The 72,089-nt window shown below is 37.4% G+C and overlaps 1 protein-coding gene across 4 annotated transcripts; it reads left to right on the plus strand.

The window, feature by feature from the left end:
• The first annotated feature begins 4,373 nt into the window (after nucleotides 1-4,373).
• LOC145092871 (cysteine-rich receptor-like protein kinase 2) lies at nucleotides 4,374-35,855 on the plus strand. 4 transcript variants are annotated; one of them, XM_079030860.1, is made up of 8 exons: nucleotides 4,374-4,856; nucleotides 22,546-22,961; nucleotides 23,357-23,476; nucleotides 23,571-23,686; nucleotides 34,066-34,276; nucleotides 34,387-34,618; nucleotides 34,720-34,873; nucleotides 35,341-35,855. In XM_079030860.1, exons 1-8 carry the CDS (start codon nucleotides 4,450-4,452, stop codon nucleotides 35,539-35,541), a joined length of 1,857 nt encoding a protein of 618 aa, XP_078886986.1. In that variant the 5' UTR covers nucleotides 4,374-4,449; the 3' UTR covers nucleotides 35,542-35,855. The 4 variants fall into 4 exon arrangements, with proteins under 4 accessions (XP_078886986.1, XP_078886988.1, XP_078886987.1 ...); XM_079030862.1 differs by having other exon boundaries at nucleotides 35,405-35,855; XM_079030861.1 differs by having other exon boundaries at nucleotides 34,720-34,869; nucleotides 35,341-35,545.
• The last annotated feature ends 36,234 nt before the right edge of the window (nucleotides 35,856-72,089 follow it).

The raw sequence follows: 72,089 nt of genomic DNA on the forward strand, positions 1-72,089 counted from the left end.
CATATACTAGCCTTAAGGACCATTTTGCAAACTTTTTTTATTAGGGCTTACATATGAAACTTACAATTTCCCAAGTGTTACAATTCTCCCACACTTGAATCAAATTTCGTCCTTGAAATCATTCATTACCATCCCAGGCAGGCCAGACTGCATAAGCAACACAACAACCACCCCGATCATACAACAACCTTCCCAAAGGCAACCGAACCCAACTTTAGCAGGGCTCTCGGAACCCAATGATGAACGAATTCTTTCTCATCCTTGTTAGGGTGCAAAGTCACGCTTGGATGTAAATTTGTGCCTACCCTCTTGTATTGTGTAATGAGTTGTCTTTCATATAAATAGGAAGTGGGTGACACTCATTTATGTAATGTTCATTTGGAGAGTTAGACTAGAGCGATAATTGTACAAGACCCACTTTGTATTCTCTTTCTAGATCTAATGAGAGCTTAAAGCAGATTTATTTACACCTTGTGTTCATGATTCTTACAATGATTCACTAGATCTTATCAATTTCGCATATGTCATCATAATCAACACCAGTACAGTTGGTACTAGAGCGGGTGTTCTTGATTTTATCAAGAATTGATCCATGATGACATTTTTGATTTGGTGATTCTTCATTGTGTTTTAATCTTCATATTTTAGAGAGTTTTTGGATTCTAGAAATCGAATTCATCATTGATTCAATTCATAATTCGATTTTCTTCACTAGAATTCAAGTGATTTTTGATTTGTTGCTCTAGAAAACCCATTCAAAACCACTTTCTCTCTTTACAAAAAATCAAGATCTTATCGATTGATCAAAGATGGTGTACTTGTCTTATGATTCTTGGGTTGTGATCATTAAAGATGTCAAACACAAAGTTAACGAAAATAAATTCTATAGATTATTGTTGAAAGGTGGCTTGATTTCATAGGGTAGTATGGTTTCTTATGGAGGTTTGAAGGATGATCATGGAAGATTCATTTTTCAACCACTTTAGAAGATTGGATGCTTGGTTGAAATCTCCTTGATTATGGTGTCTTGGAGTGAAAATCAAAAGGAAGGAGAAGAAAGAGATTTGTTTAATACGAAATACATTTCTCTTATTGAAAACCCAAGTGATCTTCATACTCTTAAGTACATTGAAGTTCACGATTATGGAGTTCAATGTGATGTTCTTGAAGTTCATGACAAAAAGATTCAAGTTGATTCTCAAGAAGATGAAAAAGTTTTTTGCTCGATTGGAGTTCAAACTGATGATATTTTGAGTTCTGGTGATTCCTTTGAAGGAATGATTCCTTATCGAAAGCCATTAATCCAAGAAATTCACAAATATCAAATAAAACACTAAAAGATTTGATTCAAACTTGCAAAGTTGAAGTTATCAAGAGTGAAGTTGTTCTTGAAGTCAAATCTTCAAGATGCAAAAAGATGAGAAAGAAAAAGAATTAGAAGATCAAACATAAGAACAAGCAGGTTAATTCACAAAAATCGTCAAATGTTGTTGTGAAGCCGAAATCCATGAAGCAAATTTGGGTTCCAAAGCAACAATCACCAAGCGTTGCATTGAATTTGAAGTCAAAACCCAAAAGTGTTGATGGTTCTTGTGAAGATGTTCTTAGGTCGTTGAATAACATGAAAAATGAGTTATACAACATGCATCGTAGGTGGTACAATGTTCATTTGAAGAGTTAGACTATAGAGAGAATTATACAAGACCCACATTGTATTTTCTTTCTGGATCTAATGAGAGCTTAAACCAGATTTTATTTACTCCTTGTGTTCATGATTCTTATGTTGATTCACTAGATCTAACAATTCCGCATATGTCATCATAATCAACACCAACAAAAGAACCAAAATCTTCAAAGTTAGATTCGTTCGTTGCAAATGGAACTCGGATCGTTAAAAAGGTATCTCAAATTCTCGAATGGATTCCAAAACATTCTTGATTACGATTCGTGCTTTGTGTTATTCATTTTTGATCGTTTTGTCTCATTGGATTAAATCTGTTTGAACCACATTGTCGATCTAAATATTTTTTGTTAAATTGATATAGGCAAACACAAGTTCAAAATTTAATTTCATTCTTTTTGATCCAAAATTCGTAATCAAACACTGTTCATATTTCGAAATCAATTTTTCCAAATCCCAAAGTAAAACTCAACTTTTCTTTGGTTGAGTTACTATTCATTTATTCTGGAGCCCAAATCCAATCACTGTTCATTTTAACCCAATCCGTTTATTACACTGTTCGATGTTGGATGAATAAAGTGAATAAAAGTCAAATGTTGACTTGTTGCTGATCAATTCATTATTAGTTTGGGGTATCGAATAGTAAGTTGTATGAAATTGAACAGGACAGAAAACACACTTGGAGTCAAACTCGATCTTGACGATGATTGTTGTTGATTCTAATTCGAGTGTATTCATTGGAGTCATTTGTGGATCGCGTTTGATCTTGTTCGCTTGCATCCTAATATTGTTGCTTCGATTCGATTTTTGATTTTGAGTTGAATGAGTCCTTAATCGAATAAATCAACTATATTTGTGTTTGATGAATCGAAATTGTGTTGGGACTACATCAAACGTGTATGGTTGTTAGTTCAAATCAAAAGCTTATTGGTTTTTGAATGTGAATAATTGGGAATATGAAGTTGAAATCGATTTCGATGTAAAGTGTTGATTGTAATCAATTGGGAAGGCTTAGTTTTAGAGTTTGATCGATTTTGAAGGTTTGAAGTCTGCTGATTAGTAACGAAGTCTGTGAAAACGAAGAATTGAGGATCAATTTCGAATGATTACAAGTCATGAGTCGAGGATTGAAAATTAACGCCTCGTTCCCGAGTTTAACAAAAGAAAAAAAAGAAGAGAAAAGAAAGTCATGAGAGAAAAGAAGAGAAAGGAAAGGAAAACATAATTTTCTTTTGTGTTCCCGAGTTGGAGAGAAATGGAAGGAAAATGAATCATTTTGTTCTTTCTTTCCAAATCCTCCCAAATCGGAAGGAAAGTTAGGAGGGAAAGTGATCATCTCATTTCCCTCCACTTCCTTCCACTTCCCTGCTTTAATGAAACTCGGGAACACCAATTTCTTTTATTTTCTTCTCGTTTCCACCCATTTCCTTTCCTTTCTCTCATTAAGTTGAACTTAGGAACGGGGTGTAAAAGTGAATACGATGTGATTGAAGCTTCGATTTTGGGATCAACGCATTGAAGTCGATAGTCGATGTTGAGTTTTTATTTTGATTTCGAAGGGTGAACGTTGGGATTTGATTCGATCTAATGACAATCGTTTTGGAGTTGAAATAGACTTTGAATGTTGATGGTTTTATATCAATTCGTTAAATGTGAAGGCTTGGATTGATTTAAATTTTGGAGTCGATAATCGAAGGAGTGGGTTGATCATAGAACGGAGACTTGAGATGAAAAAGGAAGAGTTGGAATATGTATCGAAAGCTTGGGTATCAAAGTCGATGGTTAATGGATTGATGTGAAATTGAAGGATTGTTGATTTTCGATTCGTTGTTGATGGTCGATGCTTCGTTAACGAGGGTTCTTGAGATTAAAAGCGAAGGGTTGAAGGGTTGATTAAAAGGGAAGGGTTGATGGTTTTATATGATGTTTGTTACATGTTTTAGGTACTATGTGACCAAAAAGTTTCATTTAATTTGCTTTGCAGTCTGATAATCTACGAAATATACCCTTGAAGATGTTTACTATGGAAACCACATCAGAAAATCCCACACCACAAGCTATGCAGTCAAACTAAATGATCTACGTGGAGTAATGAGGACAAAATCCAAGAAATAACAACTTACTTGTGCTTATTTGTTTTTATATCATCCCATTTCTTCTATTACATCATCGTACGTTTCTACCAAATTATAGCAACGTATCAACAATTTCCACTGCTACAGTTTATTAGAAAAAAAAAAAAAAAAAAAAATTGTGCATGGTCTCATCACCGGTTATTATTATTATTCACCTTAAAAATGTTGAACACTCTAGCATTCAAACTTTGGTCCACTTCAATTTAAAATGTTTCATTAAAATGCTTACCATTATTAAACCATCTTCACGATGGTTTGACCATTATATATTATTATATACTATTGACTCTCTATTAAATAATGTTTTCATTTTCTGCGTTTAGTTATCAACCTCACATGCTACAGTTGACATTTTTCATGTACATGTGTGGGTGTCTAGGTCAATGCATACATTAAAATGATGGAAATTTCATCTCGGATGATGGAGAATCCAGTATGATGAAACACGTGGTGGCCCTTTTGTCATTTAATGTAGTTTGGATATCTATTCTTTAAATCGTCAACTCAAATTTATTCATCGAACGTTGAATATCCCTGTAGTGCTCTCTTTTCTTTTATAAATTATTTTGTTCATCAAAGAGATATACTCCTCTCCTCTCTTCTTTCCTTTTAATTTGTTCTTATGTGAACATCATGTCAACAGGTTACCAGTTTTCTCGGTTGCTAGCAGCCATGGTGGTCGTTCTATGGATGATTGTGAAGCCAGGCAGTGCACAATCAAACGATAGCAGTAGTAGCACTGTTGACATGCCGATTAGATCATTTTGTGGCCCTGTTGATGTCATGTCTCCTACAGTATTCTTCACTAATCTCAACTCCACATTTGCTTCACTTAGAAAAGAGTTATCCAGGAAAGGTGTCTATTTTGCAAGAAGCAACAACTTAGGAAATGCAGATTCAGTCTATGGTACTACCCAATGCAGGCGATACCTCTCAACAGCCAAGTGTATGTCTTGCTTCGATGTGGGGGTTTCTATATTGACTGCACGTTGCACTACCCAAAATCGTGCTTATGTTATTCTTGATGACTGTTTCATCAGGTGAGTTCTTAATTATTATGCTTTATCAATCTGACACTTTCGATCTTACTACTTGAACAACGCTAAGTTTTGTTTTCAACCTAATATTAGCCGATTATCAAAAGGAAACAGGCTTGAGAATTGATATTTAATGAAAATCTGGTGGTGTTTCTTAGGAATAATTCTAAATATGATGAATGCTCCCAAACCATACACACAAATTCCTGAAGATTTTTGATGGCTATATGAACACAATTGGTGTCGGTAGGCTAATGTATAGGCACTTTGATAGTCTTCTATCTGATTATGCTTACACATACAAAAGGGTGAATGTAACCCTGAGATGCATCTGCTGATCTAATATCCAAGATGTCATTCGTTTATATGGAAATGGGATTAAGACCATCAGAATAATAATTTTCATTTCTGAGGCAAATATAATATATTTTGGTTCAACTTTTGCCCCTTTCTGTAGTTAATTAACATTTTACTCCCTTATTACAAATTTAACTACTTTGTAGACTCCGTCAAATAAAAATAAAAATTAATTTTACATAATATATCACTACGAAGTGTTGGATTAATCGGATTTATGAGTGCAGGGGCATTTTAGGAAAATTATATATTTAAGTTTTGTTTCATTGATTTAGAGTTTGAGTAGGATAGTATCTTAATTAGTATAAATATAGGACAGGATGTGTCTTTTCTTAATTGTATTCAGAAATTAGTTTAGCTTATTAATAAAGCTTTGACAGCAAGTAACTTCCGTTGTTTGATTACCTTTAGTCTTACACTTGGTATCAGAGCCTAGGGCTCGTGAAGACGTAAGGCAGCCGGTTTGAGAGTCGGTTTCAAGAAGAGTGTACCCCTTTGCTGTGGGGCAGACGCAGCCGTAACCGAGTTCGATTTAAAGGGGTGTGGATTGTTTTTGAGCACGAGTTGAAGCATCTCAACAGCAACCCCAATTTTTCTTGATAGGGTTTGTTCTAAGGTAAAGATAGACTAACCGGAGGCGCGGAATAAAACGGACGGGAAGACGTCAAAGTGGGTGACTTTGATTCGGTTCGTTTTGCAGGTTACAGAAGATGGTAAAGATGGTTGTGACCTTGTCTTGTTGTTCAGTGGAAAAGTGCTCTCGGAACAAGTTCGATTAGGTCGGGGTTGTCAAAAAAGAGAATAAGTTCTTGATCGGTTTGTTCGTGATAAAGGGATACCGACGTAGGTGCGTGAAAAGCGGGCAGGAAGGATTCGTCAAAGCAAGTGGCTTTGGATTCAGTTCGTTTGGCATGATTGAAAGAAAACGGTGAAACGGGTAGCTTTGTTTTCTTCGTCGGTGGAGTTGCCTCTTTGAAGAACGGTAATCGGAACAAAGGAAGAGAATTGAAAAAACAACACGGTGTGAACATTATGACGGTGAAGTTCAAATCGGATGGCTTTGGATCTGGCCGGGGAGAGGTCATGAATCCAAGAAAAGTCTAGATAGTAATGAACGTGTCCAACGGGATGTCATGGTATATGTTACATGTGTTGTCAACAATCAAAGAGAATGAGAGAAGACTTTGGTTGTGACCGTGGTGGTGGCCCGGTGTCTGGGAAAGGTCGATAATCGAGATGGTTCAAAAAGGTGATTAAACGTTGTAGTGAACGAGTGGTATGACCAATCCGATTAAGGGGGTGATTGTTGGATTAATCAAATTTATGAGTGTAGAGGCATTTTAGGAAAATTATATATTTAAGTTTTGTTTCATTGATTTAGAGTTTGAGTAGGATAGTATCTTAATTAGTATAAATATAGGACGTGTCTTTTCTTAATTGTATTCAGAAATTAGTTTAGCTTATTAATAAAGCTTTGACAGCAAGTAACTTCCGTTGTTTGATTACCTTTAGTCTTACACGAAGATCTTAAGGCTCTAAATTATCTTGAATATGATTTTTTTAACTGTTGTCCATCTTTATAATATTAAAAACAACAAGAAAGGGTATGCACAATGGATAAATGCAATTCGTAAGAAGGGAAAAAATAAAACACCTATCCGAAGAACCTAAAGATAAACAAAAACATTCGGGAAAATTAACATGGAGTACTATAGTCTAGCTAAAAGCTCAAACTAAGCTAGCAAGCCTCAAACCCAACATAGAAAAAATAACTCAAATTACATTAGTGACATGAAATCGCGCAGCCAAAGTTACAAAACCACCAAACTAATGAAACCAAACCCACATGTCCATAGAAACTATGAAAACTCCGTAGGAATAATCCAAATTAATCTTTATAAGGAAAGTAGTAGTTTTAATTACTTTAGAAATCTTTTGCTTGTTTCCTAAGTTTTGCTTGTTGATCAAGTGTAGGAGTCTTAATGTTGTCCTATAAGAAGATGTAATGTTTTTAGTTTTTTAATAAGAGAGCTTAACAATTAAGCAACTAAAACCTTTCATCCTTATTTTCGATTTTTCCTTCTTTGTTCTATACTAGCTTCGGTTCTATGCAAGTTGTTTATCAAGTGTAAACCCTAAATTTGGTATCATAGCGAATTTGGTGGGTAATGTCTAACAAGGAAGTATCTCTTAACCTCCTGATGTTGTCAAGGACCAACCACGTAGCATGGTCGATAAAGATGAAGATTTACATGGAAACTCAACAGGTGTGGGGATGCCATTGAATCGAAGAACCCACAAAATATGCTAGGTGTGAAGAAAGAAAAGATGGAAATGGCTGCCATCTACCAAGCAATCACGAAAGAAAATATGTTGACGATAGCAGAGAAGCAATGAGAAAAAGAAGCTCGGGAGACACTCAGAATGATGTACTCGGGTGCAGATCGACTCAAAACAGCCAAAGTTCAAACTGTAAATGCCGAATTTGAGATGTTGAGCATGGAATTAGAGGTTGTGGATGATTTTTTTGTGAAGACTGGAGGTATCGTGAACAACATTTGTGTTCTTGGCGAAACAATGGAAGAATCGTATGTTATACAAAATATGTTACAAGTTGTACCCTCCAAATTCATTCAACTTGCATCTACAAATGAAAAACTTGGTGATCTCAATAGTGTTACCTTTGAAGAAGTTGTTGGAAGGCTTAAAGCTCATGAAATTCAAATCAAGGTTCATCAAGAACCTGTGGAGAAAAAGTTGTTACTTACTCATGAAGAATTGTCAGAACGAGTGAAAAAGAAAAGCAATAAATTTCAATCGAAGTAGTGATACAATAATAATAGTTGTGGTGGAAAAGGATGATGAAGAGGATGGGGAAAAGGTGGTTACAACAAATCTAACAGAGGACGAGGTGGTGGTAACCAACAAAACAAAGGTAACAATAACTCCTCTCAAACTCATGACATGTCGAAAGTTTAATGCTACAATTGTCAAGAGTTTTTATTACACTACTGAATGTAAAAACCCTCATCAAGAATGGAACCATAGAGCTAATCTAACTAAAGATCAAAACGATCTTGAGCCCGCTTGCAGCCCAAGTTAACGATGAAGTTTATCTGATTGAAAAAAAATATTAAATCCCAAACTAAGATCCAAAGAACATATTCCAACCCAATCAAAGGTTTTGTGTCTTGTTGAGAAAGGAACCATAGAGCTTGAATTCTTCACTTCTTCTTCGATTAGCCTTTCAAGCTCCAAACGTCATTCATTAGTATCAAAGTTTTCACCTTTTTGTTCTTCCTAATCATTCTCTAATATATTATCTACAATGTCCATAAAGAACACTTCATCTTTGTGTACCCTATGTTCAACTATTTTCTTCTAACACTTCCTCATTATCTAAATTTTTTAAAAACATCTTATTGTCACAAACCTTGCCAAACTTCATCACTTTGACGATTCTAAATGTCATCTTTTTGGATCCCACTCTTAATGTTTGCCTTGACTCATTAATATCAACTAAAGCTCTTGTGGTTCTTAAGAAAGGTCTCCCGAGAATGATCTGAGTGTTGTCATTTTCGTCGATATCATGGACAACAAAATCAAATATGAATACAAACTTTTCCATTTTCACGAGCAAGTCCTATATGATTACTTTGGGATAACTAACAGAGCGATTAGCCATGTGAATCTTGAATTCAATTATGGGAGATCGAGCTTCTTTAGAATGATGACGCCATTAAATAGATAGTAGCTCCAGAAACAGCTAGTGCATTCGTTTTAATAGAATTTTCGAACTCACAAGGCAGTGTAAGGTTGCATGGATCTCTCATTTTTGTAGGAATTTTTCGCATCACCATTGCTAAACATTGTTCATTCAAAACCACACTTGAGGCTTTCTACAAATTATTTCAATTCGTGATGAGATCGTTGAGAATATTTTCATATTTTTTTCATTTGAGCTAATGGTTTTATGAAAGGTATATGTATTGAAAGTTATAGGATCTGCTCCATGAACTTCTTCTTCCCTTGCTCGAAATGATTTTGCTTTTCCCTTCTCCTTAAAAGTCCGTGGCGCGGTTTATCCCAAGTCGGGACGTGGTTTCTGCGTAGCTATATTATCTTTATGGGATTTTTCGACCATTTCATTGGGTTGACTGAATTTTGATGGTTCTTTAGAGTCTTTAAGAGTCTGAGGTTGGAATGTAGCACTGGTGGTTACTACATTTACTTGTTCTTGTTAGCTTTCTGTAGAATTATTCGGTAATATTTTTGATATACTTTGTAGTAATAGTTGACAGAGTTAACCGACTTATCTTTCGACGTTTACAACTGAAGCTCATTGAATCCTTATAGTGGCATTGTTCTCTTTGTGAAGCTTCGCGGATGCCTCCACAAATCGAATGAAGGGAGTTTCAAGATCTGAATTCTTTTCTTTGTTTTATTTTTCACATTTTTTTCTTTTCGCCAATGTTGTTTTTATTTTCCGACAAGTAGCACACTCAAGCTTTCTTCTTCTTATTCTAGTTTAAATCATTATCCTTCATAAGAATGGGACAACTATAATCCTCATGACCGTCTTTCATACATGAATCGTAACATCGATCTTTTCCATACTAAACCTAGCTAGTCCAACTCCTTCAATCTTTTTATTCTCTTAACTACCTCCTTGAAAGAAGTTACATCTAATGTTTTCAAGCTGCTTGTTGACAACATTAGGTGCGAGTAAGAAAAGGTATAACCCAAGGTTACTAATAACGGATTTACATAAGATAAGACAACCACCGATTGAGAGATTTTATCTTCCCAATTAGATAGCTTCTTGTTGAAATTGTCAATTAACAGAATGCAATTAGATTTTATAGACATGGTAGCTCCGATAAGATTAGGTTTGTGAGTGTAAACTTGACTTGGGAGACTTGGGTGTGAACCTGACACCAGTAGCTGCACCTCCATCTATGTTGACAATAAGAACTCAAATGACAGCTTCTTCATTTCACATGATGAACACATTAAACGGTAATAGTAGTTACGGTAGACTAGCTTAACTATAAATAAGAGCTCTAACTTCAGTTGTAAAGCACCACAAAACAGAGATTGTAGTGTGTAATACTTAGAGTGAGTATTAGAGGGTTTTTTCTTTTTCTTGTAATATTAAGCGTGTAAGCTCTTCTCTTTTGTTCTAGTTCGGAATAAAAGTGTGTTTTAACCCCAACAAGTGGTATCAGAGCTTGGTTAAGCTCCGGGGGAGCATTCTCTATTTTTTGGTCGAAATTTTTTTGTCTCAAAAACAATTTCGGAGTACATTGCTGGAAAGGACTCGTTCCGAGGATTCCGAAAATATTTTTTTTTTGAATTTTTTTGACCACCGGAAGGCGTCCAAATCACCGGTCAAAGTTGGTCAAACCTGCCGGAAAAGTCGCTGGAAAAACCAGTTCGCCGAAGGTTCTGCCGGAGAAGAAGAGTGACGTCATCAGGTACTGTAGCAGCACTGTAGTAGTGACGTCAGCAGTGACCAAAGTTTAGAAAAATTGCAAATTGGCCCCTGTTCTTCCGAAAAGTGTAATTTAGCCCCTATCTTTCAGAAAAAATTGCAATTTTGGTCCCGTTTTTCAAAAAAATTTCAGTTTAGCCCCTGTTTCACTTCTGTAAAAGTTCTATTTGCCCCTTGAACTTCTGAAAAGTTTATATTGGTCCCGTACTTCAAAAAAAATTATAGTCGTGTATGCCAAAGTATATGCCAAGAATGACTACACTAACCACGTCATCTTCTCAAGCCGAAGTTGAAAGTACTCAAAGGATCGGGAAACACGGTAGTGTTATGTTATAGTATCCAATGCTCACGAAGATGAACTATGCAATGCGGGCCATAAAAATGCGAGTGAATTTACAAGCACAAGGAGTATGGGATGTAATTAAAAATGCAGAAATGGATGAACGTAAAGATCGGATAGCTCTTGTGTCTATTTATCAAGCAATTCCAGAGGACGTATGTAACGCCCGTAGATCAGGGCTAATCAATTTAGAGACGATGAGAGTTAAAAATGAATTTTTAATAGAAGATTATTTAGGATGAGTAATCTTAACTAAGTTGTAGTATATGTTACAAGGATTCCATACATATATAGAACGCCAAAATCTGACTTCGTATGAGGAAGTTATGATTTTCTGAAGTTTCGACTTAGCGGTATGCAGCCTAAAATACTCGATTTGAGACCGAGCGGTTTTTAGCTGAAACAATATAAATGAGAATCGAAGATCTAATTAATTGTAGTAAAACGATGAAAAGTTAGGCGAGAACGAACGTCAAACGAAGAAGTTATGAATTTATAACGAAGTTTTTCTGTCCCGGCCTACTAAAAATAATGTCAAAATTAGCCAACGGAGTCTAAACGAAAGTTGTAGAGCGTAGTCTCACCTACGCATGGATATAAAGAACGTCGAAAACGGAGTTCGTATGAAGAAGATATGAATTTCTGAAGTTTATTAAATAATTAATATTTAAAATTAATTATAAAATCCGGTATTATCCGAAGGGGAGTCATCGGACTCATCCGAAGTACGCCCAGCGTATAGTGAAGCGTGACGTCCCTCGCACTCGAGTTCTTCGGATGACGCATGCCATGACGATTCGGACGCGTATGCCCCGCGTACTCCGAGGCTCCAGCCTCCTATAAATAGGATGCGAGGGCAGCCGACTCCTTTGCTCTTTTTCTCTCTTCTCTCTCTCGTTTTGCATCGTTTTGCGTGCCAGAAGTACCCCAAAGCCCCGGTATCATTCCCGAGCCCCGAAGCAAGTCCCGAGGTCCTGAAGATCCCGAGAAGTAAGATTCCCGAGCCAAAGCTCTGCCCGCGAGAAGTTCGATTTTTGTGGAGATCTTCCAGATCTACCGAAGAATACCATTATTATAAGCCGTAGTGTTGTCCGATCATCTTCTGATCAGGTGAGTGTATAGTCACTTTCATCTTACACATAGATATGAAGTATTTTATAAAATACGTGCTATGTGTACATATATTGTTGTTTATATGTGTGAGTGTGTGGTTACTTTCTTCTAACGCATAAATACAAAGTATTTTACACGAAATACGTGTTATGTGTATATTTTGTTGTTATATGTGTGAATTTATATTCACTTTCTTCTACCGCATAGATATGAAGTATTTGCTATGAAGTACGTGCTAGGTGTTTATACATTGTTTGTTTACTTGAGATAGATGTTGAAATGATGATTCATACATGTTTTAAAAGATTTAAACTATATATGTGTTTGCATCTACAAATATGTTGGGTAGAACATGGGTAGATGAAATAGTTGATGTGAGACGAAATAATAGGTATTTTTGAACTCTATATGTTCACTTGGTGTTTGAACTCAATGTGTTCATTAGGTATTTTTGAACTCTATGTGTTCACTAGGTGTTTTGAACTCAATGTGTTCATTAGGTATTTTGAACTATATGTGTTCACTTGGTGTCCTTGAAATCAATGTGTTCATTAGGTATTTTGAACTATATGTGTTCATTAAGTATTTTAGAACTCAATGTGTTCATTAGGTATTTTTGAACTCTACGTGTTCACTTGGTGCTTGAACTCAATGTGTTCATTAGTTATTTCCGAACTGTATGTGTTCACTTGGTATTTTTGGACTCAATGTGTTCATTAAGTATTTTTGAACTAGATGTGTTCACTTGGTGTTGTTGAACTGAGTGTGTTCACTAAGTGTTTTAGAACTAGGTATTCACCAGATGTTTTGAATTAATTGTTCACTAGAAGTGTTAGAACTAGGTGTTTGTTAAGTATGTTGAACTAAGTGTTTACCAATCGTAATTTGTGGACCTTGGCAGTGGTGGACTTTGTGTCAATTCCTTAGGTCAATCCTTAGGAATAAATGGATAAAGGATAGTTGATTCTTAGGGTAAATCCTTAAGAAATAAAGGAGATAATGGGAATGGGTATTTGGGTTGATTGTTTGATAATTGAATATAATAAATGTATTATTGTGGGTTGAAAACCCTATATGCTCACCAGGCTCCCAAGCCTGACCCACTCAGTTTTCTTTGTATTACAGGTAATGACACAAGAGTATAAGTTGGTGGACCTGACGAGAGGTTTTGGATTATAGATCAGTAGTTATAAATAACTGTTGTAAGGTCTATTTTATATTGTTTATGCTTTTGGTCTATATCGGAACATGACATCCCGAGGTTTTATTATTTAATGAAAATACATTCTCTTTGAGAAATGTTTTGATAAATGGTTATCATATTTTATTTTGGGAACAAATTTCGCAACCGTTTTCTTTAAACGATCACTCTGAATTATAAAACAAAGCATAAACGAATCGGTTTTTTCTGGCCGTGAAATTGGGGATGTCACAGTTGGTATCAGAGCATTAGACTTAAACTTAGAATGCTAAGTAATGATTGTGAGGAGTGTGTCTAAAATATGTTAAGTAGTACACCTAAATTGACACAAGCACTAGTTTATTTTAGGAATGATGCCTAAAAAGCTTTTATGTGCTAAATGTTTTGTGTGATAGCTATATTGATGCTATTATTTGTTCGGATCTATGGTCTGTTGCCGACCAGATCTGGAAACCTTATGTGTGTAGGATTCTAAGCGTATGTCTACGATATTATAACTAGCATGTAAACGTTTCGGAATGATAAGGAGTTTTATACGTTTATCGTAATTAAAGCTTTCTTATCTTAAAATTCTTGCTTGGTACACCGAATGTCTGCTTGGATGTACAAGAGGTCATGGTGAAGACTCGTAGATAAATTGAGTAAATGGAGGAAATGAAGAAGGCTTATGATAGTGGATGACACCTATCAGAAGATATCGTAAGAGTGGTATCTTGCCTTTAGAGTATGTCTTATGAAATAAAAGTACGTTTAGAGGAGTACGGTACATCTAAAGTACACCTTCGATTAGTAGGATGATGGAACGATTGGTGAAATTCTTGAAGTTGTCTCATCGTCTGGTATTTCCATCACCAATCGAGTTGAAGTAGAGTTGATGATTGAAGATTGAGCAATGAAGAAGTCTTAGTAGAGTCTAGGGAAATTTATTATGACTACTTGGACACATTCGTATGTGTTAAATTGTTTTGTGATTTTCTTGTATGGTGACTTGGTCGACTGCGGGACAATACTTGGGACGAGTATGAGTATGTGTGAAAGGTAGTAGATGCATATACTACCGGAAGTGCAGGACTCGCACTTGGATCAGGGAAAGTCACAAGGTTACCAAGAAGCTAGTGATTGATTCCATTTTATTCTGGTATGTCATTACCATTGTTTCGGTAATGACTAGTAAGATGGTTCTTGTTCCGACCCTAGTGGTCATATCTAAATTTGAGTTCGACTACGAGGAGTATGTTACGTGGTCTAGAGGACCAAGTTAGATGTAACATTTGACTTAAGTCAGAAGGTTGAAGTTAATACGATTGATAGTGTCGCACTCGTTGTTCAAAGAAGTTTGTAGGTAGAAATGCTACATGCTGAAAATGTGATTATATCACATTAGAATATGAAGGAAGGTATATTCCATTTTGGAATTTAACTCTAAGAGACCTGAGTCTAAGCATTGCATCATTCGATGAGAGGTCAGTAGAGCACGACCCATCGTTTTGTTACAATAGATAAATGAATGTATTTATCCTAAGAAGAAGAAGGAGTCCACAATAAGGATTTATTTTGTAACTTGAAGCTTACGATTTAAAGTCCAACATAGTAAGAAGAGCAGATGCAGGATTGAGCATCAAGGTTATTACTTAGGATGGCGAGATAACTTATGGAGTCAGTATATGAATCCTATTTCGTTGATGATTCCGGGACGTAATCATCCTAAGGGGGAGATAATTGTAACGCCCGTAGATCAGGGCCAGTCAATTTAGAGACGATAAGCGTCAAAAATGACTTTTTAATAGAAGATTATTTAGGATGAAAAATCTTAACTAAGTTGTAGTATATGTTACAAGGATTCCATACATATATAGAACGCCAAAATCTGACTTCGTATGAGGAAGTTATGATTTTCTGAAGTTTCGACTTAGCGGTATGCAACCTGAAATACTCGATTTGAGACCGAGCGGTTTTTAGCCGAAACAATATAAATGAGAATCGAAGATCTCATTAATTGTAGTAAAACGATGAAAAGTTAGGCGAGAACGGACGTCAAACGAAGAAGTTATGAATTTATAACGAAGTTTTTCTGTCCCGGCCTACTAAAAATAATTAATAAAAATAATGTCAAAATTAGTCGACGGAGTCTAAACGAAAGTTGTAGAGCGTAGTCTCACCTACGCGTGGATATAAAAAACGTCGAAAACGGAGTTCGTATGAAGAAGATATGAATTTCCAAAGTTTATTAAAAAATTAATATTTAAAATTAATTATAAAATCCGGTATTCTCCGAAGGGGAGTCATCGGACTCATCCGAAGTACGCCCAGCGTAGAGCGAAGCGTGACGTCCCTCGCACTCGAGTTCTTCGGATGACGCATGCCATGACGATTCGGACGCGTACGCCCCGCGTACTGCTGTACGCCCAGCGTACTCCGAGGCTCCAGCCTCCTATAAATAGCATGTGAGGGCAGCCGGCTCCTTTGCTCTTTTTCTCTCTTCTCTCTCCCGTTTTGCATCGTTTTGCGTGCTAGAAGTACCCCGAAGCCCCGGTATCATTCCCAAGCCCCGAAGCAAGTCCCGAGGTCCTGAAGATCCCGAGAAGTAAGATTCCCGAGCCGAAGCTTTGCCCGCGAGAAGTTCGATTTTTGCGGAGATCTTCCAGATCTACCGAAGAATACTACTATTATAAGTCGTAGTGCTGTCCGATCAACTTCTGATCAGGTGAGTGTATAGTCACTTTCATCTTACACATAGATATGAAGTATTTTATAAAATACGTGCTATGTGTACATATATTGTTTTTTATATGTGTGAGAGTGTGGTTACTTTCTTCTAACGCATAAATACAAAGTATTTTATACGAAATACGTGTTATGTGTATATTTTGTTGTTATATGTGTGAATTTATATTCACTTTCTTCTACCGCATAGATATGAAGTATTTGCTATGAAGTACGTACTAGGTGTTTATACATTGTTTGTTTACTTGAGATAGATGTTGAAATGATGTTTCATACATGTTTTAAAAGATTTAAACTATATATGTGTTTGCATCTACAAATATGTTGGGTAGAACATGGGTAGATGAAATAGTTGATGTGAGACGAAATAATAGGTATTTTTGAACTCTATGTGTTCACTTGGTGTTTGAACTCAATGTGTTCATTAGGTATTTTTGAACTCTATGTGTTCACTAGGTGTTTTTAACTCAATGTGTTAATTAGATATTTTGAACTATATGTGTTCACTTGGTGTCCTTGAACTCAATGTGTTCATTAGGTATTTTGAGCTATATGTGTTCATTAAGTATTTTAGAACTCAATGTGTTCATTAGGTATTTTTGAACTCTACGTGTTCACTTGGTGTTTGAACTCAATGTGTTCATTAGTTATTTCCGCACTCTATGTGTTCACTTGGTATTTTTGGACTCAATGTGTTCATTAAGTATTTTTGAACTAGATGTGTTCACTTGGTGTTGTTGAACTGAGTGTGTTCACTAAGTGTTTTAGAACTAAGTATTCACCAGATGTTTTGAATTAATTGTTCACTAGGAGTGTTAGAACTAGGTGTTTGTTAAGTATGTTGAACTAAGCGTTTACCACTCGTAATTTGTGGACCTTGGCAGTGGTGGACTTTGTGTCAATTCCTTAGGTCAATCCTTAGGAATAAATGGATAAATGATAGTTGATTCTTAGGGTAAATCCTTAAGAAATAAAGGAGATAATGGGAATGGGTATTTGGGTTGATTGTTTGATAATTGAATATAATAAATGTATTATTGTGGGTTGAAAACCCTATATGCTCACCAGGCTCCCAAGCCTGACCCACTCAGTTTTCTTTGCATTACAGGTAATGACACAAGAGTATAAGTTGGTGGACCTGAGGAGAGGTCTTTTCTGGCCGTGAAATTGGGGATGTCACAACGTACTTCTGATGTTAGTTGAGAAGGAAACGGCTAAAGAAGCATGGGAAACGCTTAAGATGATGTACATGGGAGCCGATCAGGTCAAGGAGGCTAAAGCTCAAACCTTGAGAAGTAACCTTGAGGTGATCTGGATGAAGGACAGTGCATCAGTAGATGATTTTTCCATGAGATTGAATACTTTCGTAACCGATATTCGATATCTAGGTGAAAAGATTGAAGAAATTACGGTTGTGAAGAAGTTTCTGCAAGTCGTACCGATACGATTTATACAAATCGTAACATCTATCGAGCAATTCGGAGATTTGAAGAATATCACAGTGGAAGAAGTTGTGGGTCATCTTAAGACCCATGAAGAGAGACTTCGAAGCTATGGAGAAAAAGAAGGAGGACCTTCTCTATTGCTTACACATGCCGAGTGGGCATCTCGTTCGAAGCAAAATGACGAGAGAAACTCGTCAAACACTTCAAGAGGACGAGGAGGACATGGTAACCGAGGCCAGGGATGAGGCCGAGGTCGTGGATGTGGCCAAGGAGGTGGTCGCGAGTACAATAAAAATCGGAATGACCATAATCCTTCTCGAAAGGATAAAAGTAAAATCAAATGTTTTACTTGTGAACAATTTGGTAATTATGCTTCGAAGTGTCCAAACAAGAATCGAGGTGAGGAGGCGAACCTCACTAAAGCCAATGAAGAAGATCCTATTTTGATGATGGCAGTCGCACAAGAATATGCACACAAAAAGGTGTCTCTAAGAGAGAAGATTTGTGTTAATCTTCTTGCATCAGGAGAAAGTCGAGTCGAGTCTGAGGTATGGTATCTCGACAACAGTGCTAGCAATCACATGACTGGAGACCGCTCAAAGTTTCGCAAACTAGATGAGCACGTTACGGGTCACATGAAATTTGGTGATGGTTCGACCGTCGCTATTTTGGGAAAAGGGTCGATTTTATTCGATTGCAAAAATGGTAACCAAAGACTCCTTAATGAGGTATATTTCATTCCAAGTCTAAAAAACAATATTATTAGTCTTGGAAAAATGACGGAGGAAGGGAGTCGGGTCATAATGGATGGGTCGGATCTGACATTGTTTGACAGAAACAAAACTATACTTTTGAGAGTTAAACGATCCCCAAACCGGTTATATAAAACTCCTTTAAGGACCGGTAGACCGACTTGTTTTTTAGCAACAAAAGACGAACCAACTTGGATATGGCATTCTAGACTCGGTCATGTTAACTTCCTCGCCTTAAAGAAGTTGTCCGAAAAGAATATGGCAATCGGAGTCCCAAAGATTGTGCACCCAAACCAAGTATGTGAAGGGTGCGTTCTTTCCAAACAAACCCGAATTCCTTTCCCGGATCATGTAGTTTTTCGGGCTAAAAAACCTCTACAACTTGTTCATGCAGACTTATGTGGTCCGATCACACCTACGTCTGTTGGAGGGAGTAAATATTTTCTCCTTTTAGTAGATGATTTTAGCCGGTGGATGTGGGTTTACATGCTATCGGAGAAGTCTCAAGCCTTGAGGGCTTTCAAACGGTTCAAGTTGATGGTTGAAAAGAATTTGGGTTATCAAATAAAGACACTTCGAACGGACCGAGGGCGAGAATTCTAATTCTCATTATTTTGTGAAGAAAATGGTATTCAAAGGCATCTTACGACACCAAATTCGACTCAACAGAACGGAGTTGTAGAAAGGCGAAATCGGACCGTTATGGACATGGCAAGAAGTCTGCTCAAAGGTAGAAATGTTCTGGGAGAGTTTTGGGGAGAAGCAGTTAGTCATGCAGTTTATCTTCTCAACCGCCTGCCAACAAAAGCACATCCCGACAAGACGCCTTATGAAACATTGTTTGGCAAAAAGCCCAACCTTGAACATCTAAAAGTTTTTGATTGTCTTGCTTTTTCTAAACTTGTAGGTGGTCACTTGAAGAAGCTTGATGATCGAAGTAAAAAGATGGTGTATTTAGGTGTGGAAGATGGAACTAAAGGCAACCGCTTGTTCGATCCGCAAGACCAAATGTTTCGAATTAGTCGTGATGTTGTTTTTGACGAAAAAGAAGAATGGAATTGGTACAAAAACAAACAAGAAGAGATGGAGACTCCTAAGATCTTTACCATAATTGAACCACAACCCCAAATACACCTCGAAACACCTCAAAATAACCCCGAAATCAACCAGGAACAACCAAACAGTCCAGGAATCGATGCTATCCAAGTTGAACAACCATATGCTGAATTTGACAAGCCTGAACCAGCTCCACAAACTCCTGTCTCAGCCTTGTTTTCTTCTACCTCGCCCCATATGGAAATCCCTTTTAGTGAGATTGGGCCAAGGGGATTGCGTCCATTAACCAAAATTTATTCTGAAACCGAAAATGTATTCCTTGAACCCGGAGAACTGTTGATGATTGCAGCGGATCAACCCTTGAATTTTAAAGAGGCGGTAACCTCTAAGGCATGGCAGGAGGCTATGCAAACAGAGTTGGATGCAATCGAGAAGAATAAGACATGGAAACTTACCGATTTTCCACCCAGACACAAAGTAATCGGTTTGAAATGGTTGTTCAAAGTGAAGAAAGACAACTTGGGAAAAGTGGTGAAGCATAAAGCTCGACTTGTAGCAAAAGGATTTGTACAAAAGGAAGGAGTCGACTTTGATGAAGTTTTTGCACCGGTAGCATGACTTAACACCGTAAGGCTCATTATTGCCTTTGCAGCTCAACATGGGTAGGTTGTCCACCATCTCGATGTCAAGTCGGCTTTTCTCAATGGAGATCTCAAAGAGGAGGTTTATGTCACCCAACCAGAAGGATATGTTGATAAATCAAACAGTCACAAGGTGTTCAAGCTTAAAAAGACTTGGTTTTACAAAAAGTTCACAAGACCCAGTTGTTTACAAAAGGAGCTCAAAAGACAAAATTCTTATTGTTGGTGTCTATGTTGATGACTTGATCATTATCGGGTCGAACACTAACGATGTTGTCGAATTCAAAGAACAAATGAAGAAAGAATTCGAAATTAGTGATTTGGGATTACTTTCTTACTACCTTGGAATCAACTATGGAAGAGGTCGTGAAATTGAAGATTTGGTTGGTTTTACAGATATTGATCTTGGAGGTGACCCTGTTGATAGCAAGAGCACAAGTGGAATGAGTTTCTATCTAGGAAGAAATGTGATAAATTGGCAATCCCAAAAGCAAAAGACTGTTGCTTTGTCCACATGTGAAGCCGAGTTCATGGCAGCTACAACAGCAGCATGTCAAGCCATTTGGCTTGCTAATCTTGTGAAGGAGCTCACGGGACATCATATCATGCCTATCACCTTATATGTCGATAACAAGTCAGCTATCACATTGATGAAAAATCCCGTGTTTCATGGTTGAAGAAAACACATTGACATTCGTTATCACTTCATACGAGATGTGTTGAACGTGGGCAAATTATAGTGGAATATGTCAACTCGAAGGATCAACAGGCGGACATCTTTACAAAGGCTTTAGCATACGTCAAACATAGTGAAATGCGAAACATGATCGGCGTGACGAATCTCGAGCCAAGTTCGGTTTAAGGGGGAGAATGTGAGTGTAAACCTGACTTGGGAGACTTGGGTGTGAACCTGACACCAGTAGCTGCACCTCCATCTATGTTGACAATAAGCACTCAAATGACAGCTTCTTCATTTCACATGATGAACACATTAAAAGGTAATATTAGTTATGGTAGACTAGCTTAACTATAAATAAGAGCTCTAACTTCAGTTGTAGAGCACCATAAAACAGAGAGTGTAGTATGTAATACTTAGAGTGAGTATTAGAGGGTTGTTTCTTTTTCTTGTAATATTGAGCATGTAAGCTCTTCTCTTTTGCTCTAGTTCGGAATAAAAGTGTGTTTCAACCCCAACAAGGTTTACTCTTAAAAATAATTTTTGAATTTTGGTGGGCGTTGTCTGACTCTTCGCAGTCAAAATCCCTAATTTTTTTAATCACGTCGTTGTTCTTTCTGCCCAACGCTCTTGGTTTCCACGCGCTTCTTGTAACATCTTCCATGGCCGGAGTCCTCTCCAATGTGTATTGGTTCTCTTCATGAAGTTGTTCATCGATTAATTTGTTCCAGTCATTCTCTGAACCAGAAGCATCATTGCTACTAGCATCAATTTCTGATAAACATGGTGCTAGATTTTTGGATTCCCCTTTGTCCTCAATAACAATGATTTCGAATCTGACTCCGTTGACAATGACTGCGAATTTGCTTTGAATCCATTGTCCTTGGTTGGTGGAGATCACAACCCTTCATCTATCTCTATTTTTATCCCCGGGATTACAAATTTCTTCTTCCAAGACTTCACCCCAACATCTAGCAACTTTTGTCAGCCAACCACCCATCCGGGGGCATGCCTAGGATTGATAAACATGCTAGCCTTTCTTTAACATAGTACCATGGATACTATTCTTGCAAGCACGAGAACCACAATTTTCATTTCAAGTCTCCCAGATAAACCAATTCGATATCGTTAATCCACTCCATTTCTTTGAGCAGCTTTATATTTTTTAGTATATACAAAGATTTAGCAACCCCAGAAAGCGTACATTCCAATGGTAGCATCTCTTGATCTGGGGACTCTGATGCAATTTTACCCGTATTCAAACCCCTTTATGTTCGATTTAGGTCGTCATTATCTATGAGATCTTCTTCCAACTGAAGTTATCAAATGCCTTCTTAAAGTCACCTTTAAAGATAACATTTTCTTCTTTCTCCTCTTAGTCCATGGAATAACATCATTCCACTGGTCAAATAATGAATTAAGTTGTTGGGTTAACTCATTCACAATTTGAACAATTTCAAAATACAACATTACTAAATTTTACATTAATTCAACACAACAGTTGGTTGGGCATAAAAGATGTTGTTTGTCTAATGACAAATAGTTTTATTTCTTGTTAGTTTTAAAGATCTTAAACAATATTGCTTGACTAGTTTATTTGTGTTTCATCAAATGTAAAAAGTTCTCATTTATCTGGGTTTCAAATCCATTCTTATCAGCTACTTACCTAACTCATGTAATCACACTTGAGTGCTTGTTTATTAGCTTCTTTTTAGTTTAATAAATTCTGCTAATCATAAAATATTTAGAAATGTTAGTACTCTAAATGTTCCTTAATCCATATGTAATGTGTATTCTAAAATGTGGTCTAGAAACTAACATTCTAATATTCGTTTAAACCATTTGTGATCTTTGTTTTAGTGTATTATCACTCTTCATTTCTTTTTCCTTAAGGTATCAGAACTACCAAAATTACTACGATGATCCAACAGTGATAGAGGATGTAGGAGTGACTTCAGCTGGAATATGTGGTAATCAATCAACATCTGAGCCATCAACCTTCAACAAATTTATGGAGGAGTTTTTGTTAGATATTCAAGTTGCCACACCAAGAACTTCTAACTTTTATGTTGCATCTACGACAACACGCTCAAGTGGGAATGCAACATTGTACGCAATTGCACAATGCATTGAAAACACAACTCAAAATATTTGCCAAGACTGTCTGGATACAGCATATAACAATTTAGTAGATTGTCTCCCTAATACCGAAGGAAGAGCTATTAATTTGGGGTGTTTTATGAGGTATTTTGGCACACCATTTTTTAAAGATAACCAGACAATTGACATCACGTCTTTTCTACAAGAAGGTAATATTTGTATATGGATGTAAATTCTGAGATTCACCAGGAAGGACTTTTCCCTTTCTTATTTTAATTTTTTTACTTACTATTTCAGACCAATAAACTTGTTATTTTTTTAATAAAAAAACGCCATTGTTGCCTAAATATACATACACACTTGAGTTTATGATAATGGTCGAATGACTCTATTCTAGCTATTCGCATCCTTTTACCAATTCAAGTGTTAGTTTTGTGTTTTTGCAAATCTATTTGATGTTTAAACATGGAGAGCCAAGTATAATGGATTAAAATAAGCATCACCCAAAAGTTTCTTCACTACTTCACCGTTAAAATATGTTTATCCTCACATTTAGTCATGAGAATAACCTAACAAAAATAATTTCTATCATTGTATGTTGCAGAGAGTTCAAGCAGATTAGGCATGATTGTTGCAGTAACAGTCGGTGGAGGCATATTCTTTCTTATGCTTGTTTTCTCACTATGGTATCGACTACCAAAAAGATCAAAGGCAATTGAAGAAGGTGACAACTTGAATTCTATTCAAATTCATTAACTAGTATAAGAATTAGGAAATCATATCTAATTGCATGTATGTTTGCCATTTCATATAAATAGATGCTTCTGAGCTACAAGGGGCAGTAAATTTCAGCTATAAAGATATGAAACTAGCAACTGGAAATTTTAACGAAGAAAATCGAATAGGGAGAGGAGGATTCGGTGAAATGTATAAGGTAATAGTATACAATATTTTATTTAGTTTTTGAACAGCAAAATGATTTTCATTAAAAAAAACCACCTACATACCATAAATGAAAACACCAACACCACTAAAAGGAAGCTAATGAACATAGCAAAGTCTCTAAATTTGAACAAGAAGAACACAAAGATTGACAAATTAATCTAAAAAAGTACCAAGCCACTATCGTCAATACCGCCAAAACATTGGTTAGCAAAATACGTAACTTTTTTAGGGATATTAGTAATCTAACCATAATTTAATCTGTATTTGAAGAAAAAATAACCAAAAAAATTATTACTTTGGAAAATAACCACCAAGTCCAAAATTGAGGATTCCAGACTAAGAAAAAAGACAATTAAAAAAAATCGGACTGACATTCCGGGATTCTAGAAAAATATTCTGGATTTATGACTGAAATTTCGAAATATGGAAAAAGAAAAAACTCCAAAATTACAAGAAGAAGTCCGAAAACTGATTAATAATTTTGGTATTTCTAGATAAAAATTAGTTTTTACTAAAATATAACATAGATATATACAATAATATGGCTTAAAATCAATCATATCATTGAAAAACATTGACAATAAATATTTGGAAGTATACATGTGGGATATAAGTGGAGAAACTTTTTTAACAGTTAATGCAAAAAAACAAAAAAACTTCACAAATTTAAAAAACAGTCCGAGGCCTACGAGAGAAAGAGACCATTTCTCAAAGCGATTTTTTTTTCTTTAAACGCATTATAAATTATCACTTTACATTTGTTACTTTTTTTTTCGTAAGTTTTGAACCTTTTGATAATTTCATCTATTATAATAACGTATCAAAAGCTAACAGCAGATTTAACAACTTATCTAATTTTTTTGTCATGCTAGCTTTTTACATAATGCTATTTGTAACCGATAATTTGCAAACATCCGCGAAACGATATCCTACCGAGAACTCGGCGCTATTAACTTCACTATATATATATATATATATATATATATATATATATATATATATATATATATATATATATATATATATATATATATAGGTGGGTTCAATTGAGAAAAATAAAAAAAGTTGAGAATAAAGGAATCATTCTCAGCCACTCATTTTATTCAAGCATAAAAAGACACGGTGACAAACTTGTAAATATGAAAACAACTTTAAATCTCAAATACGTATCTGTAGTTCAAACCCATTCATCGTTCATCATCCAAATTTTTTCTCCAACTTTCAACAATCATAAAGATTTTTTCAATTAAATCATCATCAACATCATCCAGTTCTAATCAATCATTGGTCTTCGTCAATAATCAATACGATTCAACAGTTAACAAAAAAAATTCGTTCTTGGTTCTTTTAATTCAACCTTCAATTGTGCTTGAATACGATCAGATCTTGAACATCTATGATTAATTATACTCCCAACGTTATTAGATCAACATCATCGATAATCAACAAAAATCCACTTCATATCATTTATTCAACATCGATTATCAAATAAAACTTGAAAATTGAGGTGTTTGCGGTTTTTAAATTTCAAAACCCGAGACGACACTTTCTTTCACCCGTTCGTTCAAAAATAATATTAAAATAATCAAATGAACTTATTTTTCCCAAAACAAGTAAAAGTGAACTTGACTTATAATATGATGTGATTGACTGCTAGGGTTTGACCGAATGGAAATTTCGAGTTGTCACATCATCCCCCTATTAAAGGGAATTTCGTCCCGAAATTAGAATTTAGGTAAGGAAGTAGGTATGAATGATCGAGTCAAGAGGTGGAAACTTCCTAATCGATTGGTTCTAGCGCTCCTAAGTGAAATTGGGTCCTCGGTTGGTATCCCAACGAACCTTCACTAACGGGCGACTGCGTTGCTTCGTCCGCTTGACCTCTCGGTCGAGGGTCACTATGGTTCTAATACGAAGGCGAGGATCTCGACGAGTGGACTTACAAGAGTCGTAACGGAAAGGTATGGTTTCACGATTGAGACGCGAAGAGTAGAATGTACGTTACTGAGTTCGCGGAGTAGGTCTAGTTTACGAGGTACTGGACCGATTCTTGTAAGAATCTCGGAGGTCCTAACTATATTGGATTTAGCATTCCACGCTTTCCGAAGCGTATTAAGCCATTCCTAGAGTGAGATTTCCTAAAGAACTTGGTCTCTCCCTCGGAATCTCCAAGGTTTCCTTTTCTTGTTTAACTTCCCAGTCAAGGGCCACTCCTTGCTGGGTGAAGGTCGTATGGTTTTCTGTGATTTGCGAGGGGTTTTGGAAGAACAAAGACAATAGGTCTGTAAGACCTAGAATTTGGCGAATTTTATCGGCGTCTACGGTGCCAATCAATTCCCAACGGTTTCAGATAAATTGCGAGAGTATTGAAAAATTTCCACATCACTAATAGTGTGTCTTAGGAAATTTTGACTCTTCAATTCCAAAACTCGAGTTCAGAGAACTTTGCGAAAAGTATCTCCGAGGGGTAATGTTTCCAGGGGTTCCTTCTTACAGCGAGGGTAGATAAGTAAGTCATTATATGGAGAAATGACGAACTGATCCAAGTAAGAAAGACAGGCCCTATTCATTAAACTCATGAATACTATAGGCGTATTGGTCCTATCCGAAGGGTATCACTATGGACTCGATGTGTCCGCATTGAGTTCAGAAGGTAGTCTTTCGGACATCCTTCCCTAACACTCGAACTGGTGATATTCGGATCTCAGGTCCATTTCTGAAAGTAATTCTTTCCTTGCGTTTGCTCAACCAGTTCATCTATGCGAGGCAGAGATAACGATTTCTAATGAAAAATCTTGACGGAGTCCTCGATATCTGAGGTACATACGATGCAATCCGTCGATCTCTGGAAGAATAAGACCGGATTTCTCCAGGGTGAGAAGCCTAGTCTTCTAATTCTATTTCTGTGTAGTTCGTTAAGTTGTCCGGGCTGTTCTTGTATCTCCGTAGGTGTTTAGACAGTAGGGCGATCGGTTTACAGGAGTTCTACTGGGTTCTAAGTTTGTTCACATGACGATGCGATTACTTGTAGGCTTGGTCAGTTCTCCGTCCTGAGGTTCATGTTAGAATTAATATATGGTTTCACAATCACAATCTCGTGTATACGAGTCGTATATAATTAAGATTGAAAAGGTAGTCGAATAACTGATTCTTCTTTAAGCTCACATCCCATCGAGGAAAAAGAAGTTAAAGTGGAATCATCAATTCTAAACCTATAGAACCTTGATTATATATCACTCTTATGTATACATTCCTCAGTGATAGGTCAACCTCATGAATCCTTGGATTAAACTTGAAGTACTGCACGATTGGTACTTCGTGGATTTCTTCGGAAAAGAAAAGAACTATGAGGTACTCCATGCATGAGTACTTCGGTGTTCTGATATGACGGCTTCGCTGGAAAAGCGATCTCGAAGAAAGAGATGTACGTGTGAAGGTAATTGTTTCTTGATGACGACATGATTCTGTTAGCACGAAAGATAAGGATTTTGTGAGCGATTTTGGTTGACCCTAGATGTACTTCGATTGCTCAAGAAAAGAGGAAGAGTGTGTTCTTGAAAGTTTGACCTACATCCCTATGATGCAGTCCTAGCACGGAATGGAAGTATGTTCGTGAAGGTTTGACCTACATCTCTATGATGCAGTCCTAGTACTGAGTGGAGGTGTGTTCATGAATGGTTGACCTACATCCCTATGATGCAGTCCTAGTAATGGAATAGAAGTAAGTTCGTAGAATGGTCTCAAGACGTTTGTCGTTCAAGCCGAGGTATAGTTGGTTGGTGAATAACATGATCCAACCACTGAAAGAGACTTGGAAATGTCTCCAGAGCTAAATTACTATAGTCCAATCACTTGACTAAAGCATGTTTCAGATAGACTCCAATGAAAGTATGATAAGAGTACTTGAATGAAGAATGACTCAGAAGTTAGCCAGCTGTCAATATCTTTGATATTCACGATGTAAAGATTCGGGAAAATGACATTGTAAAGGTCTTACATCATATCCAGAGAAGATAGTTCTTGACAGCATAAAGACCTAACAAAAAGTACTTACAGTACAAGATAATTTCATAGAAAATGCCACATCGGGCATAGACAGAAAAACGATTACTTTTAATAAGGAAAATAAAGTAAAGCGTCTACTACTGGCAACGGTCATCCCTCTGGTGAACTCTCAGTTCAGCCAATTGACGTTCCACGTCAAGTAGGTGTCTTTCGTACACCCTCTGGCGTACTCGGAGCTCTATGACTTCGGCTCGTGATTCAGCCAGTGCTTGCAGCAGGGTTTCATGGTTTCTCTCAGATCTCTCGTGAGCATCTTCTAGATGAATGGTGCGGAGGGTATGCATTCTCACATCGGCGACAACTTCGGTAATCTGATGTAGGGCAGTCCTGCCTTGAATCTCATTCCGGGCCACTCTGCGGACCAAGATTGGCAAGGTTCTGTCTGCTGAGCCCCCATTGCTTAGGTCATAAAAGCTTCGGTCACCATCAAATGGCATGGGCTGATCTTGTTCTTGGCTCCATGTTTCCAAGCATTCCACCCATGGAGGCGTCGGGCCATGAAAAGCCGGACGAGGGTTAGGAATTGGAAAGGGAGCTGCTTGGGGTAGGTTCTCAACCTCGGGTTCGGAGTTAGCATCGTCCGAAAGGTTTTCATCATGGTGATCATTCAAAGGGATAGGATGATCATTCTCTGGTTCTTCTTCAAACCATCCAGCAATGACCTCGTTTGGAAGGTACGGGTTGCCGTGGGGATGGAGTCCGGCCATGTTATCTACGCGAGAATTGGAGTAAGAAAATAATTATTAGACGAACTATCTAGATAACTATTTAGAAAATCTTCATTATTTACATCGCTATTTGTGAAGTGCATACCAGTTATATGTAATCGAAACAGGATAGGCCTTCGAATATGTGACCTTAACTCTAAATTCACACAGAATAGGGGTAAAGTAAAATTTTCATAGATTTTAAGTCTATAACATCCTAATTACATATAGCCTTTGTGTATCCACTTAGTAACTATCAACTTAGTAATGAAGATCCCGTTTTAGTTCTCAAGTATAACGTATTTATAGTAACACCAAATACTCCTATAGTATTTTAAGTTTAATGTTATGTTCTATTGTTCTCAATCTGGTAGGGTTGGTAAGATTTTAGACTTGTTGCAACCACACAATTAAACTTAGGCACATGCTAGTCAACCCTCGGATAATCTAGGTGATCATGCTATATCTTCCCAGTTTTGACCATATGTCTCTAAGCCCACCTGTATTGCCCAACAATCGTAATTCTTTTGTACTGTCCTAGTGACACTGATTTTAGTGTGAATGTAGGCACGTATACTTTATTAAATATTTTATTATTTAAAGTATAAACTCTTGGTCAGAGTATTTTTAATCCCTTATGTATTTATAGTTAGTATATCTTTTATGGGTTGATATACTTAATTCACTATAAACAATGCTCTGATACCACTCCGTCGCACCCCGAAACCAAGAACGCCGGAAACGTTCTGGCGCGGAGGACGTCATGTACAGTATCACAACAATGAAAAGTAGTAAACAAGCAACAACATCATCCATTGCATTAATAATATAATTATTATACAAGTGTGTTCTGTCAAATTATAATAGACACTAAAGCATAAATCAAAATGAAAGATGAGTCTTGAACAAGCTCCATCTTCTCTAAACCTTGCATCGGTACCTGTCTATTGATGACCTGAGGATAAAAGTAATTTCGAAAGCAAGTATCAGCTTTGAAGCTGGTGAGATCATAAGTATTTTAGTGTCTTAATTTGTATGTAAGAATTTGTATGTATATGAATTGTAAGTATTGAAAATGTATGTGAATCATAAGTATTGAAAATGTATGTAAAACAACTGTAAACGTTTGAAAAACTCTAGAAATCCCTATGATTCCTACTATTATAACTGGGAGTCATCTACCAAGACTTAACTGATCTATATGTAGCCTTCTACCAAGGCATCTAGTGTCTGTGTGTGTCTTTTGAAAGAGTGTGTATTTTCCCAAGTCTGACTACATTAACCAAAAATATAGTTTCTACATTACCGTGTGTCGTGTGAATGTTCACGAAGTGAATGTAATGGGAAAATGAAATAGTACTATGGTGTATTGTCGAACTACAACCGTACTAATTACATTAAGTCTAGGGTAATTCTTCTAAGTACTGTAGCATTTGTAACAAATAACTACATCGGTACACAATTGCCTTATTTGAGGGATAAGGTATAATGTGATTGCTAGATCCCAGGCTATATGCTCCCCTGTCAAAGGAATTTTGGGACCTACCCACGACCCATGCATGTATGCAAGCCGTGAGCATCCACATTACTATGATCATGTATACTCGATATAACTATCACAATTGCGTTGTGATTCATCGGTATAGTTAGATCCTGAACTAGTTCCATGCTATAGCACCTAGTGACGTCTGTCCTATGTATATGTAAGCGTAATCATGTAAGTGATCATGTAGTTGTACTCATGTAAGTGTGATCATGTAAACATATCTATGTAATAATATAGTAATGTACTGTAACGTTCTAGCTGTAATGTATGTTCTCTCTATCTAGCAAGTATAGTAATGTACTGTAATGTTCTAGAAAGTATTGACTCATGAATGAACTGACTCATTGTATGATATCGCGTTCTAGTAATAGTTTGAGTATCTTCCTAACCTACCCATATGGTAATTTACTAGTAATCTAACAGGTACGTATGGACATGGATGTATACCCTTGCTACCCAAGGGCATTGGATGAACTGGAAGGACCTTTATGACTATATATGTACACATGATATATAACTAATATTTAAACGACCTTCGGACGGGTACCCGATATCCCACCAGACCATATCCAAATCAAGGAAAAGGAAATAGGGTGGATAGCCTTCCTAAGTCCTTTCAACATTTCTTATATAACTATACATATATAGGCATGCAATTTATAATATAAAAGCATAAAATAAGTTTTGTAAAACCTTTGAACATAATTATTATCTAAGAAAAGATCGACTTGATGTCAATCTATAAAACGGTTTGAAGGCATGGATTTGATAAAACAGTTTAGTATAAAGAAACATTTGTTTGAAACACAATTGTAAATAAGTTTGAAATGAAAAATACAGAGTAACAGGTACAGTGTAATAAGGAGTTTTAAACATATAAAGTGTTTATGAATAACATTTGAAGGAAACTGTTTGGTAAAACGACTAATGAGTAGCGAATCATTTGAATGCTGCTTATTAATCGCATGTGGTTAATATAATAATTAGCATAATTCTACTCGTATCCCCCCTATAAAACATTTAAAAACAGTTAAAACATTGATTAAGGGGTATGAATTCACCTGTTGCAAGTGGATCGGAAGGAAGTGTCGGATAAGTGCTTGGTGTCAAGTGAAGACTTAGACACGCACAAAGATCCTAATAACATATAAGGATATATGTATATAAACAATTAGTCTTTAAATAACTAATAAACAAAGTCAAGACACTCTAAGGCATTACAAACACTTTGTATAAGTGTTATAAGTGCTAAGGAGTGCATCTAAGTGTTTTAGGGAAATGCTAGTATGATTGGGGTTCAAGGAACACTCTTAAAATGAGTTTACTCCCTAAGGACTAACACCCCTTGAGTTTACGGTCGTAAACTCCTAACCTTATGACCATTTGTTGGTTTGAAGTCTTCTAAGCTATTCCAAGCATTCCTACTTCATGATTTAGCCTTAGGAAGTGTTGTGTGGCATCAAAACACTCCTAAATGAAGTTTACGGTCTAAGGACCATTTCTCCATGAGTTTACTACCTTAAACTCATAAGTTTGGTATTTGGCGGTTTTCAAGTCCTTAGCTCAAACATGACACTAGTCTACGTTAGATTTAGACATAAGGAACAACCGTGGGACATTTACACACTTTTTGGGGTGTTTACGGTTTTGGGACATCCCCAAACCGTAAACACATAAAAATGGAAAGTTTTGGTGCTTTTTGTGTGATAAACTCTTCAAGGATGGATCTAGACAAGTCCCTAAGGCATTGTGAAGCATCTAGACACCTTAACACAACATTTGGGCCCTAAACTTGGTGTTTACGGTTTTAGGACCTCCTAAAACCGTGAACACCTTTAACTTGGTGTTCTTGGGACTTTTCCTTGGTAAAAACATGTATAGCTAGCTTTAAATGACTCTAGGATAGATGTACTTACATTGTGGAAGCTTGAAATGAACTTTAAGTCCAAGAACACTAGTGTGTGTTCTTGGTGTTTTGCAAAAACTAGTCAAAACACATCAATGAATGGATTAAAGGATGTACAATCACTAGATTAAGTGATATACTAACTTGAAATGGTTAGAACACTTACTAGTTTGAAGATCTAGAACAAAAACTAGGATGATACTTGAGAGAGTTTGGAGTTTACTCTTTTACAAAATGGGTAGTAAACACAAATGACTAGTTTTTGGGGAGTAAACTCATGCTTAAGGCACGTGTTTACGTTTTTGGATGATTTTTCGACCCAAACATAAAAGTTTGGTCGCAAACTTCTAAGACACGAGGTGTTTGCGGTTTTCAAATTTCAAAACCCAAGACGACACTTTCTTTCACCCGTTCGTTTAAAAATAATATTAAAATAATCAAATGAACTCATTTGTCCCAAAAACAAGTACAAGTGAACTTGACTTATAATATGATGTGATTGACTGCTAGGGTTTGACCGAATGAAAATTTCGAGTTGTCACACATATTCTTTACAAATCCTAATTTTTTTTAAGAGAGAGAGAGAGAGAGAGAGAGAGAGAGAGAGAAAATTTCGTCTATATCCATATAAACTTCTGTAATTAAGTATATATCCTTGTAAACTTTAAATTACTTGTATATATCCTTATAAAACCTACATACTCACATATATTTCCTGATACTTAATTTAGTCATATTTAATATATTACATAATTTAAAAACACTATCTTTAAATTGATTTTTTATAGGTAAGAAAATAATTAACTTGTAACATTACAATATTACTCTTCCATACATTGCTATTTTCGACCTAGTTACTTCATGTATCCTTAGAAAATATTAACACCCACATTGAAATTAATTTTTCAATGATTTTACCTGTAACTAAGAATCACCGAGAACCAGGGAAAGAAGAAAATAGTTTGGAAAAGAATAATTGTAGGTTTCCTAAATTAATTCAAGGAAATTGAATATGTTGTTTAGCAATCGATTAGAAATATAAAATAATCGAGTTTTGCTAATCGGTTATAAATAGTATGAAATGGCAAAAATTCGGGTCGTGAATAAGCATATTCTTGAATAAGGAGCTCGGTTATAAAAGGGATTGCAAATGAGTATTTTAATAGTTTTGTTATAATTTATTTTAAAGATAATGTTTTTAAATTTTAAATATATTTATTATTATTAAACATATATTTGGATATATATATATATATATATATATATATATATATATATATATATATATATATATATATATATATATATATATATATATATATATACGATTTATAGGTTTTATAAGAATATACATTTAATTTGGAGTTTTACAAGGTGTATATATAATTAACAAAGTTTATGAAGATATAAATGGAATTCGCCCATTAAAATGGCATTTAAGTCCAACTTTGTTCGGTACAGGACTTTCGTATAGCTAATTGCCTAATTATTCAAATTATTAATTTACAAAAATAAGAAATTATTTATTGTTAAATCCCTTTCAACCTAATCTACCGTAATAAACTAAATTTTTTTTGCCTCATATTCTTATGTATTTAAAAATATGTCATTTTATAATTATTTTAAATTAATTTCTATTCAACATGTCATTTTATGGTTTCTTCATTTTTAAAATTTTTATATAGTATTTAAATATAATAATAAATGTATATCAATTTTATTAATAGACTAACTTCTAATTTCAAAATTACTAAATTAAACCTTATTAGTTTTTTTTTGTTTATTTATCTAAATTAATTGTTTAAATTTAAAAGTGAAATAATACTTTATTTTAATAATTCAATATTTTTCTTATTTTTTTTTATAAATTAAAACTTCTCAAATGTTTAGAATTCCATATTTAATTTTTCTTTTAAATAAACTCATGTATTAACTCACACCTAATTACTTCAAAACATTTACAGGTGTTTAAGGTTACAAAATAATTTATTTTAACTTTCAATAGAAACAAAGAATGCATTAGCCCTATCTACGGTTTGTAATTGCAGAGAACTTCTAACAACTACAACCATAATGAAGATTTCAAATAACTGAATCCTTCGGTTCTTAAAATTAACGTAATCCTTGATCTTCATGTGTAACAGGCAACTATAGACAACAAGAATGTTGTGGCAGTGAAGAAACTTCTTGTACGGCATGGTAGAGCAAGACTAGAATTTGACAATGAGGTTAAACTGATGAGTAGCGTCCGCCTCCGTAATCTTGTCCTTGTTCTTGGTTGGTCCAGTGAAGGACCAGAGCTCCTTTTGGTCCTAGAATACATGCCGAATGGTAGTCTTGACAAATTCTTGTGGGGTAAGTTAACTGTTTTATGGAAAACAAAGAAGATTACTTTCTTGCTTACTTATGTTGTTGATAGTTTCATTAATGTACTAGTACAATTAATGTAAATTAACAACAACTAGGTGAAGCAAAAGGAAGATTGAACTGGAAACAAAGATTTAATATCATATTTGGGATCGCTCGGGGTCTTGCACATTTACACCATGAATTCCATGTCAAAATCATTCATAGGGATATAAAGTCAGCAAACATTCTCATTGATGATGACTTCCAACCCAAAATTACAGACTTTGGATTGGCTAGGTTTCAAGAAGAAGGCCAATCCCATGTTAGCACTAAATTTGCGGGGACCTTGTATGTTAACATTGTATACTTTATTCATTGTTTACTATATATAATGGATCCAAATTCTATAACTGTCATAATAACAAATTTTGTAGAACATTTTAATATAGGGGTTATACCGCGCCAGAATATGCAACACATGGACACTTATCAGACAAGGTAGATACGTATAGCTTTCGTGTCGTGACCCTTGAAATCATAAGTAGTCGAAGATGCAATGATGTGAAATCCCAAAGATCGGACGTTTGTTACCTCCTTGAGTATGTAAGATACAATATTATAAAATTTTATAAAAATGATTTGAAAAGCTAGGCATGTATTGTAAAGACAATTAGGTTGCGTTTGGTTGTGGAAAACTATTTTCGTTTTTTAATAAGATGTTTTCAGAAAATAGAGTTCAGTTTTATTTTCAGTTTTCAATGAAAATTTTAGAATATGCGTTTAGTTAGAAGCGGTGGAGTTTTTATTTTTCATCTTAGAAATTTAGAAAATTTTGGAAAAATGTTAAAATGACTTTTCTAATTTACATACAATTTGGAAAAATTAAAAACTTATATTCTTTTAGAAAACTTTGGAAAACTGGACCAACCAAATGCTTTTTTCAAATTTTTTGTTTTTTGAAAAATTTTCCACAACCAAACGCAACCTTAGCTATTCATTTTTCATTGATAACTCGATTCAGTAAATTGGTCATTAACTATATTTTTAATTTCCTATAACAACGTGAATAGGCATGGAAGTTGTATGAGGACAACATGCATCTCAAGATCATTGATGAAAATTTATATCTGACAGAGAGTGAACAAGAACATGTCAAGAAGATCATTGAAATTGCCTTAAAGTGCACTCAATCCCCAGTTAGCATAAGACCAACCATGTCTGAAGTTGTTTTACTGATTTCAAATGAAAGATCTTTGGTGCGAAGAAATTGAGGCAGCAAGTCTAGTTTCATCATTCTCGATAAATTAACTTGAAGGAGACTATTCTACAAATACTAGAAGAGGTGTTCAAAAATCTTAAAGGAAAATGAAGGCGTGTCTGATCACCTGCGGAGATTTAAGATTAAAAGTAGGAATATATTTTTTAAAATGAGCAAAGTTTTTGCCCAAGATGATCACGTAGACATGATAAAATATCTTCTTATGCTACACAACGACTTTAGTTTCCTACGAAGGTTTGGTATTTGAACGATTTTATCTCATAATATTGAAAAACAAATATATAATGCTTTTATTCAAAATAACAACCTCATGTTGATCATTCGTGGCCATGTTCATTGTAATAAGTAAAAAATCACCATATGCTTGGACATATAATGAGGGCGTGGAGATTTGAATAAGTTAATAAGGGGTAGTGGAATAGTATAGCACGCCAGTTTGTTTTTTGTTGTTTTTTTATTTTTTATTATTATTTTTTTATTTTTATTTTTTTTTCACATGATTTACACTACATAACGTAATTATCTAACGGTAAATGACAAAATAAAAATAACAATTATAATTTCAGTTTGACAAACAACTAATTACCTCACAAAAAATTGTTTTATAATCTTTCGATTTTTAAAATATACAAATAATAATATTTACTAAAACTTAATAAATGAAAAATAAAAAAGCAACAACAATGAACCTATATATAACATTATTGTTTTGTACTCTTATATATTAGATTTATATGTAGACATAAAACCAATTCATACTCCGCTTATGAGATCAACAAACAATGTCAATAAATAATATTATATGAGTTAAACTTGAAACATTTATTTTGATATTTCTTTTAAGTTACAAAGAGCGAGAAACACAAAGAGAGAAAAAAGAAAGAAACAAGAAGTTTGATGTGAGTTAGAATTGAGAAATGAGAAACGAAGCGTGTAATCAATCAAATAAAGCAGTAAGAACACATTGTGTAAATATGATCTAATTGGCTCGTATTAGTCTGAAAAGAGTACAAGATATTCAGGAGTGTTTACAAAACTGAAGAGCACAAAAGTTACTTCGACTCTAGTACATGATAGGTTTTGGGTAAAACAAATAAACTAGAAAAACAATTCTTAAGTTCACATGCAACCTACTTTAGATCTATGTTTTAACTATTGAACATATAACTTTGAATTGTAAAACAAGAACCCTAAGAGAGGAGGCTATTTTTGAAATTAACCAATTAGGGTTTTAGAGTTACATACCTTTCAATTGTTATAGTAAACAATTGGTAATCCTTTTGATCTTGATCTTCTTCGAAGCTTAGCACCACAAATGCAATGCCTCTAATGGAATCACACCCAAGAGCTAACAAGTAGGAAACTTATGAGGAGAGAGGCTAGGTATGCAATTTTCGACCTATGGTTTCTCCAAGAGAAGGATTGGCTGATTTTTGGAGCCAAAGGTCTCCTTATATAGCTGAGGTGTCTAGGATTTAGGGAAAACCCTAATGCTCATTTGCTTAGGACCTAAGCTTATCTAAAGACCTTATCCAAGCCCCTTGGACGAAATCATTAGGGTTTCCCCTTATAGATTTCGTCCACCCCCTTCCAAGGAGGTTCTGGTACCTTCCACTCAACCCTATTAGATAATTGCAAACCAATCCCTGCATTTTATAATTAATACAATTAACCCCAAAATCAATTCTAATTAATTTCTGGCCAACTATTAATTAAACATTATGATATCTTATTAATATATTAATCTTTTAACATATTAATAAATCATTTAAATTAGTTTAATAATCTTATAACAAATTAATATCTCTCCTTTCATAATTGCTCTTTCCAGTTGCTAGGTTTGAGGGCAACCCAAAAGGACTGTGCTACTATTAATTCAAGTACATACCAATTATAGTTATGGGCTTAGACACCTAATCGAATAGTCTCCCACTTGGGTAAGTCTGAAACTATAATTGCTAGTGTGAGTTCTAAATCAACTAGCAAATTGTAGCATCCAAAAGCTGCTGTCAAACTCTGAACTAGTCAGTTACGTGTCCTAAGATAAGTGACCATATAATCCTTCATTCTACAAGATATCCCCATAAATAAGATATGGATAATCACTCTCTTTATCCAGAATCTATGTTTCCCGATTCCTGATTTGTGATGATATAGGACTTCTAATTGAACACATCAATTTAGTCCTGGCTGGGCCCAACACATAAGTCAACACCAAATCATCGAGGGGCCCACATATATCATTTTTTCTCGTTAGGGGAAAAGGAACGAATAAACATTGACTCATATTCTTGCATCTTTTACTCATCAAACCATACATGACAATGTGTTTTATAACAAGTTACTCATGCATTTTCGTATCACAATTGTATGATCGACTCGTAAATTATAACTCATATTTATCCATTTCAAGATTATAAGATATCATCATCTCATTATTATTCGTGATGAATTCCATGAAGTAATACTCTAAGAGAGGGTTTATCTAGTACTCAAATCTCTATTTCTAAGTACTCATGAACATTGTATCAGTTCTATTGCTATGTCTAATTCCCTCAGACAATCTGCAATCCAATTGATGATAGTCTTGATTCACTACTTACTTCCAAAAGTATGAAAGATCGTGGAGTTTGAATAATCACATTATTCGGGAAGTAAAACATGCAAAATATGAAACACAATAATAAATAATTGAAAAAAGCAGTAAACAAACTCATAAATAATACTTTGTTATTTAATGGGTTTAGGTCATTTTTTGTCACTTAACTTTTGGTTTTGTGCTCATTTGGTCACTTAACTCTTTTAAGTTTTAAAAGGTCATCAAACTTTTGGCTTTGTGCTCATTTAGTTACTTAACTTTTGTTTTGATCACATTTAGTCACGAAACTTTTAAAATTGTGTTCATTTAGTCACTAAACTTTTAAATTTTTTTAAAAGTTTAATGACTAAATGAGCACAATTTTAAAAGTTAGGTGACTATATGAACATAAATCTAAAATTTGGGTGACTAAATATGACCAAATCAAAAGTTAAGTGACTAAATGAGCACAAAATCAAAAGTTTGATGACCTTTTAAAACTTAAAAATAGTTAAGTGACCAAATGAGGAAAAAACCAAAAGTTAAGTGACCAAAAATGACCTAAACCCTTATTTAATCACCAAAATTCAATTACATTTACTTTGTAACAAGTTTCAGAATAAAAGTAATCTAACTGCTAAAACTAATATCATATCTCAGCCCAATGCTCTAAGCATGTTGAATATGCTTAACCCTACTTAGACCCTTTGTGAGGGGATCTGCTAGGTTTTCCTCAGATGATACCCTCTTTACAATAAGATGGCATTCTTGTACTCTATTTATGATGAAATGGTACTTTTTGTCGATATGTCTGGTTTTACCATGATATTTGGGTTCCTTTGTTAAGGCAACCACCCCCTCATTATCGCACAACAATTCTATAGGCTCTTGGATGGTTGGAACAACTCCGAGATCTCCGATGAAATTCCTCAACCAAGCTGCTTCTTTTGATTCTTCGCTTGTTTCTATGTACTCTGATTCACAAGTAGAATCAACCACTGTATCTTGCTTGGAATTTTTCCGAGTAACTGCTCCTCCGTTCAGTAAAAATACCCAGTCAGATTAATAATGGAAGTTGTCTCTATCCGTTTGAAAGATGACATTATTGTAACCATCTTCTCTCAAAGTATCATTACCACCAAGTACAAGGACCCAGTCCTTTGTTGTTCGCAAATACTTGAGTATGTTCTTGACTGCTATCCAATGAGCTCTGCCTGGATATCCCTAATAGCGACTGACCATGCTCAAACCGAAGGCCACATTAGGGCGAGTACATGTCATAGTGTACATGATCGATCCAATAGCGGAAGCATAAGGTACACAACTCATTTCAGCTATTTCCTCATATGTACTCGAGTATTGATTCTTAATTAATTTGGTATTGCTTTGGATTGGTAGCTCTCCATTCTTGGAATTTTCCATACTAAACCTCTTTAGTACCTTGTCTAAGTATGTGCTCTGACTAAGTCCAATTAGTCTCTTCTTTCTATCTCTCAATATTCTAATCCCAAGAATATAGGCATCTTCTCCAAGGTCTTTCTGTTGGGTTTAGAGCATACTATCACTCCTATGGTGTACATGCAACCCAAGAAACCTTGGATCTATGTTTTCTCTAAAATACATGCAAATTTGATTTCCAATTTCACAGCCTAACTAGCATGTTATGGGGTACTTGTAATACAAAACTTTAAGTAGACACTACTAGAATATAGGCCTTTAATGACGCACGAACAATGACACACGGTGATTTACAATACGCAAAAGTGTGTGCCTTAAAAATAATGTCTTCTCCTAAAAAATATGAAGGATTTAGGGCATGCATGTTTGCGCGACCTAAAATTTGTGTCAGAAAAAAAAAACACGGAGGGCACCCATTAAAAAAGCATGTCGTGCAGACATGTCGCTTTATAATTTAAAAACAAACACGGAGGGAACCCATTAAAAAAGTGCTCATGCAGGCATGTCGCTTTATAATTCTTAAAAATGAATGCGCTTTCTTGTAACAAAGTCGCAGGGGATCTAGGGCATTTTTAAAAAGAGGATCTCTGTTCGCTACATCTTCTCACTTCTGCTCATCTCCACTCACCTCTTCCCACCGGCGACCTCCACTCACCTCTTCCTGCCGGCAACCTCGAGCTCACCTCACCTCACCGAGACTGCAACGACTGCTCAAGTTTACAAGCATTTGTTTAAGATCCAACCATTTGCGGATCCTCACGCTCACAAGACTACGATTTAGGGCTAGTTACATTGTTCCTGTGTCAGATTTACTAGGAAATTTAGGATTTTACAACTTCTCCCTATCGCTATCTATGAACTAATGAAGCCATAGATAGGTACGATTCAAGCATCGTCTAAGGTAAAGTTGGTCGTGCCTCCTCCAAAAATAAATCACAATATATCTTTGTTGTTCCTCCCATCAGGTAAGTTGATGGTCCCTCATTCTCGACCACCTAAATTGTCTCTCTTTTTATTTTCTCTTGATATTTCTTCTCCATTCTCCCTTTTTTTCTCTCGATATTTCTTCTTCATTCTCTTATAGTTATGTCATGTGGTTATTTTGTTTATACATATACTTGATACTTGATAACTATGTGTTGTCAAGTTTCTATTTCATCCCTGAAGCATTGAGTATTGAGGATCAATGCAGATGGATTAAGCATTGAGTATTGGGAAGTGCTTACATGAGGAAAGGAAGGCTAAGTGAAGTTTCTCAATGCTATCGCCAGGCTCTTTCTTTGAACCCTCGTTTGGTATGAACTTATCAACTCTAGTCAACTTTATTTTCTGATTTATTGCTTATTTGGCTTCTAATTATATATATATATATATATATATATATATATATATATATATATATATATATATATATATATATATATATTTGGTATTTGTTTATGTAGGTTGATGCTACAGCAACCTTGGGAACTTGATGAAGGCTCAAGGATTGGTTCAAGAAGTAAGAAAACTTGATGCATATGTTTAGTTATCTCATTTCCCTTGGTTCCATTGACACTTACATGAACATGTCATCCATCCCCTTCCTCTAAATAAAGCATAGTTTTGACTTTCCAAGAAGTCTCACTGGTTCACAAGCTGATTTATACCATATAAAGATATACATGTTCCTAAGTCTCACTGATGAACTTGGTGAAAACCAGCTTTTTAATAACCAGAATACAATTCAAGTTGCATTCTTTTATATATTCTTGTCTTTCAGAATAATGTTTTCTTAATTTTTGGTACAAATCACTTTAAGTATCACCATATTAGGTTGTTACTACTTTCACTAATTGCAGTCATTTTTGCAACTGCAGGAGTGTTGTTAGTAATGGAAACCTTATAAAGGCCAAAGATCAAATCCGAGGCTTTCTAAGAAAGGTCAGGCTCGTCTTTTGACTCTTTATATGTATATGCAATTATGTAATCTGCATTGGACTTCTGGATGTGATTTTGATTTTGATTTTTTCAGATAAAAATTTGTACACTGTAAGAGCAGTACCATTTTCTGATATCCAGTCAATTCACCAACAATTGGGTGGCAGTATGTTATTGTTGTTTTATCATCTGGTATGTTGTCACTATAATTTGATCTTATTTATTTGTTTGCATTTGTGTATGCCATAAGGCAAAACATATTTATGATTTTCTAATTATTATCTACTTAATTTCATGTCTAGCATTCCCTCCTCTTTACTTCTATAGTGGAGGTGTCCGGGAGTTTCTTGTTACAGTTAAACAACATGTCATGATTGTCAGGTTGGTGGTTTATGTCCAGAAAAGAATCTTTTTTTAGTTTTGGTCCTTAAAAACATTATCTTCTAATATCTGATATTTATAAAAATTATTGATGTTTCAGATCATCAGAAGACGTGAATGTATTTCTTGTAAATGGAACACCTTCATCTTCATTCAGAGGCTTTCCTTCGGATAATAACAATCAGGAGAGACTTAATACATTCACTACTTCAGAACACAATCATGGGCAGCGGACAGCAAAACAACAGGCAAAGGCAAAAAAATCACGAACCTGCTCGAGATATTTCCATTCAAGTTTAAGAAAAATTCTCTCTTGTGACAAGGTTGGCTACATAACTTACCATATTTAATAGTATTCAAGTTCATATTGTACTTTAGTATATTTGCAGACTATGCCATTTTTAAAGGCAAAGCAACACTTTCTATTGCCCCTGTTCTTCCTAGTTTTAGTAAAACGGTTGTATGATTCTCTATGATCCATCATCTGCGTTTTACTTTTTAAAAATAATACTAAACATTAGCAATTGGAAAAGTTCAAGTAGTAAGAAGGTGGTGAAATGCTTTAGGTGTCATTATGTAAATGATTTGGCATTTACCCTATTTCTATATCTTATTATCTTTTAAGTTTCTGTGTCTTGTTTACCTCACATAATAAATCTGGTTATAATGAATTTTTTACAAACTAATCCCTTGATTTGTTAAACAAAGTAGAGAGAAAAAAATGTTAGAGTATCATGAAACAACACAAGATTAATTTGACATGTGATTATTGCATTGGTTGCCTAAATAATATAAAAGTGACAACATTTAGTCTTGTTAGCTATATAATATATGTGTGTATATTCTTTTTGACTTAATGTACAAATTCAGGTTTGTCCAATCTTCTGTTGCAATTAAGTGTCTAAATCGATAAAATGATAAAAGTGCATATGCTTATTTTATATTTTATATTTTGTCCTTGTTGTTTAGTATTTTTAAGTTGTTTTTGGTGAATGCTTACAGGCACCTTCAAGCTCCTGAGTAAATACATTGATGGTAAAGGCTTATCTGGAACTAAACGTTATTTAGGTGATCTAGGAAAAACTGTAAGTGCACTTCTTCTTTTATGTTTTTATTATTATATTTTTATTTTTTAGTTTGTAAAGATTATAGTATTTTTGATGTTGCAGGTTAAAATAGTAGGATCAAATATATTGTTTGTTGTTGTGACTGAGATATTAGATTCAGTGCTGAGGGGATCAGAAACCAGTGGCTTTAATGGAATGGTAACCTTCCTTCCTTTTCTTTTGAAATAGACTAAATTACAACAGCTGGATCAAATATACTAGTCCCTATGCTATTTTTTTGGACATGGTCCAAAAATAAATTTTCTTGCTATTTTTGATCCGTGATTTCGTTCTGTTTTGGATTTGCTCCTTACCCATCATGCCGCCCAAAATCAAAGTTTGTAAAATAACCATTTTTCCCTTCATATGGAGGCAACAGTTTATGTATGCCGCATATGTTCTTGTGATTCCAAATTTTGCACCATATCCAGGACAAATAGTATAGCACAGGGACTAAATATCTAATGTTTAGTCTTGTTATGTTGAAAGTTGAAACTAAGGTAAAAGGTTGACCATATTCTATGTGATGTTGATGTATATAAGCACGAGTATTTGAGAGTTAGAGTCATTGATGAACAGGCATCAGTAATTTTATATTATCATATATCATGTGTGATCTGTTAATTTAATTCCAATTAAAAAAAGTTGTTTTGTATATTTGTAGGTTGTCCTAAAGAATCTACCACCAAACATTGTTCTGATAGATGAAATTATGGATTAGCAAGGCATTGTTGAAAGGAGAATCTTCTTTCTTTCATCCCTTACATCACCTTCATGGGCAAAACGTAAGTCTACACTCTAAAAGGGTCTTCCCCATGGAAAATACATAAATTCCCTTATTACATATGGAATCTTATTGTTTTTTGTTTTTTTTGTAGGAATGGAGAATCGGGCCAACGATTTTAACTTTGTGTGAGCATCTGTTTGTGAATTTTGCAATCGGGTGGCTGAGAGAGCAGGCGGGTGATATAATGGCTAAAATCAATTGGGGGGATAGGTTTAAGGGGGACTTTAACAGCCCGGATTTCCTGGTATCTTTTATGCTTATATTTTTGGAGTTTTGTGAGGGGACTCGGCGAGTGGGAGCTCAAACTCGCCGAGTAGGATCGCGGTTCAGGACGCGGGTTCGTGCCTGCACTCGACGAGTCCAAGGAATGGACTCGGCGAGTCCTCGCTGTTTAATGAAACCCTAATTTCCCGGTCCTAAGCCCTATTTAAAGGACCTTATGGCCCTTCATTGCGGCTACCTTGATCTTGAGAGCACCAAAGCAGCTGAGGGTTCTTGTGAGTGAGATAAGAGGCCATTGTTCACCAAATTTGTGTGTTTTTGCAAGAAAGGAAGAGGAAAGTCAAGCTAGAAGAGTTGGGGAGCTTGGATCTACTTTCATTTCATCAGAGGAGGCCTCTTGAGGTATCATTCAGAGCTTATTTCCATATTTTTGTTGATATGGTCAAACCTAGGGTTTCTTCATGCCTTATTTGCTTTGTATTTGAAGTGTGAGAGGTTCCATGGGAATACGGTGCTTAGATCTGGACCTTAGTAGGTCTAGAGAGTCCCTAATGTCATGCTTTATCTCCTTCCTTTTGGGTTGGAGGCTAGGGTTGCCATTTTAGAGGTCATTTCTCCAAAAAGAGCCTTGTAGGTGTTGTATGGTAGCCAAGACATGAACTTTACGTGATGAATGAGCTTAGGAGGGCCAGATCTATGAGTGGATGGAGCGGATCTGACCTCAGAAGCTAGTTTGAGTTGATGCATGGCATGGACTCGCCGAGTCTGAAGAACAGACTCGACGAGTAGCATGAAGTTTGTCCTTGACCACTCATCGAGTGGTCTTGCCGAGTTAAGGGTCGACTCAGTGAGTCAGGGAGAGTTAGAGAGGGTTGACAGATGGATCGAGTCGAGCTGGGACTCGCCGAGTTGTTCTTGAGACTCGGCGAGTTGAGTCGTGGTGGCCCCGCGATTCATGCCAGGTGGAACTCATCAAGTCAGGGGAGTACTCAACGTGTCAAAAGAGAATCCTAGAGAGTTGGTGAATATGTATAGACTCGCCGAGTCGCCCTAGTGCACTCGCCGAGTCCGGTCAAAATTGACCGTTGACCGTTGACCAGAGTTGACCAGAGTTGACTTGAAAGGGGTAGTCAACCTTAGTGGTAAAAGTGCTAATTAGAGATGTATGATGTTATAGGAGGATTATAGCTCGGAGGATCGAGCACGAGTGATTTCCAGGATTCGCGGGTTATCGAGATATACGAGGTGAGTCTTCTCACTATACTTTACTTTGAGTAGGTAATCAGAGTTATTTGTCAGAGTATGTGTATGTTATGTGTATGCTATGTGTTGTACTGCATGATGTCTATGTGATTTATGTTGTGCATGTTTACAGAGATGGAACCGGAAGGTTCCCAGAGTTAGAACTTGAGGGTTCACAGAGTTTGGGTGCACGGACCCATAGAGTTATAGCCTCGAGTGGCTAATATGTGTTTATGTGGTATTTTGGGGAACTCACTAAGCTTCGTGCTTACAGTGTTAGTGTTGTTTGTTTCAGGTACTAGTGATGACCGTGGGAAGGCGCCGGCTTGATCTGTACACACGCAAGGGATTTTTATGTGATATGATCTTGGGATTTTGTATGATGTGAGTTGAAGATTTAAACTTCATGTTTATGAAAATTAAATGAAAAATGTTTTTATATTTTGCGAAAAATTATTTTGAAATTCACGGTGTTACAAGTTGGTATCAGAGCCTTGGCTTGAGGGATTTGAGTACACCTTCGGGCGTATTTGAACTCAAACTGAGAATTTGAGAAGTATTTTCAAAAAGAGTAAAAGATTTTGAAAAGAAACGCAGAGCAGAGTTGTGTGTACAATCAGTCCGCGCCCGAACGGTGATTTCCCAAAATACCCTCATGTTATGTGCTATTGATATTGATATGATGTATTCGCACGCTAGAGTAGGCTAAGTATTCCTAGTAGGACTAGAGTGGCCTGATTTGTGATGCCTTAGCCTAGGAAGTGGTGAGCTGCTATGAGATGCTTGAGAGTGAGTAGGTAGCAGCAAGAGGCTTATGAGGGATCTATTAGAGAATAACCTGTGCATGATAGAGTACTTGGAAGTTGGGATCCGAAGAGGAGGACTTGGGGTGTATTCTGAGACGGTGCGGACAGTAGTATTGGGCTTGTACTACTGAAAGCACCGGAGCGGTGTACAGCCCAAGTAAGAATCTTTGGAATACCAAGGATCAAGGAGGAATGAGTTGTCGAGTGTGAGTATGCTCGAAGGGGTTCTAATTTTTCGTATGTTGTATTTCAGAGGTTGATCATGGTGAGGACATGTTTGATGCCTGAGGGCAGTGATACCAGTTTTGAGGAGATCCACCGGATCATCCACGAGGAGGTGGCTGCGGCCATCAGGGCAGAGATACCAGAGATGTTCAGGTCTATTAAGACCACGCTGATTGAGACCTTTGATGAGCGTTATGCCGCTCTTTCTGAGGCTGCTGTTGCAGCGGCCACCGCAGCTATTTCTGCTGCAAGGCCGCAAGGTGGTGATGCGTTGCTGTTCCGGGAGTTCAGCAACACAAAACCACCAGAGTTTGATGGGACCCAGGACCCGATGGCAGCTATGAGGTGGATTTCTGATATAGAGGGGTGTTTCTTCACTTGCTCATCTCCTGAGCATTTGAAGGTTCGGTTCGTGCTAAACCAGCTTCGCTTGGGAGCGAAGGACTGGTGGAAGTTTGTGACGGTGCATTTTACACCTGCTGAGCTTGCGGCAGTGACCTGGGAGAGGTTCACTGCCATGTTCCGAGAAGAGTACGTTCCCCAGGTGGAGAGGGAGCATTTGGCACAGGAGTTTCTGACCCTCAAGCAGGGTACTGAGTCAGTTACAGCGATCACCAGGATGTTCCATGAGAGGGCGATGTTCTGCCCTGAGCACGTGTCCATTGAGCAGGCACGTATGAGCCGATATTTGAGTATTTTGAGGCGAGAAATTCGGGAGTTCGCGGCAAACTCCTCGTACCGGACATTTGCTGAGCTTCAGGCAAATGCCCAGAAGAGGGAGATTGAGCTGGAGACTCAGGCCAGGGAGGAGGCAGAGTCTCAGGGGAGGGATCGGCGACCGACACAGTCTCAGCCGGCAGCCAAGTGGGCCAAGCCCGCTGATCCCAAACTAGGGAGCCAGAAGGGCCACACTTGTGGGAAGTGTGGCAAGGGTCACGATGGAGTCTGCAGAGCAGGATCTTGCTACAAATGTGGCAAGGAGGGGCATATGGCCAAGGATTGCACCAAGGGGTTTGCAGTGTGCTTCCACTACAATCAGACCGGACACCGGAAGGCAGAGTGTCCGCAGTTGCGAGGGTCATCTTAGGGAGCACCTCAGGGATCTGCCCCTGCCGCCATCAGAGCTACAGAGAGTCGGCCAGTGAAGGCCGAGGCGCCGAGGGCACGAGGGAGAGCCTTTCAGCTGACCGCGGAGGAGGTCCACGCAGTGCCCGATGTCGTGGCTGGTATGTATTCTTTCATGTATTTATTTTGATGTTGAGATATTATGCTTATGTTATGTTATGCGTAGGTACTTTTCTTGTGAATTATGTACCTGCCCTGGTGTTATTTGACTCGGGTGCGAGTCGGTCTTTTGTATCTTTGGCTTTTAGTCAGCATATCAGTGTTAGTCGTGAGGCGTTGAGTCGGCCTCTGAGAGTTTCCATAGCTGATGAGAGGGTGATATATGCCATGGAGGTTCTCCGAGGTTGCGTAGTCGAGATTTTCGGTGTTGAGTTCCCGATTGATCTGGTTCCTATTGCGATGGGTGATGTCTGCGTCATTATGGGCATGGATTGGTTGAGCAGATTCGGTGCGGTTATCGACTGTGAGCGACAACTGGTGACCATACGAGACCCTAGTGGGGGAGTTCTTTCGGTGTACGGCGAGGGTACACGTTTAGGATCAGCATTTTGTTTGGCCGCTAGAGCGAGGCAGTGTCTACAGCAGGGCTGTAAGGGTTTTGTGGCGTATGTGATGGATACGCGGGTGGATTTAGAGAGGCTGAGTTCAGTTGAGGAGGTTCCGGTGGTGCGTGAGTTCCCGGATGTGTTTCCTAAGGAGTTGTCGGGTGTGCCTCCTATGAGGCAAGTGGAGTTTAGTATCGATTTGGTTCCGGGGGCCGCGCCTATCGCCAAGGTGCCTTATCGCCTTGCACCTCCAGAGATGCAAGAGTTATCCTCGCAGCTTCAGGAGCTGCTGGGGAAGGGGTTTATTCGGCTGAGCAGCTCGCCGTGGGGAGCGCCTATCCTGTTCGTCAAAAAGAAGGATGGTTCACACCGGATGTGTATTGATTACCGGGAGTTGAACAAGCTGACGGTCAAGAACCGTTACCCGTTGCCGAGGATCGACGATTTGTTCGATCAGTTGCAGGGAGCATCTTGGTTTTCCAAGATCGATTTGAGGTCTGGATATCATCAAGTGAGGGTGCGGGATGAGGACGTACAGAGGACAGCATTTAGGACGCGTTATGGGCATTACGAGTTTGTGGTGATGCCTTTCGGGCTCACCAATGCCCTGGCAGTGTTCATGGATCTCATGAACCTAGTGTGTAGGCCAATGTTGGATCGGTCGGTGATTGTATTTATCGATGACATTCTGGTATATTCGAGATCTAGAGAGCAGCATGAGGAGCACTTGAGAGAGGTCCTCGGAGTTCTGAGATCGGAGAGGCTTTATGCCAAATTCTCCAAGTGTGATTTCTGGTTGCGGGAGGTCCAGTTCTTAGGACATCTCGTTAACCAGGAAGGGATATTGGTCAATCCGGCCAAGATTGAGGCGGTGATGAGTTGGGAGGTGCCGAAGTCACCCTCCGAGATCAGGAGTTTCCTAGGGTTGGCAGGGTATTATCGGAGATTTATTAAGGATTTCTCCAAGATCGCAGTGCCACTCACCAGATTAACCCGGAAGGGTGTTGCTTTTTCATGGGGCCCCAAGCAGCAGGCCTCCTTTGAGACACTTCGCCAGTGGTTGTGCGAAGCCCCGGTGTTAGCTCTTCCGGAAGGGATGGAGGACTTTGTGGTATACTGTGATGCATCGATTTTGGGATTGGGAGCGGTGTTGATGCAGAGGGGGCATGTGATAGCGTATGCATCGAGGCAGCTGAAGCCTCATGAGACGAGATATCCCACCCATGATCTAGAGTTGGGGGCAGTGGTGTTCGCCCTCAAGATTTGACGTCACTACTTGTATGGGGTTCGGTGTACGATATACACGGACCATAAGAGTTTGAAGTATTTGATGGATCAACCCAACCTAAATATGCGTCAGAGAAGGTGGTTGGATGTGGTCAAGGATTATGATTGTGAGATCCTGTACCACTCAGGCAAGGCTAATGTGGTAGCCGATGCATTGAGCCGCAGGGCGGAGAGCACCCCGCTGCGGGAGATATGTTTGAGATTGACCGTGATAGCTCCAGTTTTGGACGCCATTCGTGGGGAACAGGCCGAGGCTGTGCGACCTGAGATGCAGAAGAGGGAACGGGTTGTTGGTTTGGTTTCAGAGTTCATTACCGATGGTCGGGTGCTTATGACATTTCAGGGGCGTATCTAGGTACCGTTTGTGGGAGGAACGCGTACCATTTTGATGGAGGAGGCGCATTGGTCGAAATTTTCGATCCATCCGGGGGCCACTAAGATGTATTTGGATTTGAGAAAGGAGTATTGGTGGACCTGTATGAAGAGGGATGTCGCGTGGTTCGTTGAGAGGTTCTTGACCTGTCGTAGGGTTAAGGCTGAGCACCAGATGCCGCATGGTAAGTTGCATCCATTGGAGGTTCCCGAATGGAAATGGGAACATATCACTATGGATTTCATCACCAAATTGCCAAGGACTGCCAGAGGAGTTGATGCAATTTGGGTGATTGTGGACAGATTGACGAAGAGCGCTCACTTCCTTGCTATCAGCGAGAGTTCTTCAGCAGAGAAATTGGCGGAGGTCTATGTGAGGGAAGTGGTATCTCGGCATGGGGTGCCGATCTCGATTGTTTTAGACCGTGATGTGCGTTTCACTTCCAGATTCTGGAAGAAGTTTCATGAGGAGTTGGGTACTAGACTACATTTTAGTATCGCATATCATCCCCAGACAGACGGTCAGAGTGAGCGGACGATTCAGACGCCCGAGGACATGCTCCGAGCATGTGTGTTGGATTTTGGGGGTAGCTGGGATGCATATTTGCCCCTGGCAGAGTTTTCCTACAACAACAACCATCATTCGAGCATTGGTATGCCACCCTTTGAGCTGTTGTATGGGAGGTGGTGTTGGGCCCCCATTTGTTGGGGAGAGGTTGGTCAGCGGGTGATGGGCAGTACAGAGATCGTGCTTCAGACGACAGAGCAGATTCAGCAGGTCAGACAGAGGTTGTTGACCGCTCAGAGCCGACAGAAGAGTTATGCAGACAGACGCCGGTCCGAGCTTGAGTTTCAGGTTGGCGACCTTGTACTCCTGAAGGTCTCTCCTTGGAAAGGAGTGATTCGATTTAGGAAGAGGGGCAAGTTGGGGCCCCGATATATTGGTCCTTTCCTTGTGACCGCGAGGGTAGGCCGGGTAGCCTATCGTTTGGATTTGCCAGCAGAGTTGGGGCAGATTCACGACACTTTTCATGTGTCGCAACTGAGGAAGTGTATAGCCGACGAGTCGGCAGTGGTTCCATTAGAGGATATTAAGGTGGATGCGATCCTGAATTATGCTGAGAGACCAGTGGCCATCAGAGATCAGAAGATCAAGGTTTTGAGGAACAAGGAGGTACCCCTGGTGTTGGTTCAGTGGCAGCATCGAAAGGGATCAGAGATGACCTGGGAGCCGGAGCGTGAGATGCGTGAGCAGCATCCGAAGCTATTTGCAGAGCGAGACTTCGAGGGTGAAGTCTAGTTCTAGTGGGGGAGAATTGTAATAGCCCAGATTTCCAGGTATCTTTTATGCTTATATTTTTGGAGTTTTGTGAGGGGACTCGGCGAGTTGGAGCTCAAACTCGCCGAGTAGGATCGCGGTTCAGGACGCGGGTTCGTGCCTGCACTCGACGAGTCCAAGGAATGGACTCGGCGAGTCCTCGTTGTTTAATGAAACCCTAATTTCCCGGTCCTAATCCCTATTTAAAGGACCTTATGGCCCTTCATTGCGGCTACCTTGATCTTGAGAGCACCAAAGCAGCTGAGGGTTCTTGTGAGTGAGATAAGAGGCCATTGTTCACCAAATTTGTGTGTTTTTGCAAGAAAGGAAGAGGGAAGTCAAGCTAGAAGAGTTGGGGAGCTTGGATCTACCTACATTTCATCAGAGGAGGCCTCTTGAGGTATCATTCAGAGCTTATTTCCATATTTTTGTTGATATGGTCAAACCTAGGGTTTCTTCATGCCTTATTTGCTTTGTATTTGATGTGTGAGAGGTCCCATGGGAATACGGTGCTTAGATCTGGACCTTAGTAGGTCCAGAGAGTCCCTAATGTCATGCTTTATCTCCTTCCTTTTGGGTTGGAGGCTAGGGTGCCATTTTAGAGGTCATTTCTCCAAAAAGAGCCTTATAGGTGTTGTATGGTAACCAAGACATGAACTTTACGTGATGAATGAGCTTAGGAGGGCCAGATTTATGAGTGGATGGAGCGGATCTGACCTCAGAAGCTAGTTTGAGTTGATGCATGGCATGGACTCGTCGAGTCTGAAGAACAGACTCGACGAGTAGCATGAAGTTTGTCCTTGACCACTCATCGAGTGGTCTTGCCGAGTTAAGGGTCGACTTAGTGAGTCAGGGAGAGTTAGAGAGGGTTGACAGATGGACCGAGTCGAGCTGGGACTCGCCGAGTTGTTCTTGAGACTCGGCGACTTGAGTCGTGGTGGCCCCGGGATTCATGCCAGGTGGAACTCGTCGAGTCAGGGGAGTACTCGACGTGTCAAAAGAGAATCCTAGAGAGTTGGTGAATATGTATAGACTCGCCGAGTCGCCGTAGTGCACTCGCCAAGTCCGGTCAAAATTGACTGTTGACCGTTGACCAGAGTTGACCAGAGTTGACTTGATAGGGTAGTCAACCTTAGTGGTAAAAGTGTTAATTAGAGATGTATGATGTTATAGGAGGATTATAGCTTGGAGTATCGATCACGAGTGATTTCCAGGATTTGCGGGTTATCGAGATATACGAGGTGAGTCTTCTCACTATACTTTACCTTGAGTAGGTAATCAGAGTTATGTGTCAGAGTATGTGTATGTTATGTGTATGCTATGTGTTGTACTACATGATGTCTATGTGATTTATGATGTGCATGTTTACAGAGATGGAACCGGATGGTTCCCAGAGTTAGAACCTGAGGGTTTACAGAGTTTGGGTGCACGGACCCATAGAGTTATAGCCTCGAGTGGCTAATATGTGTTTATGTGGTATTTTGGGGAACTCACTAAGCTTCGTGCTTACAGTGTTAGTGTTGTTTGTTTCAGGTACTAGTGATGACCGTGGGAAGGCGCCGGCTTGATCTGTACGCACGCAAGGGATTTTTATGTGATATGATCTTGGGATTTTGTATGATGTGAGTTGAAGATTGAAACTTGATGTTTATGAAATTTAAATGAAAAATGTTTTTATATTTTGCAAAAATTTATTTTGAAATTCACGGTGTTATAGGGACCCACCAAAAGAAATAGCAAAAGAAGAGGAGAGTAGTAAGATTCCTATATTGAAATGGGGAGTTGGGAGGTCTATGTATGCAGGTATGGTTGTATATATTTATGGAAGGTTATGTCGGTGTATACTTAATCCTGTTGCAAGGCGTGTAGTTAGTGGTTTCGTCTTAAGTTTTCTAGACAAAACCTCTGAGAAATAATCATTTCAATGTTTTTTTTTTTACTTGTTTTTGCTATCTTCAAGTGCCTTGAAATGTATATGAGGAAAATTTAAATCAAGAATGTAACCTTGTAAAAATGATGATACTAAATTGAACATCTTGTTTGTTTTGTATTGTCTGATGGAACGGAATTATTGAGAATTATTGAAGGATTGTTGATATACATTTCTTATAACCCATTTTTTTTATAATGATACAATTATATATTTAAATGATTCAATAAAATTAGAAATTTATTTTGTGAAATATGTTTGTGCAGTGGAATGCAGATTAGAGAAGCACTGAAGTAGTAGATGGAGGTGCAAAAGCGACTGCATGAGAAATTAGAGGTCTTATTTTGCCTAAAATAAAATGCTATAGGTTTTTCAAAGTAAAGTAAAGTAGCTTACATAGATGATGAAAGTGTATAGGTCCAAAGATAGCTTCAATTACGAATAGAAGCCCAAGGGAAGTACCTAAAGAAGATCATTGAAGAGCAACAGAAGCTGAGTGAAGTCCTATCAGACGACAACTGTCAGGAATCCGAAAACCAAACCGACCCTATCACTCCACCTCCTCCATCCATCATCAAAAACTCTGCTCCAGCCCCAGCCCCAGCCCCTGCCACCGATGAACATGAGCCCTTAAACCCAGACTCTTACCGTGGTTCACTTGTTATGAAGAAGCAACGAGTGAGCCTCAGCCAAGGGGTCGGCTTAACTCACCAAGTAATCGACTCCAGCTTAAGCCAACATCCGGTTGTATATGGAATGTCGGTTAGCAATCAAGATTAAAAATTAGGCTGAGCCAATTGAAATTTGAATTTGTCCCAGGGAGATTGTTTTCTACTTTTTGCAGTTTGTATATAGAAATATATAATATAATTTATGTTTCATTAGGTGGAATGGGTTTGGGTGTGGTAATACTCTTAAAACTTGTAATTCATGTTATGATGCCAAGACAGATTGGAAGACAAAGCACAGAACTCCATCAAATGTGTGAAGTAAGATTCTTATCTTAATTCATAAAACAATAGTCTTTTTATTTCTTTTCTTTTCTTTCTTCTGAGCTCTCATTGGCCAAAATCTGTGAGATACTAATTCTTTTATTTATTTATTTGTAAATCCCATCTCACCTTTTAGTTTTTGTGTTTTTGTTGTTGTTGGCAGCTTCAAAAATAGTCTACACTAGAAGACATTGATGATTTGAATGATGTGGATGCAGTAATAAGCTACATGCCACAAGATTTCAAAGGAACATTAATCAGACAACAATGAGAAAGGTCTGAAATAAATAAGCAATCAAAAGTTGATGCTTTGGCAAATTCAGGTGGTACCATACGTGATAGATATGCCCTTCTTTGTTAAATATCTAGTGGGAGTGGGACAAGTGTATCAATATTTATATGTTTTTCATTATATATTTCCTAGACCTTTGGAATCATGTCTTCTTTTTCTTGGATGCTGCAAAATGTAAGCACCAATCTCTTTCTCTCTATCTCTCTCTCTCTCTCTCTCTCTCTCACACGCACACACTTTGTCTCTAAAATTATGTTTGTGTATTGTAGGATTCGACCAATGAACTCTGAAATCAAGCAACAAAAGGTTGTAAAGCATAGAAAGCATGCAAGAATAACTAAAAAAGCACGCCCTGAATAGATAATTATGCTTAAAGTTTGAGACTTAATTTACATTTATGCATCATATAAACATGTATACTTTATCTGTACCTGTTATTTTATTGATGGTTATGTGTTGGATTGACAATTATTTTTGGATACGGTTGAGGCTAGAGTAGAACTGATGCCACATAGAATTTCGGTTGACACGTCACCTAATTAGCAACTGCACATGAAGAAGCTGGGAATTCTAGAGTGGGAATTAGGACAAGTACTGATTTATCCCCTAGCCTTCTACAAGTGAGTTTACTTTCTTACCCTTTTACCAATGAATTTACATTATTATTCTTTTTTTTTACAACTGATTTTACCTTCCTACCCTTTATGGTTATCCGGGCGCTGGATGCTTTTCCCAAATTGGTATGGCATTTTAGATCCCATCATCTTAATCTTAATTTGGTTGACTTTGTTTATCAGTTTGTAACTTGGCATTTTAGATCCCAAATTGGTATGGCATTTTGGATCCCCTTCAAATGTGTCTCAAGGTAACATAACATATCTATTTATTGTTGGAGTCTTTATATATTAAGTACATGCAATAAGAATATTGACACCTTTATATGTAGTGTGTATTTAAATAGTGATTTTAATGATCTTGTAGGACCTATATGCATTCACTAAAGCTATTGTTATGAGTATTGCCTTCTCTTTCATTCCTGCTTCGATAGTTGTTGCTATTATGAAGGTAGGCCACTCTCCGGTTGTATTTTTCACATAATTGACAAGGAGCTGTTGTATCTATTCATACTAGGCTTAGAGCAATGGTTGCAAGAGATGAGTTTAGAAGAAGAAACAAGGTTGCAACTATAGTTTAGGTAACTATGGATGAATTATTTTTGTAAAGTATTTAAGAAAATGATTAGAAACAAGGGGAATTTGTACAGATTAGTTAGCTACTTGCAGGTTGATCTTGAATAATCAAAGGGGCAATGGATTATATTTTTTGTATCTAATTCGTTTGTAAATTTTTGTTACAACTTCTATTGATTTGTTTTATCTTTCCATGAAACGATTATTTGTATGACATTAAATTTATGCAATGGATTCTATTTTTTGTATATGATATTTTATTTTCTATTATGAAACATTAAATACAAATTTAATTTGAAAATAAGTAAATCTATAAATAATATTTTTTTAACATTTAAAATTATGATACGCAAAAATGTGTGTCATCTTCATTTATGACATGGCCTTTCATGAGAGGGGCTTTCTTGATACGCATTGCGTGTCATTAACACGCGCGTCGTAAGGTTACGACACGCGAATGCGTGTCGTCTTCCTCTATGACAGAGCCTTCCTTGATACACATTGCGTGTCATAAACGCGCGTCGTAATTACGCGTCGTAAATGCGCGTCGTCTATAGATGACGCGCAAAAGCACGTCGTCTCTCTTTATCACAGGGCCTTCCTTGACGCGCATTTGCGTGTCGTATGAGCCTTTTACGACGCGCTATGAGCGTCGTAAAAGGTTGTTTTTCTAGTAGTGAGAGTAACATTCCTTTCTTTTGTGGTTGATTGCTTGGAGTTTTAAGCATAGTACCAATAGTGTGGATGCCTTAAGTGGTGTCACAAATCACCAAAACAAGTTGGAAGCTCTTAAGAGAATAAGAACACTTATAGAAATCGGCTCACTCTTATTCTCACATACACTAGTGCCAATTATAGAACCAAGGACTCCTTTATATAGTATGGAGGATTAGGGTTAAACCCTAATACCCATGACTCTTCATTTACGTAGGATCCATGGGTTAAAAGCTCCATGGACTATCCATGGACTCCATTTACTCTTAGCCCATCCTAAATAAATCTTAGCATAATCCATATATATATATATATATATATATATATATATATATATGTATATATATATATATATATATATATATATATATATATATAAGAGTCCATATTTAATTAGCTCCATTTTGATCACTAAATTAATTCTAAATTAATTCTTGATCAATACTAATTAAATAATTATGATATCATATTAATATATATATATATATATATATATATATATATCATAACTAATAATATATTAATATATCATAAACATCTTATTCTCAAAAGTACATCCATACAAGTTGTTAGGTGAAGTGCAACCCAAGTGGACCATGTCGGGTCGAGTCAAGTTGATAGCAAATATAGTTACAAACTTAGACACCTTATCCAACAGTCTCCCACTTGGATAAGTCTGATAACTATGGTTGCAAGTATAACTTCAGGAACCAACCAACAATTGTAGCTTTTTAAAACTCTGTTGAACTATGAAGCGCCATTTTAAATAAGTGATCATATATTCCTCTGTTCTCAAGATATCAGCTGGACAAACACATGGAACAAGGTCACACTTATTGTCTAACATTTGTTTCTCAATCTCTGATTTGTTTGACATAGAACTAAATTAAACACATCAATTATATTCTAAATGGGCCCGGCACATAAGTGAAAACCAAATCATCGAGGGGCCCAAATATCGCTTCTATTGCTAGAAGGAACACATAAACTTCAACTCATATGCTTGTACTAACTACTCGTTGAATTATGCACAAAAGCACGTTTTATGACATCAAGTTACTGATGCGTTTTTGTACAATCAATGGTTAACCAACTCGTAGTCAACAACTCATATCTCTAGGTTTGAAGATATATATGATATTATCGTCTCGAGATCACTCAAGATAAATTCCATGAAGTGATACATGCGAGCGTGGGTTTAATCCAATACTCAGACTTTATGAGCACTCATGACTGTTGCAGCAACCATTGTTATGTCTAATGCACCTTAGACAAATCTTACTAGCCAAATTTATGATAGCCTTGATTCATATCTACTTCCGACATATGACCGACTATGGAGAGTTTGAATAAAATAATTATTCTGGAAGTCAAAATATGCAAAATTGAAACAACAGTAAACGATAAACATAGGATAGTATCACTTTACTCATAAATAAATAACAAGTTTTATTTAATCATCAAATGTCAATTACATTTTACAAGTTTCATAAACTTAGTTATTAAAATTAATATCGTCCCTCAGCCTGATGCTTCTTCCAGGCTGCAAATGCCTAACCCTAGTCAGTCCCTTCATGAGGGGATCTGCAGGTTTCTCTTCTGACAATACCCTCTTTGCCACGAGGAGTCGTTCTTCTATCTTGTGTCTTATGAAGTGGTATTTTCTGTCAGTGTGTCTGGATCTACCGTGATCTCTTGGCTCCTTGGCTAAGGCAACCGCACTATTACTGTCACATAGAGTTTCCATAGGCTCTTGTATAGCTGGCATAACTCCAAGGTCTCCAACGAAGTTCTTCATCCATATTGATTCCTTCGCCACTTCACTCGCTGCTATGTACTCTGATTCACAAGTATAATCAGCTACTGTCTCCTACTTGGAACTTTTCCAAGTAATTGCTCCTCCATTTAGGGTAAAGACCCAGCCTGATTGAGAGCGGAAATTATCCCTATCAGTCTGAAAGCTAGCATCACTATACCCAATCACTCTTAAGTCATCACTCCCACCAAGGGTAAGGACCCAGTCCTTAGTCTTCCACAGGTACTTGAGAATATTCTTTACTGCAGTCCAGTGCGCCATGCCAAGATTTCTATGAAATCTGCTAACCATGCTCAAAGCAATGGCCACATCAGGGCGAGTACAAGTCATATCATACATGATCGAGCCAACAACGGAAGCATATGGAAATCGACTCATCTCAACTATCTCAGCCTCTGTACTTGGATTTTGAGTCTTACTCAGTTTGGCATTGTGCTGGATCGGCAGTTCCCCTTTCTTAGAATTCTGCATGTTGAATCTTTTCAACACCTTATCCAAGTAGGTACTCTAACTATGTCCAATTAGTCTCTTACTCCTATCTCTCAATATCCTTATCCCTATGATATAGGCAGCTTCTCCAAGGTCCTTTATAGCGAAACACTTCCCAAGCTAGTATTTTACCTCCTACAAAGTTGGGATGTCATTTCCTATGAGTAGTATGTTATCCACATACAACACCAGAAAGCTAACTATACTCCCACTAGCCCTAACATACACAAAAGACTCATCTTCACTTCTCGAAATGCCAAACTCTTTGACTTTCTCATCGAAGCAAAGATTCCATCAGCAAGATGCTTGTTTTAATCCATAAATGGATTTCTCAAGCTTACACACCCTATTAGGGTACTTTTCATCGACAAAACCCTCTGGCTGAGCCATGTAAACATCCTCAGCCAACTTTCCATTAAGGAAAGTGGTTTTGACATCCATTTGCCATATTTCATAATCATGAAATGCAGCTATGGCCAACAAAACTCTAATAGACTTAATCTTTGCTACTGGTGAAAAGGTCTCATCATAGTCAACTCCTGGAGTTTGAGTAAAGCCCTTTGCCACCAGTCTTGCTTTGTAGGTGTGTACTTTCCCATCCATGTCGGTCTTCTTTTTGAAGATCCATTTGCACCCAACTGTCTTACGACCTGTTACATTGTCAATCAAGTTCCACACTTGATTGTCATACATGGACTGAATCTCGCTGTCCATAGCCTCTTTCCATTTAGCAGACTCAGGGTCTGCCATGGCTTCCGTGTAATTATTAGCTACATCCAAATCTATTAGTGTACTATCACTAATAAATCTATCACCTTCAGTGGTGATGTGATAACCATAATAAAAATCAGGTGTGTTCCTAACCCTAGTGGAACGCCTCGGAGGTACGGACTCATCTATCGGCTCAACAGGAGTTTCCTCCTAAGGTTGGTTAATAGTGTTTGAGGTTCCTTCACCACTTGACTCTTAAAGCCCTTCAAGGTCAATTTGCTACAAAGACCACATTTTCACTAGGCCTATAGAAGTGGTAACCAAAGGATCTTAATGGATAGCCGATGTAAATAGACCTCTCACTTCGAGGTTCAAGCTTGTCATGAGAGTCGCACCTTACAAAATCCTCGCAACGCCAAATCTTGATGTGGTCTAGATAGGGAACTTTCCAAGTCCACATCTTGTGAGGTGTTTTGGTAACCTTCTTAGTAGGGACTAGATTGACGATATGGGCGGCAGTCTCTTAGGCATACCCAGGGAATGAGATTGGTAACGAATCTCGACTCATCATGGAACGAACCATGTCCAATAAGGTCCGATTATGCCTCTCGGAAACACCATTCAGTTGTGGTGTCCTAGGAGGTGTCAATTGTGAGACTATCCCACATTCCTTAAGATAGTCAAGGAACCCAATACTAAGATACTCTCCTCCCCGATCGGATTAGAGCATCTTGATATTCTTGCCCAACTGATTCTCGGCTTCCTAGTTAAACTCTTTGAATTTTTCAATGGTTTCTGACTTATGCTTGATTAAGTAGATATATCCATATCTGCTATAATCATCCGTAAAAGTCACATAGTACCGATTAGCATCCCTTGTGGCTGATTTGACGGGTCCACACACATCCGTGTGTATGAGATCCAACAAACCCTCACCTCTCTCACAAGTACCATTGAAGGGTGACTTTGTCATTTTTCCAAGTAAACAAGACTCGCAACTATCGTCCGACTTTAGGTCAAATGATTCCAAAACTCCAGCCTTCTGGAGTTGGCCTATATGCTTCTTGTTAACATGTCTAAGACGACAACGTCACAAGGATGCTTTGTCTAAGCTCATCGAAGAATTAATATGATATACATAATTTCCTAAGTTTTCTACGATCGACACAGTTTCATATACACCATCACAAGGTAATGCTTTAAAATAAAACACATTATTATAAAAAGCATCAATAGCACCAATTTTATTATCAAATGAAAATGTGAATCCTTGTTTGTAAAACCTATGAAGGAAAATAATATTTCTCGCCATTTCTGACGAGTAACAACATTTGTTCAAATCTAAAGTTAACCCATTATTAAGCGATAAAGAATAAAATCCAATCTTGGTCACAAGTGATGCTTTCCTATTGCCCATGATTAGGTTTATCTTTCCATGCTCCACTTATTCGCTACTTCTTAGGCCCTGCAAATCAGTACAGATGTGAATACCACCACCTGTATCAAGCACCCAAGAGTTAGTATGCAATGAGTTACCCGACAATATAGTATAAATATCTACATGGTGGGTTTAACTTTCCCATCCTTCACATCCTGCAAGTATTTGGGGCAGCTTCGCTTCCAGTTCCCCTTTTCGTGGCAGTAGAAGCATTGTGCTTCCATTGGGTTTGAAGAAGGGGGAAGAGGAGCCATCAAGGGAATTTCCCTTTGTATGTCCCCAATTTTCTTGTGTATCAATCAGATCTGTTTGATGGTGCGGAATCCCAATCAAACAGATGATGTCGGATCAAATAGAAGAGAAGGAGAAGAAGAAGATGATGATGAATCTATGTATGATATGATTAGAATGAAGATCCGGATACAAAAGATCCACACACACAAAACTTCTCTCTAGTTTCTATCTCTAGAACACTTTCAAATGCACACACTTAAGCTCTCCACTAGTGTTCATCACTCTATTCCTCACACCCCTCACCCTTATATATACATGAGAAACATGGGCCATTAATGGGTTTATGGTCGGGCCGTAAACAGGGTTTACGGCCGTAAACCTGTTTACAGTCGTAAACACCCACCTGGCCGTAAACCTGACCGTAAACTCATAAAATATTACAGAAAAACACAATTGTCCAGAAAAGCAAAGTATAAACCATATTTTTGACCTAACAATCTCCCCCTTGGTTTATAGTTTTTTTTTTCTTAATTGACCCAACAAGCTCCCCCTAAAAAGTAGCTGGCTTTTCTTGTCAATCTTCATCGAGAGCTTGGCTTCAGCATTAATCTTCAAATTCTTCACAACTTCAAGATGAACTTGATGAATCTTCAATGAATGACTTCATCTTGAGCAGTTGGGATTTTCTTTAGAATTTGACATTGAACGCACATTGGGTGAGGATGCTTCTTGTACTGATTCTTGAAAGATAGCGCTTTCAGTTTGAGAATCTTTAGAGAGAACATCAGAGAGAACAAATCTTCTGGATCACTTCAGCAGGTACAAAGATAGCAGCAGACTGATTGATGAGGCTTCAATGCAATCCGTCACATATTCTTCAAGTACAGCTTCACCTTGCTTTTGGGGTTGAAAGATTGAATGTCGAAAGAATAATCTTCATTTCTTGCTCCTTCGAATGAGAATTCTTTGATGCTCACAGATGAAGCCTTGGCTCAGAAATCTTCGACACAAACTCCATGAGTTTCATCTTCACCTGAATTCACTATTCAAGACAAAAGAAAACTAAAAGAAAAATTTAGCACACAATAATTTTTTTTTATTTTTATTTTTTTGGATTTTTCTTATTTTCTGAAAAAGAAATAAAATAGAAATAACACTATTTTTGGATTTTTTTTATTTTCTGATTTTTGTTTGGTTTTTAAAATTTTTTATTCTCCCATACTATTTAAATTAGAAGAAAACTATGAACAAATTTAACAAAAATAAAATGATATCTAACTTTAAGAATGATTTGGGATCAAAGTTTTTAGACAACCTTTATCCGCTTGTCGGTACCTTTTATCTTCACGTCTTTGTCTGGTCAATCGTCGGTATTATGGTCCACTTAAACACGAATAATTATGACAAAATTAGGACATACTATTAGTTATAAGACAATGTGATCCAAAGTTCCTAGAAAATATTTCTTAAGGACCATTCAGCTGACGACGACCAGGGATATTGTTGTCCACCTAAATTGAGCAGCGAGATCTATAGACAATCTGTAAGTGTTCATTTTTTAATTGTACTAGAACATGGTTCCCGCTTCCTGATATGCTCCAGTAATCAAGGACTTCTATAATACTCCTTACATCGGGTGAGCAGACAATCATTAAGAGAGAAGATAGATTTAGAATGTATATGCTATACACCTAGGTCGGATCTATTCCAATCATGTAGAGGGTGAAACATATGACTAACTGAAGTTTTAGATGGATTGAGAAGTAGAATGGTGCATATACCGTGTATCAGGTCGGATTGCGAGTCACGCAAAGGAGACAGTATATGGCTAACAGATAGAAAGAATTGCATAGATAGAGGATGCAGAGAAATAGAGTTGTATATGTTACAGTCTAGGTCAGATCCTTCGATCAAGCAGAGGAGGCAACATATGACTAACAGATAGAAAGAAAGAATATAACCTTCTAGAGAACTAATTTGTCAGAATTCACCAATCACCCCATCAATACCGGAATTAAGGACAAAATCCGCACATCAAGAAAAAGTTAATCCATGGTTCCAAGTACAAGTTCTTTAATGTGACCAGTAGATTCCCATATATATCTTCCTGCTCAACCTATCCAAGCGTCGTATTGTCAGGTTAAACGGATCTAACTAGGTCAAGATTTGTCAAGTCTATGAATTTCTTAAGTTCAACTCTGACTAGTCATGTCCATTAAGAATCTTTCGTGCCTACCAACACATCAAACCCAAAGCATCGACCCTTCAACTTTGGGTAAGTTACGCAGACTCAGATTTTCTGTTATTACTTGATAAAATCACTTTCCAAAACATCTCCCTCAAGCACATTCCATTAACAACACTCTTTTTTTCATTATCTAATTTTGTAATGTTTTTGGATTTTTTAAAATTTTAAAACTTTTGTTTTGTTTTTATTTCTCCCCCTAAATTTGTGCATAGGAGAGAAACGAAAGTAAATGCACAAATTTAAACTATCCTAAAACAAAAATTAGTCTTTAAAGCGAATCAGCTTAAGAAAAACTTAGGAGTATAGAGAGGAAAGCTCAAACCGTAAGTCACCGATCGAATTTGCATCCAGAAGGTTTGTGAACAGCACGTGTAATCTCGAAACAGATCCGAAAATTTTTCATGTCATTAAGCACTAACCCCGTTTATGATCTCTTCCTTTCTTCCTTTCCCGCAAAGGACACATACTCCTAAACAATGTTCTGAGTGTTGTACAGTTGAGAGATATCTCCTATCATGTGCCAGGAACAGCCACTACCAACAAACCGAAGTCTGATGATATGCCTCCATAGCTGCTCTGACACAGAGCGGGATTAGTTGGTCTTTGGAACCCCGTCCATTTTGAAACTGGGTCGACCTTTGTCATCTTTGCAAGGAAGATTCTCCCACGACATGTCCTGTTTATCACAAACAGAAAATGAAGAAACGTTAGAAGCATTAGGAGATTTGGGAGATTGAACCTTTGGTACCCATCTGTATTTGGATTTAACCCATTTCTTTTTCGATTCGATGGGTGCCTCAGTACTTGCTTTTGATTTAAATGTCGGCCGCTGAGATGACTTTGACATAACCGGTTTTTGTTTTAGTGGAGCATCTCTTGGATTGGGCTTCTTGGCCAGCATTCCCTTCTTGCCCTTGGGATTCGGATTCTTGGCCTTGTGGGTTTGATTCTTGGCCTTCTTCACGTTCCATTCATCATGGTCTGAACGTGACCTTGAGGGGTTTCTTTTGGAGTATCTCCCTCTTGGCATGTTCTGCCAGCCTTATGCATAGTAAGGAACATATGCGCGATTTGGACAGTTTCTGGAAATGTGTCCAGGTGTTCCACAGTGAAAACAAGTCTTTTTCTTCACTGGGAAATTGCTTCTTCCTGCCCCTGGTGGTGTATCTTTGCCTTGTCTCTTGCTTTTCCCACATGCACAGTTACAACAGGCACTCTGTTTCACTGGAATTGGTGGCCTGTATTTCTCAACAGCATGTCGATCAGAAGCAGCTGAATTTGAAGCAACAGATTCAGAGCTCAAGGAGATGTTGGTTTGTTCAAAGGTGTTCTGCTTGTTCTCATCCTCTGCTACTTTACCTGCACATGAAGTAGATGTGCTAGAAACAGGAACATGAGTATTTTCAAACAAATAATCAAATATGTCAAAAAAAATTAACTCAAATTGATCTGATGCAAAAGCATCAAAGACATCACAAGATGTATCATCAACTTTAATATCAGAAATAGAAGGTTGTTCAATGGAAACAGAAACATCAGGTTCAGGCTCAGTTTTGTTATCAGAAACATATCCTTCAACTTTGAGGTTTGACTGATCTATGGATTGATCTGCAGGGAAAGTAGAAACGTTAGTACTTTCAACATTAATAAATCCTCCTAAAACAAAACCAGATGGCTTGCCATAAACTATGAATGGTTCGTTGGCAATCTCCTTTTTGGATAGGGGTTGATACTGATATGTATGATTATAAGGAGGAGGTACACTATCATATCCTAAAGCCTTTGACTGATTTCATTTGAACTGCATGCAGTGATCAATCATGTTGGCAACTACCTCGCTTGATCCATCAAATTTTCTAAAATAAAAATTTGCGGTTTCAAATTGTCTTTTTAATGTATCAAGCTAGGTAATTAACTCATCATTTTGTCTCTTAATATAATCATACAGTTCACATTTTTCACTGTATTCTGACTCAATTCTTCTAAAATCCTTTATTTTTGTTTCTAATTCATCCTTCAGAGGTTTCTGTCCTTTCCTGAGTTGATATCCATCATTTCTCAGGTCCTCAACTTCTCTTTTTAATAAATCAATTTGTTCCCGAAGAAATTCAATTGTAGTTTAACAAGATTGAGAACATGAAACTTTATTGACTGGAACATTTAAAGAAGTCATTGTTTTTTTTAATATGCCCTTTGACTAAAAACTCAAAAGTCAACCTTAAAAGTCAAACTCAAAAGTCAAACTTGAAAAATCAAACTTAAAAGTCAAACCGAAAAGCTAAATTTGAAATTTTAAAAGTCAAACGAGAAAGTCAAAGTTTAAAGTCAAAGGTCAAACATTAGAGTCAAAGTCAAAAACTTATGTAAAAAGTCAAAAATAAAAGTCAAAAATTAAAAATTAAAATTTTTGGTTGAAATTGGAATTTAAAATGAAAAGAAATTGAATTTTGGGTTAAAAGTGTCAAATTGCGAAAATGGGAACCGAGAAGGATAGGTTTTGAATTAAATTTCGAAGGGGAGTATCGTGTGGTAAGTCAGCTTAGTTGGTAAGGCGCTTGGCTGCTCAACTAGAGGTCCCGGGTTCGATCCCCCGCACCCCCAAATCTGCCTACCCTTTTTAATGTGCAAAGATGATGGCTGTTGCTTAGGCAACTTCCCTAGCCGTTCACCGAGCCGCGAATCCATCAAGCCGTTCTGCCGAGCCGAGGTCACACGCCGCTGTCGTAAACCGCCGGCCGCAAACTTTGGCGACCATAAACCGTCGGCCGTAAACTCCGGCGACCATAAACTGCCGATCGTAAACTCTGGCGACCGTAAACACGTTTACGGCCATAAACTCCGGACCGTAAACCCTTCAAAGACCATAAACACAACTTCAGATCGCGAAAAAAACAACGTTTTTCACCATTTTTGCTCCAAAACTCAATCAAAAACTCATTTTTATGAAAAACGCGAAGAACAAACCCCCCATAATTTTCAGAGATCTATCCAAAAATGCAGGAATCATTCTAAAATAATATCAAATCGGCTCCAGATCTAACAAAGATGAGTGATGCAATCCAAGCTCTGATACCAATTGTAAGTCCCCAATCTTCTTGTGTATCAATCAGATCCGTTTGATGGTGCGGAATCCTAATCAAACGGATGATGCCAGATCAAATAGAAGAGAAGGAGAAGAAGAAGATGATGATGATATCTATGTATGATATGATTAGAATGAAGATCCGGATACAAAAGATTCACACACACAAAACTTCTCTCTAGTTTCTCTCTCAAGAACACCTTCAAATGCACACACTTAAGCTCTCCACTAGTGTTCATCACTCTATTCCTCACACCCCTCACCCCTATATATACACATGAGAAACATGTGTCGTAAATGGGTTTACGGTTGGGCCGTAAACAAGGTTTACGACTATAAACCTGTTTACGGCTGTAAACACCCACCTGGCCGTAAAACTGACCGTAAACTCATTAATTATTACAGAAAAACACAGTTGCCCAGAAAAGCAAAGTATAAAACATATTTTTGACCCAACACCCTTGGTACCCTTCGAAGGGATCTTCGTCTTCTTCCCCTTTCCCTACCCAATTGCTAGAACAGGGGCTGCTGTAGTAGTAGGAGTAGAAGTAACAGTTGAATTACCTTTAAGGCCACTTTCAGCGGTCCTTAAAACTCCTTGAAGTTTGCTAAGTGTAACTTCCTCCTTGTTCATATGATAAGTCATAAGAAATTGATCATAACTTGGAAGTAAGGAATGGAGAATGATATCAATCACCATCTCCTCAGGAAAGTCCACATTTAGCTTTAGCAACCAGTCAACGAACCTTTGCATCTTCTGCAAGTGACCGGTACTGGGTTCACCATCCTTCATCCTGACTATTACATAGAGGAGATGATTTCATATCTCTCCTGACGCGCGCTCTGATGGTACCTCTCCATCAGATCCAAATGCATCTCATAGGGTAGAAATCTTCATAGGATTTCTGGAGTTCAGGAGTTATGGTAGCCAACATGATGCAGGACACTTTGGTAGCATCCCCTTCATGTGTAGTGTACTCCGCAACCTCCTCAGGAGTAGCAGTGGACTCATCGATAACCTTAAGCTCCTTATCAAGGGCATATTCCTTGTCCTCATAGCGGGTAATCATCCTGATGTTTCTAATCCATTCATTGAAGTTAGACCCATCAAAAGTGACTTTCCCACACAAGTTCATGAGGGAAAAGGAGCCCGTAGGGTTTGAGCCATCAGCAATGTTGTTTGACATCTGAAAAGAAAGAAGGACAAGTTTAATTAGATGAAGAATCCTTAATAAGTCACCCAAATGAAATATCATGGCTAGGACCCTACCAACTATTTCATAACTTGGAAGAGGGATGTAGTAATCCAAGCTATAAAATATTTGAACGTAGGTAAATGACGATTTACCAATTTCCACCATTATAAACGAAATAAATTATTAAGTTTTAATTGGATTTAAAACTCCTAGATCTTTTGAGATACATTGAACTTTCAATGGCATGTTTGAATCTCGATTGTGCCCTCTCAAGTTTGTGACTGGGATGCCAATGATCACAAACAAGGTGTGAATAACCATGCAAATTGACTTGGTACCCTTAATTTTATCACCTAATCGATGTGCCGGTTAACCACACGCGCTCCACCGATCTATGATAAAACTTAAGTCACCCTTTCCCACTCTTACTAGTCCTAGTTAGTGTGCTGGTTAACCACACATGTTCCACTAACAACTTAGTAAGGTACAAAGTGTAATTTCATGGGTTAGCACCTAATTCACATTTTCCTAAAGTAACTAAGATTGGGAATTAATAAAGGTTTAGTTACTTTATAATTTCATTATACTTTTAATGAGGATTTAGGTCTTATCCTACCCGTTCAGCTAACGACCCTCCACCAGTCAAGGAAGCGTTCGGTAAGATTGGACACCCATTAAACTGTCATTTAATAGGCATTAACCTTATACCCCCCCTAATAGACCGGCTTCGTGAATGAGGCCATTTTATAGTGAGTAACCTTATACCCCCTTATTATACATATATATAATAATTAAACTTTTAATATTATAGAAGTATAAGGGTTGAATTTTAAACTTTTAAAATTCCAAGGATCTATTTGGAATTAAAGTATTAATGTGTGAGTCTTTACAAATTCCAAGACTTGAGGGCAAGTATTGAAACCATTCAAGACTTTTCATTTCATAACTTATGAGTTTTAATGGTCCATTAAAATGAAGACTCTTCATTTTATGTAACCTCTTATTCTTTAATGACACTTTTAAAGAAATGAATTTTGGTTATCCATAACTTGAGGACAAGTTATGGACTCCATCATTAGCCATTAAGATCAAGAATTATACTACAAACAAATTACACATAATTCCTATGATCTTCTAAAAACTCATAAGAACATAAACATTCATATCAAAATTTCAAGAATCATATTAACACATATAAAACTTTGAATTTTGATATTAGCTATTGTAAATGGATTAGCATAAACATTTGTTAGGTCCAGTATTGTGTTGCGTCTATTGGGCTCGTTAGCTAGTCTAATGTTTATCTCCGGTATGGGCCTGTCCATCCGTGAGTTTTGTAGGGTTTATTATAAATAGATGCTTGCATGCATCCTAGAACAAAATGATTAGAAATGATTAGATAAGTATTTTCAATCATATTCATCGTTCTTGTTTTGTAACACTAGAATCCTCTACAGCGGAAGTTCTTAGTCGAGCTCTGCTGAGGATTGAGTAATTGAATCATTCGACTCATTGTGATCCATACTTGTGCTTTATTTCACTACTTTTTATGTTCTTTATTTACCTGTTACAAAGATCTAATCAATCAAAAGAGTTTTTATAACTCATCAACTGGTATCAGAGCGGTAGGTTGTGTAATCGATACTCATCTTTTCTGTGAAAGAGTTTACGATTAGGGTTATTCCGCATTAACTGATATTTATTGAGCCGTCATTCCATAATTGATGTAACTCAGCATTTATTTGTTTTGCCCTAATATTACGTATTACAAGTCTGATCTTTCAAACAGGTTAAACGATCAAGCATGGACGAGTCTCAATCTAATCCTATCAACATCTCAAACATCATTGGTTCAACGACGAAGATTCCTATTCTTTACACCCAAGATTATGAAGTCTGGGCGCATCATTTTGAAGATTATGTCATCGGATCTGAAGATAATGGATATCTTATTTGGGAAGCAATCGTGTCTGGACCATTCGCTCACATAGGAACATCAAAGATCATCAAAACTCAGAAAGAATATAATGATCTGTTAAAAGATGTAAAAGACGTTGCTCAAGACGAAAAGGAAAAGTTTCAGTGCAATATCAAAGCATTGAGAGTAATCCGATTCGCTCTTCAATCTGATACATTTAGGTTAGTGAGTTCCTACAGTACCGCTAAAGAAATTTGGGATAGGTTGCGAGAGCTTTATTCCACAGATGAAGATTTGGAACATTCCATTCAGATGTTGCTTTTATCTGAGTTCAGTGAATTTAAGCAGAATACCGATGAAACTGTTACTCAGACGTTCGATCGCTTCAATCATCTTCTTAGCAAGATGATCAAACATGATATAGAAAGGAAGCTGATTGAATAGAAGGTTACCTTTTTGAATGGCCTAAGATCCGAGTGTAGAGCTGTCGTGTCCACAGTCAAAGCTTATGAGTAGTTCAAATCTTATTCGCTGGCAAAGCAGGTGGGAATCTTGAAATCTCAAGAAAAGATTGCCATGCAAGAGAAGAATGTTGTTTCAAGTTTGGGGTCCTTGGCCCTCCTGTCTAAAAGCAAAAATGTGGTAGAAGATGAAGATCTGAACCTAGAAGTTTATGATCTTACTTCTGAAGATTATGCAATGATGGTGTCTAATCCAAAGAGGTTCATCAAGAAAAGGTTCCCTACCAATAAGAACCGAAATTGGCAGGGAGGCTATAGTTCTGAAAAGGTTAGGGAGGAGCCAAAGACAAAAGAACCAAAGAAAGAGGCGAAGGTTGAAGGAGATTCTGGCGTCAACTGCTACTACTGTGGAGGAAAGAACCATTATGCCAAAGACTGTGTTCTGAAGAAAATGGCAGAAAAGGATGAAGAGAAAGATGAAGAGGCTATGTTGATGAAAAAGCTGGAAGAGATCAAGAGGAAGAAAGCTGCTACTAACCCTTATATGAATGCTCTTATTGTACAGGGTTCAGCAGAGGATGACGAGTTCGGTGGCGTGCAGGTGTGGTCAACCGACTCAGAGGATGATGAAGTCAGGAAGCCATCTCATGGAAAGGCATATGTTGCGAGAGGTGACGAAAGCAGTTGGAAGTGTTTGATGGTGACTGATGTATCTCACATGAGGGGATACGATACAGACAGTGGGAATGAGGACACCAAGGAGCGAGAGGACTTATGCTTCACAGCAAAACCTCTCTGTGTACAGATCAATGAGCTTGATGAATTGATCAAGAAGGTACAATATCTTTTTATTTCATTTAAAGTCCCACAGAAATCATATGAAAGAGAATTAAATAGCTTAAATTCAAGAATCTCAAATCTGGATAGTTGTTTAACTCAAACACGGGTCACCAATTCTAACCTAACTGACCAAATAAGTAGGGTGTCATCCAAGAGTGGGGAACGAAGGATGTGGATAGAGCTGAAGGAGTCAGAGCTAATTAAGTCTAAGGACGAAAACATTTATTTACAAAGAGACAATTTAAAACTTTTGAAATAGAGAAAAGTTTTTTGTTTAATTGCTAAACGTCTTTATACTAACATCACTCAACTGCATCTAAACTGTGAAATAGGGCAGAAAATTCATCGTATGATTTTACCCTTCCTTGAGTTTAAGGAGGATGAAATCGATGCTGAAGCATATAACTGCGAAAGTGTTGTATCGTCTGATGATGTGAATCCCACCTATATGTATGGTCTGGACAAAATCGAATCTTTTATAAAGTCCAAGGACCATAAGGACATGCTGAAAAACATTTTGGATGAAAAAGATAAACTGAAACTAAGGACCGAAACCATACAAAAAGTTGACTCACTGAATGCCAACTTGAGCTCAGAAAATAAAATTGATGTTGAAAACGCGTCTGAGCTTAATGAGGATGATGATATGAGCGTAATTTCTGTAGAGGATGAAGTCGACTGTTCTGAGTTTGTCAAGAGCGAACCCGAAAACCACAAAAATCTTACTTCTGAAAATTCTGTGGAGTTTGCTCGATTGTCCCAAAATAAGTCCCCGATTCTAGAAGAAAAGGTTGTTATGTACCAAAAGGTGAGAACAACACCAAATCAGGTATATAAGGTCACAGGAGTAACCGAACATCAAACAGCCGAACTCACTGCCATAGTGAACGAAGATAATGCAGATGGCTGTGATGAGTTTTTCTGGTTTGCGTCTATAGATAATGCCGACGAAACTGTTGGTCTGTCAGAGCGGACATCCTGGAAAACCAAAGGCAGATATGTGCCAGAGCCACTAAACAAGCCTGACAACTTCGATGTGTCAAGCACTAGTGGTACAAAAGAAGTTTCTGTAGAAGAAGTCACTTCCACAAACGAAACATCATCAGTGAAAAGTGAACTGGCTGACAAGAAGCAGAAGCAAAAGGCTAACATTCACAAACAGCCAAAACAAGTGAAGGATCAAAAGCAACAAAGGAATCTGAGATACAAAAAGAATCTCTCAGAGCGAAAGTAGTTTTGGCGATCTCAAAATGCCCATTTCTCTTATCATAACAAAAATTCAAAGTCAGAGAAAAGTGCTGTCAGGCCGCAAGAGGGCAACAACAACCAAAAGGACAAGTTCGGTTCAGAGAGCACCAGCAACCGAAAGCATAGGTTCGGTTCCGAAAGCAAAAGCTACCAAAGTTCAAGGTTCGGTCCCTCTAATGATAAAAAACAAAAGGGTCACTTAGAACTGCACGTCAGGAAACATTCTCAGTCCAAATTGTCTCATTCTAATACTTCTCATTCTAAACCTAATTATGTTCCTGCTCAAAGTTCAAATTCTTCAAAGGATTTGAAAGGAAAATCGAAGGTTTCCACAGTCAAGAATGACCGAAAGCAGTCCAATGCCCAAAC

Source organism: Lactuca serriola, chromosome 3, assembly GCF_051521515.1.
Source record: "Lactuca serriola cultivar US96UC23 chromosome 3, Lser_US96UC23_V15, whole genome shotgun sequence".
Taxonomy (NCBI): Eukaryota; Viridiplantae; Streptophyta; class Magnoliopsida; order Asterales; family Asteraceae; genus Lactuca; species Lactuca serriola.

What these genes read in the sequence shown, in the direction of transcription:
- LOC145092871 (XM_079030860.1), top strand. Translation starts at nt 4,450, where the DNA reads ATGTCAACAGGTTACCAGTTTTCTCGGTTGCTAGCAGCCATGGTGGTC. An exon ending in GATTCGGTGAAATGTATAAG is followed by an intron (nt 23,687 to 34,065) that starts GTAATAGTATAC and finishes CATGTGTAACAG; the next exon opens with GCAACTATAGACAACAAGAA. An exon ending in TTTGTTACCTCCTTGAGTAT is followed by an intron (nt 34,874 to 35,340) that starts GTAAGATACAAT and finishes CAACGTGAATAG; the next exon opens with GCATGGAAGTTGTATGAGGA.